The sequence below is a fragment of the Xyrauchen texanus genome, chromosome 27, assembly GCF_025860055.1.
Source record: "Xyrauchen texanus isolate HMW12.3.18 chromosome 27, RBS_HiC_50CHRs, whole genome shotgun sequence".
Classification (NCBI taxonomy): Eukaryota; Metazoa; Chordata; class Actinopteri; order Cypriniformes; family Catostomidae; genus Xyrauchen; species Xyrauchen texanus.
In genome coordinates this window covers 12,395,714-12,456,578 of record NC_068302.1, presented here as the reverse complement: position 1 = coordinate 12,456,578, position 60,865 = coordinate 12,395,714, and the positions used below count along the sequence as shown (strand labels likewise).

Below are 60,865 nucleotides of genomic sequence, written 5' to 3'. Positions count from 1 at the left end.
GTCTCAAAATACTTTCGAGTACATAAGTCACGCAATTATTGTGAAAAACACTAACAATCTGACAAAAGGAGTACCTTGAACAAGGTTTCAGTGAGACACTTACAATGGAAGTGAATGGGGGCCAATTTTTGAGGATTTAAAAGGCAGAAATGTGAAGTTTATAATTTAATAAAACACACATTGATTCTTCTGTTAAAACCACGTTTAAAAAAACAATTTAAATCATAATTTTACAGTTAATTTAGTTGCGTCGTCTTGGCAACAAAGTTGTAAAATTGGATATGACATTGCACAGAAAAGGTTAGTAGCGATTTTATCACATGCATGTTAAGATATTGTGGCTTTTCTTTTGTAACCATTGTAAGAGCCACATAGATGTTTTTTGTTTTAAATAAATGAGAACAAAGGACTAGTTGAAATACATTTGTGTGGTTTTCAACATTGACACTAATGCGGTTAACTAGTATTGAACTCAAGTTCTTTTTTTCCCTCACTAAAAATGCACCTCCCTGCTCAGTAGATAATTAAACGCAGGAAATCAGAGCGAATCAGCAAAACAAAAGAACTCTTACAGGAGCAGTTAGGAGGGGTTTCAAAGTGGACATTTATATAATAAATAAAAAAAGATATAGCAGTATTAATAGTATGCCATTCTGAACTCAGCCATAGATTAAACCACAAGCCTTACGGATAACTTTTGTTACCTTTGTGCTTTTTGGACCTTCAAAGTTTTGGTCAGCATTCACTTGCATTATATGGACCTACAGAACTGAGATATTCAAAATATATATATATGTTTTTAGCAGAACAGTACTACACATCTGTGATGACTTTTGTTGGGTGAACTATCACTTTAAAATATTATGACTCAAGCGACTTCTGTTGGGCATTTGAAGAATTACATTTTTTCAGTTCACTGGATATCTCCCCTACCACACCCAAATCAGGTCATAGAGCAGTCTAGTAATGAGGTAATGGCTTGTACGAAGCACTGCCATTCATTTCTTCTAGAATAACAAATCCAGGCCACACCAGCTGGATTCGGTACATTTCAGCATCTTTTGACAGTGAAGTAATTCTTGTTTACCCCATATTGAATAACACCTTCAATAATCTCAAGAAATTATTGCAATTTAAGTCTTTACTACCGAAAATGTACATAATCAAAATGGTAATTGACAATTTTAGAACCTTGTACAAATTCAGTTAATGGATTCATGTTTCAATAAAAGTTTGCCAAATCAGCATAACGTTTTTAAAAAGCACATTAATCCTGAATAAAATGTGATGTAATGAATAACATTTGGCACACAGGCAAAGCAGCCTCTGCTGATTGTGTTACAGGTCAACTATACATTGGCATCCATTGTTCATGCAGCCAAGATTACACATTTGCCAGCTGGGCAGATAGCATTACCCCAAAAGACAAGAACAACATTATGCTGATTAACAATAAGGCAACAAACCAATTGCAGTGACCACGTCCTTAACTACAAATGGACAGTTTTGAACAAACTGAAATAAAAATGAGCTAAAATCTCCTAATTCATAAGAAAATGCTTTATCTAGAGGACCTTAAACACGAATTCATAAATGCATATAAATAAGCTTCAAAAGAAACCCGGAAGGTATAAAAACTGAAGCAAAGGCCAAATACTTTTATTTCCAAATTTTGACAAATAAGCCTACAGTAACTCATTTGCAAATGAAAACGGCAAAAGGGTAACTTGTCAAAGGAAAATAAATGGAGGACTGAGGGGGTTATTAAACTTTGGAGGAATGTTGCAGTTAGCGGCAGGACTCAGAAGAGGGCGCACTCAGACTAGGGTTTGGGTGAAAGTTGGCGTTTACAGCTGGCCACAGTCAGCAATGACAATCTTGGCACTTGTATTTCCACTTCTGGTGCCATAACCCTCCATTTTCTTGACAATATCCATGCCTTCCACAACCTGTCCAAAGACAACGTGCTTGCCGTCCAGCCTGGGGGAAGAGGTCAGGTCACACAGGTTAAATTTAAAACAATATTCACTATACTATGGATCAAGCCTGCAAAAGCATGTATGACTGTGTTCATGCATGCTTGACTAACTCACCATGAAGTAACTTCTGTGCAGATGAAAAACTGGGAACCATTGGTGTTGGGTCCAGCATTGGCCATAGACAGAATACCAGGACAGGTGTGTTTCAGTGTAAAATTCTCATCTTCAAACTTGTTGCCGTAAATGGACTTGCCACCAGTTCCATTGTGCTTTGTGAAGTCACCACCCTGTATCCAAAAGATTTACATTATAACAGTATGGTAAACCTTAGGCAAAATCTCACTGCACAGCATCAAGTCTTAGCAGTTGTGAGATAAAACAAAAACAAGCATGGAGCAATTATGCACACCTTTTAAAGCAGTAATGGAATGTACAGACATGCAAAAAGCAAAAATACATGGCAAAACACATTATCCATATTTCATACCTGACACATGAATTTAGGGATGATACGGTGGAAGATGGATCCTTTGTAGCCATAGCCAGGCTGTCCTGTGCACAGCTGCCTGAAATTCTCTAAAAGGGATTGAGATTAAGAGTGATAAGTGCTTCAAAATCAAACTTGAACAAAATTAAATTAAAACCGGGGGGGGAGGAAGAGTACCTGCTGTTCTGGGTACAACATCAGCTCTCAGCTGTTTAAACAAACAGAAAATTGTATAAGGACACTTGAAATAAAAGGCATATTCACTTTAAAATGAAAAAGGTACATTTTTTAAACAACTGTTCACTACAGTTGCATGATCACGTTGTATGCAACAAACTGGGAAACTGCTTGCGCGAGAGGACAAGTGTCTCACTGGAATGCATCTGCACATGTGATCACGCTGTAGGCTACTAAAGTCCCTTTCAAGGCAAGTCACTCCACTCTGCAGCAATCTTTGTAACACTCCTGGGCAAGCTATTTTCTACGGAGCCCCTTAGAGGACAGGGCAGGAATTTGTTTTCTGAAATAGTTTGGGTTCCCTCTGAATAAGTTTCACATGCCATCACGATACGTTTACCCTGGCTTTACTACAATAACCATAGTTTATGTTAGTGAAACCATAGCGACAGGAAAAACTATGGTAATAAAATATATATATATATATATAGTTATATTGTGATAACACTTTGATATAAGGTTATATTTGCTAACAACATTAGTTAATATGAACTAACAATGAATAATACTTTTACAGCATTTATTAATCTTAGTTAATGTTAATACCAACACATGATTTTTGAAAATCAAAAGTTGTACATTTTAACCTTAGTTAATTGCACTATGAACAAAACACCACATTTTATTTTTATTAACTAACATTAACAAAACATATTGCTCATTATTAGTTAATGAAACCTAATGCATTTACTAATGTAACCTTATAATAAAGTGCTACCAATATTGCAGAAACCATAAGTTTTGGTAGATTTTTTTCTTCTTCTAGGGTAATATTGTAGTGACCATAACTATTGCAGGCTAACCATTTTTATCTTGACAGGAACCATGGTTTTACGATAGTACAATTGTAGTAACTATGAAAAGTTAACTAATGTATGCATGTATATATTATATATTTGTAGTGGAGAAACAATGGTTTTTATACAGTATAATTAATCCATATAGTAACCATGGTTTTACTATAGATTAACAAATGGTTAATCTTGTATTTACTTTAGTAAAATCTAAAAAATAACCACAAATTTTATTTTTATTACCATAGCTTTTGTTTTCTTGTATTACCATGGTTTTACTATGAATATCAAGGTTAAATTATGGTTATTTTAGTAAAACCATGATACATTCATTATGAGGGAATGCAAAACAAATGGAGGGGTCTGCATGCATCCTACAACACTACTAAAAGACACACCCCCTCCAAACAACCAGAGAAATCCTTGTCTTGGTACAGTTAGATGCCACATTCATACACTGTTTGTTGTGTTTATTTGGAGTCCTGCAGCAACCCTAGACCTTCAACCATCCATAATTCTAAACCTAACCATAAAGATTTAAAAAAATCTGAAGTTTGTAAAATCATTAAATACACAGCAAATTAAAAAGATCTTTAGAATTCAATCATACCACCAAACCACAAGGTGGTGACAGTGAGGAGGATTTTAATGAAAGAGAAGCTAGTTGTATGCTAAGCTAATAGGCCAACCAATGAGCTTGTAAGAAAACAGAACAGATAAAGGTTTCTAAACATTTAAATCTTTTATTATTGAACAAGCAGAAATTATAGAACACCTTCAAGATTAGATCCACAAAAGTTTGTATTAAACATGTTCAGTTTACCATTTATAACTTCCGTTTAATAATATGTGACAATTCAAGTTACTCTTTCATATTTAAAGAGTAAAGGGAAAATTAATCATACAGCGATTACATAGTCTTGTAGCCAACAGAATCAGTTACTTCAGTGGGCGTGTCATGAAGTGGGTGTTCCTTTTGTAGTCTTATGGGACAGGGACAGATTCACTTATATTTTGAGGGAACGCAAAACGATTAAAACAAAGATTAAAAGAACACTTTAAATCAGAAGTAAAATCTGAATGATATCAAATACTGCTTCTTTAGCTCAGATTACACTAAAAAACTATGATAGGTGATGTCTGTATCTAAAAGGTGATTGGCTCCTTCCTTTCTACATACGCCATATTGGGTGTTACAATTGTTCCCATTCATTTTAATGCAATTGGTCCATCTTGGACTAAATATCGTCTTCGAAGGCAACACAACAGCCAGTAGTTAAATTACAATGTGGGTGGAAGGAAAACACATGGTCAAAGCAAGTAGGCTACAGTGCAAGTAAGCAGCATAATATGTGCTTTTCGCCTAAATACTAAATTATGCAATAGGGCAAATAAGATGATGTTCATGTGACATCCGGGTTTTTACGAAACTATGCATCAAAATGGCCGGTTTGAAATTTTTTTACTTTTATCAAGTCCAATGTTATGTGAAACTTAGGTTTGTTAATCCATCACAAGACGATTTTAATAATAATAATAATAATAATAATAATAATAATAATACGGTCACATCTAACAGCCTGAAATACCACGCGTAACGGAACAGAAATAAACCGCGCCGTAATGCAAAGAATGCATCGGTTTACGATTATAGCGGCTATATGGAAATTTCCGCATCGCCTCAAAGACGGCCCCCTCCCATGGAGAACTTTCCAGAACATGGAAAACAACTCCCAATTAGGAAGCACGCGACTACACGAACTGCATCCCACGGACAGGGAGAATGCAGCGTTTTAAGATCACATCCAAACGGAGATCCGCAGTTGCTTTGAGGGGCGAGGCGCAGAATTTGGGCCTATTGGCTAAACTCGCCTTCGCGGTACAGGGACTGCCCATTCATTCAATGCATGGGACCTTTCCGCATAGTTTTCCCCAAACTAAGCCCTAAATCTGTGTCCACCCGGCCAGCTATCAACCACTTCGCTGATTTAGAATAATAAATTCACTGGCCCTTAAACTAGAATGATGTCACTATTAATGCAATAAAGTGATTAATGTCTGCATGAGCTAAAAATATATACTTGTTTTAGGAGAGTTGTTCGTGTTGTATAAATAAATGACGACTGGCAATTCATTTCTAAGATTATTATCGCAGCTTCACTTGCAGAACAGGTTTGCTGATTCTTCCAAATACCATTAAAAGCACCTTTACATCAACAGTTAAGCGTCCCGATATGCAGAACTAAACTCACAACAGAACCACGTTGTAAATTATGAATGATGCGTTTTAAAAACAAAACACTACATACTGCCGGATACCACTATTGCACCCATTCGCAATGCCCCTAAAACGGTACACTCGAATTCAATAAATCCCCAATTTAAGCATCATGTGAATCGCTTTTTGGAGAGCATGACACCTTTAGGCATGAAAACACTTAAAGGTCCTACTTTAATTTACTAAGTAGATGCACAACTTGTTTGACTAGGATTTATTTCCTTAAAATCTCATGATTTAATCAAAGTTGTCTGACCAGAAAATAGTATAATTATTAAATGCACACACCCCTGGAGCATAACGGTATTCAAGATCAAGTTTTGCAGCACAGAGTGTGCATGATGTCTTTACACGAGCTTCACTCAAGACGAGCTTTTGTAAGAGTTGCAACCGATTCAAAGGCGCGCACAAACTTACTCTCGAGTGGAAAATTACACGGTCGTTTCAACAATCAGACGATTGCAACAATCAATGAATGTTGCAGATGTGTTACTACCTCCATGACCACTCTTCCGAGTGGGCTGCCGTTGGCGGTGACATCGAAGAAAACTCTGGGCCTTGCCATGGCTAAAGATCCCTCTGCGTTTAGATGATGCTGGAGTTGAAGCAAGGAGACCGCTTTTTACGGGTGGAGATGGAGAAAAGACCGGATGAAGGCCGATGAGCTATATAGTTACCAGAAGAGACGCCATAAAGCGGTCTCCATCCAATCAGAGTGTTTGAATATAAACCAATGAAATATCATCATTACAAACTGGCATTGACGCAAGCCTTAAAGAGATGGTTCACCCCCAAAAAATTAATTCTCACATAATTTACTGCCCCTCATGCCATCCCAGATGTGTATGACTTTCTTTCTTTTGCAGAACACAAACAAAGATTTTAAGAAGAATATTTCAGCTCTGTTGGTGCATACAATGCAAGTGAATGGTGACCAAAACTGTAAAGGTCCAAAAAGCACATAAAAGCATAATAAAATCAAGTGATCAATATGACTGAGTGGATTAATCCATGTCTTCAGAAGTGATATGATAGGTGTGCATGAGAAATAGATCAATATTTCAGTACTTTTTTTTTTTTTTTTTTTACTATAAATCCACCTCCCTGCCCAGTAGGTGGCAATATCCACGAAGCATGTGAAAGTGAAAGAGGAGATTTTGAGTAAAAAAGGGCTGTTTCTCAATGTCCGTTCTTTTTGCGTACTTATATTCTTGTGGACATGTTTGACGTCATCACCCACCTGAAAAAAATAAAAATAAAAAATATATATATATTGAGAGGTTATTGTTGAATCTACATTTCGCAGCAGCAGCATAATATTGATCTGTTTCTCACCCACACCTATCATAATAGGGCTTTAGTTGGTGACCTCCTCAAAACAAAAATACCATGAAAATGCACATGTCACTTTGGATATAAATATGACACCCATGTCAGATTAAAGGGATAGTTCTCCAAAAAATTTGTTCCAAACCTGTTTGACTTTCTTACTTGCGTGGAACACAAAGGAGCTGTTTAAGGGATAGTTCACCCAAAAAAGAAAATTCTCTCATCATTACTCACCCTTATGCCATACCAGATGTGTATGACTTCCTTCCTTCTGCAGAACACAAACAAATATTTTTACTCCAGTGGTTTAATCCATGTCTTCATAAGTTATATGACAGGTGTGGGTGAGAATCAAATCAATATTTAAATCCTTTTATACTAAGAATCTTTGGTGATTTGCATTCTTCATGCATATATTGCACACTTTAGTGCAGAAGTGCCCAAACTTTTTCCTATGAAGGGCCAAAAATCAAACTTGGTTGAGGGCAGTGGTCCAGACGTAAACGTTGTATATATAAACTGTATTTTTTTTTAAATTCAATACTGCAAAACACACAGAACTCTAAAATCATCAAGTGTCCTATACTTGCACAATGCACATAAATGATTTCAATATAATTTTTTATGGATGTTGAGTCTCTTTCTCATTTGTGAGTCACTTTGAATTTATGTCTGCTAAAAATGTAAGCGTCTCAGGTTACAGTTTCTTTTGTGCAGTTTTGGAGAGATACAATGACATGACATAATACTATCAAGATATTTTTTTGTTTTGTGACAAGGAATATTTTAAAGATATTTCTTATCATTGACCTAGGCTACACATTGTCCTGGATTTCACTCAGTATGACCATTTATTGGGACTGCTAAATGTAATAGGATTATTTAATTAAACATTGCTGCAAAATGTTTTTGCATACTAAATGCTTTTGGCCTACTTACCTTTATTTGACATTAAAGCTTTTTTCCTGTTGTGATATTAAAAACTTGAACTGTACTTTTGCTTCTTTTCTTAAAAGGCAATGAATTAAGGCTGAATGCATTACATTATGAAAGGAAATAAAAGCTACTAAGCACATTTCTGGAAATTAACAAATTGAGAGGCCTGTTAATTTCTTTAACTCCAAAATATGATTCTGATTAAGAACCTGCCGAAATATGGCATTTTATCTTATGGTTATTTGAAACTTGCAGCTATCTGTTTTTAGGCAGATAGTTGCAAGTAGCTAAACGAGATATCCTCACGTTTGACAAACGAATTACATGCACACAGATATACACTCCAAAACGGGTTTTATAAGAAGACTAAATATGAATAATTAGTTTACTGCTGGCAGGGCAGAAAAGGGATTTTTGAGAGTCCTGATCTGTTCACTAATAGTGCTTGTTGTAATGTTTTGTGGAGTTTGTTGTGAATGGAACTGTTGTTTATATTGAAATGCCCCCTTACCTGACTTTATCAAACCCGCTTCACAGGTGCACTTCAGTGGTCGCGTTCACGCGGATATGAAATGCTGCACAACGCATAGTGCGCGTTCAAGAGGATATTAAATGCTGCACAACGTATAGTGCGCGTTCAAGAGGATATTAAATGCTGCACAACGTATAGTGCGCGTTCACGCGGAAATTAAATGCTGCACAACGTAGAGTGCGCGTTCACACGGAAATGGATTGCTGCACAAAGTGCGCGTTCACGCGGAAATGAAATGCTGCACAACGTATAGTGCGCGTTCACGCCATATTTCATTTAGGGTGACGCGGAAATGAAATGATGCACAACGTAGGCTATAGTGCGCGTTCACGCCATATTTCATTTAGGGTACACACTGTTCCGCGAGTCCACCCGTCATTTCTTGACACCGTTACATTTCCCGCTCCTGTCTGGCTGTATTGAATGCCCACCTCCGACTTTGGAGCTGGCCAATCATAGTGAAGATTTTGGTGTGGCCAATGGAGCGAACTTTCAGACAGCACTTATTTAAAGGTTATGCATATACATTCTTAAACATAAAATCACTCTCTACTTTTCAAATAAGCTAGTTTTTGTAATGCAAAAAAAAAAAAAAAAAAAAAAACAAATAAAATAATAATAATACAAAAAGATTAATTAAAAACAAAGAGCTGCATCAATGCCATGTCTCCCCCCGTCATTTATGGCAAGGTGGGCCAAATCAAAGGGCACCTCTGCTCTCATTTATCTACACAACCAATAAATTAACAACTTCAAAAATCTGAGACGATATTGAGTTTATTGTATGAAGCTAAACCGTTATGAGGACACATTTTTAATCCTCGGAAAACAAAATAAATAAAATAATTTGCTTCTCTTTAAAAGTGCCAAAAGGATATGATTTCCTGTTTCTATGTAAAAGAGAAACCATGAACAGATAACATTTTTGACTTATATGAAGTCTTACTGCAGCTCTGTTGGGCTTTTATGGCACAAGTTATCAGATGGCAAAAGGATTTGTGGAGATTTTTTTTTACATCTGTACCAGGCAGCATCAATGATTGGACAAGTGTGCAATGCAATCTTTAGGCAAATGATAACAGATCAGAGACAAACTGCCTCAACAGAGACACATACAACTAAGAATCCTGATTTTGACATTGAGCCTTTCCACCTCAGAGACATTTTTACATAAATACATTCATACAAATGCAACAGTTTTTTCCCTCTTACCAGAAAACAGTGCAAAGTTACAGATGGTGTAATTTTTCCTCACTAATGAGACACTGCAAATGTATGTGCCAACACTTTTCCTTATTTTAAATTTAGCCCACAATTTTCAATACACAAAGTAAAACAACTCACAGAAAAGAAACCACAAACATACAAAGTAAAGCCATGCAGCTGTTGATAGTTGGGATAAAAGTAGCACTCAGAAAACTGCCCCTCAACCGTCATGATATAAAACCCCATAACTATTAGTTTAGAAGCAACAGATTTCATGTTTAATAAAGTTCTTATCAACAGGACTGGAAGTGTACTTTGGTTCTAAATACTATACATGTATATATGAATATTTCATGTTCTATTATGTCTTTGTTTATTAAAATCAACCTTTGTGAATTTGTATCAGCTGCCCTTCATGTCTTATTTTTGGTGTTTAACTGGGAGACACTGGCATAAATGCCTGAAATGAACAACAGCCTGTTAAACTAAAATTTTAGATACATGAGGACAGAGCTTGGACTGATGTATTCACATAATCATGAAAGTGTGTCTAGAACGGAGAGTGGGTCTCAAGTGCTTGAACACAACAGATAAACTGCATTCTATAGTCTATTATATTTGGGATAAATAAAATAGCATGGTGTTTTTGGTTAATGGGGAAACAGGTGTTTGAGAGTTTTTGTTTTCTTTGCTGATTGGTGGATAGATTTAGATGTGGTCTTTGAAGGCGTCCAGGTTGAAAGCAGTGTCACAGAAACGCTTCAGCTCCAGAAGATGGGTGTTCTTGTTCCCAGTGGCAGGAGCAGCAGCAGGATCACGGCCAGCATACCTACAAACAGGAAGGTAGAGTGAGGATTTATGAAAATACAGAGCAACTGGAATTCACAGTTCTAAAAGAACAGAGGAGATTTTACCAGACAGGCTTGGCACGACTGATGGTAGTGCGCATGCGGGGCTTGACGTAGTCATAGTAACCCTGGTTCTTATGCTCCTCTTGACACCAGACCAGGTCAGCGTTGGGATACTTCTCAGTCTCAGCCTTCACCAAGTCGAAAGGGAATGGAGAGAGCTGGGGAAGAGTTGAGAGAGTTAGAGATTTAATAAACGTTTGAAGAAATCTTCAAATTCTTTCAAATAATGTCTAAAAATTGTTTACAAATTTTATCTCTACAAAGAAAATAAATAAATTATTATTTCATTCAAAAACAAAGACTTTCCTTTCTACTTCAATGCATGAAGCTCAAAATTTTTGCTTGGTCAAATTGTCTCAAAATAATGGAGCAAGTCACATATGATAAGGCCTTTACTAAAAGAGTGAATACAGAAGACAGTGGTACCTGCTCAATGCGAGTGATAGCCACAGAGCTCTCCATGTTGTGTGCTTTGCGTTCTCGTGTGAGCTCATAGTAGACCTTTCCTGTACAGAAGATGACGCGTTTGACCTCTGAGGGATTTTTGGCTGCGATTCCTTCCTCTGGGATCACACGTTGGAAATGAGTGCCTGAAGAAATACACACAGTTAAAGATCTCTTAAGAGCGATTAGAGTTCATCCCCCTGAGCCTTAAAGGGGTCATGAACTCAAAATTTCTCCTTAATAAAAAGAGTATTTTTAATTAAACCAAGCTGCAAAAACAGCTTGTTTGGAATTAGTGATGTCACAAGGACCAAAAACATCTGCATATACAATGCCTATTTTTCCATCATTGCGCCCTTGACCCCGCCCACTGGTGCTCAGTCAGTAACACGGAGATGGGGCCTGTCATGGGACATTCATCCTAAGTGGACTTACATAGGACACCTTCATGTGCCTGTCTGGAATTAAATGTTTTTCTACATAAACATGCACAGACAGACGTCTTTGACCTCTTGCTACATATCTCAGGCCACTTTTAAAAGACGCGGTGTCAAGTTACAACTCTGAAGAGGAAAAGCTCTCTGTCATGGAAGCGTTCTTTTGCCCATCTGTGCTATTTTTAGTTGTTGGCATATGATAACATGAAGGAATGATACTTCCATGGTAGATGGCATTGTTGATTATAATGGATTCTATCGGTTTTGACTCGACTCTCTCATCCAGTGTAGACGGGGTGTGAGTGTTACCAGTTGTGCTTGAGATGAACAGTTTAATATATTTGGATGAAATGGGTTGAATGTGCATTATGTGTAAACCCTGACATTTAGTTTTATTATGTTGTGGAGCTGGTTCATTCTCTTCTGACTTAGTTTCAAATATGGCTGTATTTGAGGGGCTGCATGATGTTGGCCAATCAAAACAGTATGCGTTGTAGTTAAGAGGCGCTTATGCCAAAACCGAGCTTTTCAGAAAGAGGGCCAACAACAAGGTGGAAAATTATAATTTATTACTAAATTATGACTGTTTTAATGCAAAAAAGTTTTCTGACCTGGTAGCATCAGGTCAAAGTTAGACTTGGCCTCTGGATGGCGCAGCAGCGATTTGGGCGTGAAAATAATGAGCTAAAAGGGGGAAGGGGGAGAAGTTACATTTAAATTTGAATCAATTATTTAAACAAATAATTAATTTGATGAATCATTAAATGGTTCTGATGCTCTCAGACAAGTGAACTCACAGGTTTCCTGAAGGGAAGAAGGATCTGCCTCCTCACAACATGGAAATAGTTGGCGGGAGTAGAACAGTTCACAACAATCCAGTTACAGTCATACAGCTGACGAACCTCAAAGTCATCTGTGATTTTCTGTAGCCGAAATAAAAAGCACATATACCTTGTTCAGCTCGGTGAATAGATATGAAATCTTTGTTTATACAAACATCATGTCCTAACCAAGCTCAACATGATAAAGGTTAAAGCACTAAATCAAATCTCTTAAGATATTGTTATGGTTTCTATTTTTGGCACTTCGGGTAGTCCCACCAACTGTAAAATCGGATTGGTCCAGATTGACACTATAAATAAACGAGCTAACAAAGATGTCACATTACAGCAGTCAGGGTTGGGGATTAACTGAATACATGTAACGTGAACGTATTTAATATACAAAATATAAGTAACTGTCTTCCACTACAGTTACAATTTAAATAATTGGTAATTAGAATACAGTTACATTCAAAAAGTATTTAATTACTGAAGAGATTACTTTGCATTTTATTATCATTTGTTTCATTTAATATTAAGTCCTTTCAGATGGAAAACATTTATACATATAAATTATGCGATCCAAAGACAGCGGTGAAACACTTTCTTATGATGAGTTACATTCATACGTGCAGACAGAGAAGTACGTTTGAAGTAAGTTTGGAGCACAAGAAATAGAAATAAACCTTGTGTAAATTGTCAGCTTACGCTAAGCTAAAAATGCAATTCTAGGAATTTTACATGCTATTTACAAGTTACCAGGCACGATCATATTTTTTTTTTATCCAAAACAATCACACTGGATTGTAAATTCTTTTTCTAGTAAGATCTGTGATATTAGGGCAAAAATCATATTATTGATAATCATTTTTTATTGTTTTCCTGTAAAAATATCTAAAAATCCTTAAACAAGATCAGTTTGATTAATATTGTTTTAGAATCAACACTGCATATGATATTTAGTTTTTTTTTTCAGAGAATGTATTTTTAACATGTGTATTTTGTCTTACTGTACTGGCAGTTTTATAGTCAAAACAAGGGAAAAAAAAAAATCTACCAGTTCTGAAGAAGTAATCCAAACTATTTAGATTACATTACTGACCTTGAGTAATGGAATATGTTACAAATTACATTTTACAGCATGTATTCTGTAATCTGTAATGGAATACATTTCAAAAGTAACCCTCCCAACCCTGACAGCTGTCAAGTTGTTTTTAGATGTTAAGAGTTGTGTTGGGTAGATCTGGGCAGTCTTACAGGGTTAAAGTCAGGGTCATCATTGCACATCTGCAGGAAGCGCTCCGGACGGGCAGATGAGTGTTCTGGGCCCTGCAGAAAATGAACCAGAAAGAATTACAGAATAATAGACTACCACATATAGCTTGAAGACATACAGTTCATTGTATGTGTATGTCCAAATGTGCAACTATGCATTTCTGTGTAAAATGCTTGATACAAAACAATATAGAGTGGACCAAAGAGCATAAGTACAAACTTTGAGTGCTGCGTTCTTCAGTGTAGTCACTTCTACAAGGACCGAGTGAGACTAAAACTGAGCCCTTGTCTCCCACGGACATACTGGGACTCGCTCACGCATTTGGCTCAATTTATATAAAAATAAAGAATATTTATAGATGTAATACAAGGAATATGCAAAACTTTAAAAATCTAAAATGTGACCAAAATGATGAATAACTAATGATAAAATTAAATTTGTAAAATGTATATTTCCTCAGTTTACAAAGTTAGAAGGTCCCCTGTATAATTAATAATAACGTTAACTGAAAGACAATTTATTTCATACTGTATGAAAGCAAAATAGACATTATAACTGAAATATACCAAAATTAATTGGAATCAAATCATGATATATCTTGAATTGTGATGTGTAAAGCAATAAGTACTATATCGTTAAGGTGGCTGGTGATACCCAGTCCTAGAAGACACTGTGGGGAAAATGCATTATACAGTTGCGCAACTTTTTGCGTATGGTATTTCAGTGCTAAAACTCACATCTTATTCACCAACCACCTTCAAAAAATATTTTTAATTTAAAAGAGATGTTTGTGAACACTTTCATCCAATCATATCAGGAGTAATTTATCAAATAATGATCAAATGATGGAGAAGAACGTTATAAGTTGGCATATATGTTGGTGTGCGGTTTAGTCAAGCGCAATTTAGGCATGTTTATGAGATGATTTTGGTGTCTGGATACCAATAATGCAGAGTGCGTCAAATACGGTTGTCTGAAGCATCCTCCGTTATACAGCGCTCAGAATCTACTCTCAAGATCAGAATTGTGCGTGCTAATTGCACTCAGCAGCGATTTTGTGGGTGCGTTTGCACCGCTGCCTGATCTGCACAATTCCTTATGTGAATCAGTATTAAACGAGCACGTGGAACCCCCCCCCACCCCAAAAAAAGTTTTTACCGGGTGCAATTCTTTCTTAGTGAATTTATCCCTGTATGTTTTAAAAAATAAGTTGCTAAATAAGAATTAAAACCAGAGGTTGCAATACAAAAAAAAAAAATCTATATCCAGTACTCTGATGGACTGATTTGTAAAATTTCCATTGTCCATTTTTATCTGTCATACTCGTTTTGCCTTCAATACATGACTCCCTAAGGGAGCGTGGTGACACCAAGGAGTTCTAGGGAGAAAGGTTTAATGGTCAATTAACTGCTGCGATAAAACAAGATTACAATTTTTTGCCGGTTACCTGCAGCTTTAAAAGAAAATATCTAACATACACACATGTACGGAAGCTCAAATAGGCCTTGCGTCATTATTATTTTTCTGTCTAGTTTCTGTCCTGAACGTTTGGTCAATTTCATTGCCAGCCAACTTGAGGGACCGGGACGTCTGCATGACTGTGGTCAAGCCAGCTGCAATTTGCTGAAATCACAGAAAGACATGCTTCTTGACTCCTGTTGAGTGCAGAGGAAAGCGAGTCTTACTATATTGATGAAAAAACGTTTATTAAGTGTTTGTGACGTGCTGGTGTTTATTAATATGTTTGATTTAGCCTATGTGATAGGTGACTGGTTTAGAAGACTCTTGGATAGGGCAGATGAATATTTTATAACCAAAGTTTAATGACTTAACATAACTTTACATTTACATATAATACATTTTACTTTTCTGCCAAGGAGCTCTCATTGTCCTTCATCCCTTGTAATAAACGTTGAATTGTAAATCCTGTAGGTCAATTAAAACTGTATAGTTTTTTGAGAAAATTAAAAGGCAAAACCAACTTTTTGTTATGCCGAGATCACAAGAAAATTAAGTCATGATGAGGTATGACTGTATGCAATTTATGTTGTAGAACAAACCATGAAAGTTTCTTGAAGTAATGTTAAGATCACAGACCTTGTTTTACTTTTCTAACAAACAATATCAAATTCCTGAGGCAACCCATGATGAATTAGCCTTCCGGTTACAATACAATATCAACTCATTTATAGTCAACTTTACAGACAAGTCAAGAGAGAAAAGTGGAAGAAAAGACTGATGTCAAATAACTTGAGAAAACAGATAAAAAAGCAAACGTTAAACAGTTTATAAGGTCATGAGCAACTGACTTTTAGAAGGAGATGAGGAGGTATGAATTGTCAGTAATGCAGTCTTACCATGCCCTCCATGCCATGTGGCAGTAGTAAGACAATGCCGTTCTGACGAACCCATTTAGCTTGACCAGGGCAGATGAACTGGTCTATTATACACTGAGCTGTGTTATGGAAGTCTCCAAACTGGGCTTCCCACAGAACCAGAGCATTAGGACTGGCCATGGCAAAGCCTAACTCAAAACCTAAGGAAAAAAACAACACCACAACAAATTTAAAAGTAAAGTGAAGAGAAAAAGAATGTTTACATGAGATAATTCATTTAAAAGTGTTGTAAGCCGTTGTACTTCCACGAGACTGATCCGTTGGCTTAGCCATGCCCCCTCTTTAGAGCTTTATTAAGACTGACATCATGCAAAAATGGTTGTTAAAAATAACAGCAGCAAAATAGTGCCCTCAGACAACAGTTATGAAAAACATGGCTTAAAATGACAGTAAATCTCAATAAATCACTTAAACTACAACACTATGAAAACATGCAAAATGATTGACCGGTCGAAAGCATCATTGTCTGTGGTTTGGGGTTTAGTGTGTACTTCGAGTGTTTAGATACCTAGTACTCCATACTCAGACAGAGAGCTGTTGCAGACAGTGTAAGGGGCTTGGTTAGAGGACATATGATTCATGGGGATGCAGATCCTCTTATCTACATTCTGATCGTGGAGAACATGATGACGGTGACTGCGAAGAGAGCAAACAACAGGTCAGTAACCTCTCACACTGGCACCTCAGGCTGAGATCCACAATAATGCTGCATTCATGTCATGTTGGAATTACTGAATTACAAGAACTTTGTACCTGAAGGTTCCTCTCTCCACATCTTGGCCACTAAGGCGCACATGGATGCCCTCCTTGAGCAGAGAGCCAAAGGCCATGTACTCCCCCAGAGCCCAGTCCACTGTCCTGTTCTTGATCATTTCAGCACGACTCTTCAAAATACGACTCAGACCTGTACATATGAGTGGAAAGCAAGTATTATTGTAATACCCTTGTTTAAGAATACATACAAATGTGTGTACATTTATGTGCCATTGAATTTGTGTCTAGTGCACCTCCATGAATAGTAAAGTCCTCCACAGGTACTGATGATGCTACTTGTCCAATGCTGGTCAGTTCCTCCTCTGAAAGACCAGTAGATGTGCAGCTCATACTCTTGGGCTGGCCATCCAGAGTGAAAAAATCTGAACACAAACAACAACTATGTTGAACCATCTATAAACATGAAAATGGCAGGTCATTAGTTTCATGCTGGGTGCACAGTTCATTCCGACCAAGGACTGCCCACTTCCAGATGTTTACCGGAGGAGACATCCAAAGAAAATGACCAATTATGGTTTGTTGTTTAACATGACATGTAAAGGTGAGAAAATCTGTAACTGAACTCTGGGAAAAAAGTGGAACATAAGGTGCGCTCAAATTGCTACTCAGCGCCTCAAACAACATATGTTTGTACTCTGAATACTGTGTAAAGGTTTGATACCATGAACCTTGCAAACTTAAGTGGCTAGTTATTCAGAAGCACGTATTGTAGCAGCCTGGTATCTTCTAAACATGACTTTGCCTTCCGACGGACTAAGTAAAAAATGTGCACCTTGACTCAAAGATATTGTGTAAAGCCAGCCAGTCAGATTAGAGCTTGTGATTTCAAGAAAGCCATTTTAATTTCTGTGTACAATCATCAGACAAATTTCCTTTGGCATAATTGAAAATGTATATAAACACACCTGGCCAGGGGGAGTCCAGCCAGTGCTTGATGTGAAGAATCTTCTCATCCTTTGCGCGAGTATAAGCTTCCTCGCAGATTTTATCATACTTGGCAATCTCTTCCTGTGGACAGAGACAAAGGGGGTAACTGGTGCTTTAAAAGGTTAGTTCTCCTCATTTCTAGCCTGGGACACAAGATAACTCAATAAATAAATAAATAAATAAATAAAAATCACATTATAAACCAACCACAATGGATTCACCTCTCAATAGTTAAACTGCCTGCTTTTACTGATAGGCTGAAGTTAATAATATGAGACAGCTGATTGGTCGTGGGCAGAACTGATTGACAACGCACCTCATACTCCTGTCGGGATACGGCACCTTCGGTGATGAGCTTCTCAGCATATTTCTGCAGAACTCCTTTCTGTTTCTTGATCTGTTTATACATCAGGGGCTGGGTGAACATCGGCTCATCCATCTCGTTGTGGCCATTACGTCGGTAACACACCTAAACGGGAAAAGAAATGCCAGATGGATGCCAAAAATGCCCAAAACTCAACTATGACTGTGTTTATAGTTAAACCAAAAAGGCAAGAATCCCATACACTTACATTTGTCCAAGTATTTAATGTTATTACTGTGGATAAGACTGTTTATGATTGTTTATACAAATATGGGCACTTATGGCCCTGTGGACTTTAAACGGTTTTCACACTCTCACTAGCTAATTTAATTTGTCTACTATCAATGTCCAACTCTGAACGAACAACTGTAATTTCCATATTATGCATTTCGTTTAATAACATTCTGAGGTGGAAATGACAATAGTGGAAATAATATTTTATTCTCGCGAGACACTGCATACACATGTGTAGGCATTGTATTTTGGCTTTGCTATATGCAATGCATCATTTAAATTAATTTAAACTGACTGACCTCAGTTCAGGAGACTCTGTGCTGTCAGTAAAGGGTTCATCTTTTGACATATGTCAAAGAGTCAAGTGACAAAACAACATGGCGCCGATCACAGTAGAGTTTGTCTTTGGGAGAAACGCCAACAAAACTACATCTGGTAAGAAAACTAATTGAGTTTTTACATGGAAACCTGTTTGAGTCAAAAGATTAGAGTCTCTAGTTTCATCCGATATGCCATATTTAAAACTTGAGATTTATTGCGAAACACAATGTACACTAATGTGTGCTTAAGATTTCCATAGAAATCCTATTTATTTACTGTGCATTATCACATTGAGAATCAATGGATGCATCCAAAAGCTGAAAGACGTTGCTTTCAGAGACTTTATATGGAGTTAGTATGCAAATAAGGTGTATTGGGTAAGGTGCAAACTTTTCTGAGACTAGTGCAGACAGACAGCACACTGGAGGTTAAGTCATTCACTAAATAGGGAGCATCTTATAGCTTTTCTAAGCAGTAAGTGCATTCACTCCTAAAATCTGACCAAAAGTTCAGTTTCAGGCTGCAGATGATGTTTGGACAACTCAACATGTTTGGCACACATGAGACAATGTTAATCAGCACATAGATTCAGAACTTACAATGTACAATTTTAGTTTAACATGGTTGGCAGTGATTAGATGATGCTGATCATTACTTTGAATCAGAATCAATTATGCAAATTTCTGATGTAATGTCTGTAACATCTCAAAAACACGAATAAGCAACACTCCTGGAAACATAAACAATTTGATTAAAATAATCTGACTTTCTATTGCTTGTATTATTTAAAATCACAAATTAGTCCTGCTGTCCACATATGATGCCATACATTTTTAGGAAAACTCTTTGCTCTAGATGTTTATTAGGTGCTACTAGTTAAAAATCATAAAGGGAAATGGAAAATGCAGACAGCAGTCACGCTCAGATCTCATGAGTTTAAATAACTTTTGTACGCAAAATTATTAGTGGTGGTGGAAATGATGCCACAACTGTGGGACAGTTGTAATTTGTGTAAACATTGGTATAAAGAATTGTGATATTTACGGTGGAAAAACCATTTAATCAATTTATATTCCGATTGATCTAGTTGATCAAATATATAAAGATGTAAAAGATTTTCCTGAAACTCTGGGTCAGAGACAGGTACATCAATAAAATGTATAAATAAAATATAGGCATTTGAAAAGTAGGAAAAAGCAATGCAGGTGTTGTTAAAAGTTTCCAAGACAGTTTTAATGTGACCTTCACAAAGCAAAAGATAAAGTTAAAATCTGTTAAAAAGATAAAGAAGGGGCGGTCACACTAGTCATTGAGCATGCAAAAAAGTTCATACAACACAACAAACAAGGATGAGGTCATGTGGGAGGACTTCTGGTGTAAGTATATAATAGATTAAAAAATAATATTATATTAAACATTTTCAAATTCCCTTTATTGTTGCAGGAAACTCCCTTTCCTGCAACAATAAATCTCACAGCTTTGAAATGTGACGTTTCAGTCTCCTTTTGGTCTTGCGTCATCTTATCTTACAAATTGGTCACTCAAAATTTTGGGATTTCCAACTTTCAAAATATTGAAATATTCCATTCAGTAATATGTCAGTCATAAATGCTGAGGGTAAACATTTTGTAACATGTTGACATAAATATTTACTCATAAATGACAACTTGGCGGCTGTTGTTTGTCTTTTATCATTTAATTTTGGTTCACAAAACGAAGCAAATTAACACCAAGTTAACACAAACGAGGATTAAATGAGTTACAACACCACATTTTCAGGGTTCAATGGAGTACCACACCAAATATTTTTGTGTGAAAATACTAGTTAAAATGTGAATTAATAAATTTTTAACATGCTGGAAAAAAAACAAAATCACTATATGCATATTTAAGCAGCCTCTGAACTTTGACCTTAATTATTTTCCACAATTTTTTTTTTTTAAATACAAAAAGTTAAAACATAAAAAAAATGTTTTAACATTGATAACACCAATAACATGAAATTAAGGGGCAAACATTCTTTTTAAATAGTTTAAATTACTAGTAATAATTTTGTTTTGCTTTTTTGCACACTTGTTCAGGCTTGCACTAATGCTTTTACATAAATAATTTTACATGTCCCCTTCATCTGGTTCATCACTTCCACGACAAGGATTTTATTTTTAGGCAACTGACAATTTCAAATATATTTTCTAAAAAATTCGAGCCATTTCTTATCATTAAAGGTTAGGTTATAGAATTACCTTATTTTTTTTTTGCTATTTGAAAGCTTTTTCATGACTAAAAAAAGTCAAGGGACATGTTGGTCAACATATTTTAATATTAAATAATGTTGTCAGAAATAACCTATTTTGGGAAACACAAAGCTTTCTTTACAGAAGGGGGCACTAGACGGCTCACAAAACGGAATCCTCCATTGATCTGCATTCAAATCTCAGAACGTTTTACAGCTCATCTAATTTTTTCACTCTGGAGAGTCATTTTCAATTAAAACTGATAGTTGTAAGGATTCATACTTGTTAAATCCACCACAGCAGTATCTATAAAATCTATATTTTTAAATCTTCTGGTAACAGTTGTGATTGGCCCATTCTGAACAGCACTGCCAAAAGTAACAGGTGCCACGTGACAGCACGGTCTATGCACTGCCTGATTCATCAGAGGTCTATTGGTGCATCATTGTGTTTTTCCGTAAATAAATAAATGTCATTTATTAAATGATTTAAGCACCTCTTGGTAAAAATTGCTATTTTCAAAGGTTTTCCAGGACTTAAAATTGAAAAAGCCAAATTCAAGTACTTAAAGCACTTCAAGCACCTTGTCTGAACCTTATAAAATTGTCTGTAGTCAAAGAAACGCCTCTATAGAAGGTGTATCAGTCACTTGAAAAAAATAAAATAAAATAAAAATAAAAAAAAATCACTCACCAAGTCCACCACAACATCTTTGTGGAAGGTGGCTCTCCACTCTGCGGCCACATTACACACGTACATTACAGCTTCAGGGTCATCTGCATTGACATGGAATATGGGGGCATTGACGACACGGGCAACATCAGTGGGGTACGGAGAGGACCGCGCCACACGAGGATCTGTGGTGAAACCAATCTGAGAAACAGACACAATATGGACTTTTAGTGATCATTTGGTGAAGTGTGTATTAGCATGTATTGTCATGCATTGGTTTACTTGGGCATGTGTACCTGGTTGTTGACCACCACGTGCACAGTGCCGTGTGTGGTGTAGGAAGGCAGATCGCTCAGATGGAAGGTTTCAAAGACAACTCCCTGACCTGCAAATGCAGCATCACCATGGAGCAGAATGGACATCACCTGATACAAAAACAAACAGAGAAATAAAAATTAAGATCTGTTGGTTTTTAAGAGAATTTAAGCCATCCACCTGACCACTTATTGAAATTAAGCTGTAAAAACAGCTCATTAAAAATTTGACAAAAACCAATATGTAGCTATATATTGTTTAATAACATTTTATGAACAAAGCCTTCCACTGTATAAAGACAAAAATGCACTGAAATATTAGAGGTGTAAATCATCATTTTCATCATGATACAATCTTATATGGATTCTCTTAGCCAGCGATCCGATGTTTGCTGATACCTCAAAGTCTGCCACGATATGATTTCTATTCAGGGGCCTGCAATCGATTTTACAATATTATGTGCCTATTTTATGCAATCATTATTAGTATTAATGAAAACATTAATAAAAAAAAAATCTTATTACCCGTGGCACAAGGCTGCTATGGCTGAATCACAACATGCTAATATAACACTCGCATTTGTGATATTGTATACAGATAATAATAATAATAATATCATCAAAACAACCATTTAATATTATATAATTGTTATTACAAGTATTATTGCTACTTTTGGAACAGTTTTATACAGTAGTTATATTATTCTTCAATTTAACGCATCCAGTTGAATAGAGCTTTCATTTAAATGGGACTTTTATTTTGACAGACCTTTGAGTTCTTCCTGTTTTTGATGGGATAATTAATTTACTATTTTCTTTTAAAGTGATTGTATCACTTTAGAAGACTTGTAAAGTATGTTTCTATGTGTGAGTGCAAATGTTTTTGTTAATTTTGATCTTGTCGTTTATGCATAGTGCTTATTTTTTTCCTAAGAAAAACAGGTTCAAAAGTTGTTTTTTTATGTGTTAAGAGTACTCTACTTCAGAATTACTTGAAATGTCCATCCCTAATTTTATAATACACACTCTGGTTGGTTTGAGGCATTGTATATCTCACCCGATTGCCTTCTGTGTCTCCACAGTAGAACTGGTCTGCTTTAGTCTTCCCCTGAACCACTGGGTTCACTGCTTCTAGATGGGAAGGGTTGGCCACCAGTGAGAGGGTAATATTCCTGTCAGTCACACGATTTATCCTCCTGTGGTACATCCCCAAGTGGTACTTGACATCTCCTGAGCCCTGTTACACATACACATTATCAAACACTCTGATGCATGTAATAAGCTCATGAGGATTTAAAAAGTAATAAAGCAATATCTCTGTAGCAATAAAGTTCCTTAAAACATCCCCTACAGACCTCATCAGCTGCCTCCAGTTTAGAGGCAAACTGGCAGAAAATCTGCTCCAGTTCCTTACGGATCACATTGGCAAGCACGTTCAGACGCCCTCTAAAGAGACAGAAAGAAATAGAAAGAGTGAGTATGTCTTCGTTTCAATAAACCAATCACCATAACAGCACATTCACTTCCACAATAACCACTCAAAATAATCAGTTTTTCTCTCTGCATTCTCCCATCTTCCCAATTTCTTTCTTCACCTGTGAGGCATGCCCATGATAATTGCGTCCACTCCGTTCTGGCTGGATTTGTCGATGATGGTTTTGAGTGCAGGAATTAGACTTTCACAGCCCTCCAGACCAAAGCGCTTCTCAGATGACCATTTTCTCTGCAGGAACTCCTCAAACCTGCACAAATCAGCATGTAATATATTAAAGAAGTGTGATAAATAATGAGACGTTTTTTTTCTAGTCACTAGCCACTTTTTACACTTCAAAAAAAAATATATAAAAGTATCTCACTACATATACGGTGTATAATATTGAACAAACATATAAAGACCTCTTTAAGTGGACTCTTTAAAACACAGTTCTCTTTGCATTGAAAGTGGACTTGGATGTCTTTTTGGTGGATTTCAGTCTATTCGGCGTTCATACTGTAGTTTTTTGCAACCCAGTGTAGGCTGCCGCTAAAGTTGTCATGGTAGGTTTCCGGTCCTACTTCTTTGTAAAATACAAAAAAAGAAATAATACTTCTAGAGCAGTGGTTCCCAACCCTGGTCCTGGAGTACCCCCAACACTGCACATTTTGGATGTCTCCCTTATTTGACACTACTACTAATGAGTTGATAAGGTGAATAAGGAGTGTTATATAAGGGAGACATCCAAAATATGCAGGGTTGGGGTACTCCAGGACCAGGGTTGGGAACCACTGTTCTAGAGCATGTCTTAGCCTGATTACTTCTGTAGGGGTGTATGCATGTGGCCTTAGTAACCTCGGACCTCAAGACATAAGATCTATCAGCCCTAAAACCTGCCCTTAATGCACTGCCCTGGTTCCAACATCACACAACCCCTCCCCCCAAAGAGACAAGCTTAAGCTTAGGTATCAGTGATCACTAAAGATCTGGAGATTAGCTAGCCCATAAAATGAACACTGTGTAGCATGAACTTGCCGTTTTTTTGCTTATTTTGTGCTTTGCTTGGTGGAAAGCAAGACCCATCTTACCGAAACTCTGCCTTTGACATTGACCCAACCTTAATCCCCAGTTGGCCTTCTTTGGCCCAAGGGTAATCAGCGGGCCAAAGGCCATGAGGAAGCCCCGAGGAGGCATGATGAAGCCCTGGAAGTGACAGTGTGAACGAAACTGGCTCTTGCACTTGCCCGTTAGTGGAAACGTGGCTTGTGAGTGAGCTTGTGCTACTTCCTACTTGAAAATAAGCAATAGAAAGCCACTGTATTTTGGACTTCAAAAACAAATGATCAAATTGCCATCTTGTTTCTTCCAACATCACTGGAACATCTGACAACAGAACACTTCATGTTGCAAGTCAGAGGTATGAAAGTTGTAATCTCCCACATACAATTTATTCAAGTATGATGTGTGTGTACCTGGTGGAGCGGACCATGCGAGCCAGAAGTGTTCTCTTCTCCTCCAGGCTGAACTGCATGACTCCAGGCCTCTCAATCTTCTGTCTGATCCACTGGCACTGGTCCAGGTCGTTGATGAACATAAACTCGACCCCTATATGCTGGCAATACGCCATCTAACACAGCATCCAACATCCATTAGAAGCTGTTTTTCTTAGATAAGAGACATTCATGAACCTGAGTCTGGTTCTCGCTCACCTCCAGTCGGCGGATGATTTCTCTGAGTGGCAGAGCACTCTCATTGCCACCGATAAAGGTAGTGGTGGGCAAGCGGAACACTTTATCCAGGTCAGACTCTTCCAATCCATAGAAACCTGACAGCCAAACACAGACCACGTCCAACCCATCCCAGAGAGAGGAGCGGGTGGATAGAGAGAGTGGAGGACAAGAGGGGGTCAAAAGAAAGAGACACACAACAGAAGGCCAGCACAGATGCCATTGAGCATAAACATGGAGGGATGTGTTAATCAGAAAGAAAAACAGAGAGGGATGAAGGAGATAAATGAAACATGACAGACAGGAAGAAAAAAAAATAAGCATATGTGAGTTAGTGAGGGATGAATAAAATAAACAGGATGGATGACAGTGATACCATGCATTATTAAAACAATAAACATGGTGGCATGAAAATATACAACAAACAGCAATAGTACAAGTCAATAGTATCATGAATTGAAAATGTAATTCAATAATAATGATAACAAGAATGCAGATAAGAAACAAACAAGATGGAGAAGCATGCAGGGGTTAGTAAATTGAAAGGAGAAAAAAGAAAGTGAGAATTGATGAAAGAGTTAGAGACAAAAGAAAGTTGGTTTGCAAATTATGAGTATAGAGAGGTGGAGAGTTTGGGGGTTGAAATAAAAAAAAAAAAAAAGAAGGAAAAAGTGGGTTATCAGTCTAATCAAGGAGCCTGTTTACATGCACAGCACTACGCTGATAACTCCCAAAAACCTGCTTATTTAAAATACATTTTTAAAAGTTTAATAAAGTTTCTCACCCACACCTATCATACCGCTTCTGAAGATATGGATTTAAACACTGGAGTCTTATGGATTACTTTTATGTTTCCTTTATGTGATTTTTGGAGCTTCAGAAAAAGTCTGATCTCCATTCACTTGCATTGTATGGAGATATTCTTCTAAAAATCTTAGTTTGTTTTCAGCAGGAGGAGGAAACTCATACACAGTAAACACTCTGAACTTTCATTTTTGGGTGAAATATCAATTAAGAAACGTAGCACTGAATTAAGATATGCTTTTAAATGTGTACTAGCATTTTAAAGGTTTTTAATTGTATCAAGTCATGTACCGCATGACACATGAAGGCATTCCACATAGAATCTTAGTGAATACTATGTAGTCTATTAGACAACATCACCTTGCTTTAATGGCTGCGCACGCAGACCTGAAAACTTGCTGCACAAAACCTGATGATGGTGACAATCAAAAGATCTTTTTTTTTTTTTTTTAATATCATGAATGGGTAATTGAGTAGAAAATGTAGTTTCCAAACAGAACAACAAAATCAACAATAAAAACGGTGTAAATAAATGTACAAACAGTGAAATCATGCACGCTCATTAATTATTCAAGCCAAGTGCATGCTGGGAAAACCAGTTTCAAAAAGTTAATTAAAATTTACCTATTCTACTTACCTGTGAAACTACTCAAATTAGACAATAAATATGACAAGGTTTTCTATTCAAATATGTAAAAATTAATGCTCTAGCTTAGAAGTAAATATTATTTATGATTTATGATTTAAGTTATCTTTATAATAAACAATCATAAATAATATTTACTTCTAAGCTAGAGCATTAATTTTTACATATTTGAATGTAGAATTTACTAGTTTTGAAGTTCACACTTTAACTTATTCAATGCAGAAATACTTAATCTATTCACTATATTTACTTGACCCCAAAATATTTTTTCAGTGTAGGACAAGGTAGTTGAATGATTAGATTTCCTATACAGGGATTTAAAAGCCTAATGCTCAGATAAATATCTTCCAATCACTTTTCACAGAAATGGTGAAGTTCTAATAATCCACTGCAGCACTAATTAAAAGTAGTTTTAAATACCACAACATGCTATTTATCAGCCAGGTAGAACATTTTAGTCTTCAAATATCAAATACCAAGAATTTCTCTGAATGTTTAGTATATTCGGACAGCTGTGATACAGTGCTTGTTAATTTTATAAATGAACAGAATCTATGAAAATGAGTAGCCATTACACTGATGGTAATACAGTGCCTACAAAAAAATAAACATGCTATAATCATACTCCTGTCATGCATTAGGCTGTGTATGTTCAGTGGTACTGTAAGGTCAGACAGGTCACATGGAAACGGTGTTAAATGAATATTAAAAAAAAAGGCAAATTCTCTCATTATTCACTTACCCATATGCCATCCCAGATGTGTATGACTTTATTTCATCAGTAGAACACAAATTAAGATTTTTAGAAGATAGAGCTCTGTTAGCTCCTTATTATAGTAGTACATGGGTGCCAGCACTTTGACGGTCTAAAAGTCATATTTAGGCAGCATAAAAGTAATCCACACGACACCAGTTTATTAATAAATATCTTCTAAAGCAAATCAGTACGTTTGTGTAAAAATAGATGCGGCAGCCTGGGTAGCTCAGCGAGTAAAGACGCTGACTACCAAACTTGGGAGTCGCGAGTTCGAATCCAGGGCATGCTGAGTGAATCCAGCCAGGTATCCTAAGCAACCAAATTGGCCCGGTTGCTAGGGAGGGTAGAGTCACATGGGGTAACATCCTAGTGGTTGCTATAATGTGGTTATAGGCATGGTGAGTTATACGAGAATAGTGTGAAGCCTCAACACGTGCCATGACTCCGTGGTAATGTGCTCAACAAGTCACGTGGTAAGATGCGCAGGTTGACGGTCTCAGGTGCAGAGGCAACTGAGGTTCGTCCTCCGCCACCCGTATTGAGGAGAGTCACTATGCCACCATGAGGACCTAGAGCGTATTGGGAATTGGGCATTACAAATTGGGGAGAAAAAAATAAATAAAATAGATGATTAAAAAACTCGTTTCAGAAGACACTCATTGATCGAGTGGAGTCGTGTGGATTACTTTTATGCTGCCTAAATGTGACTTTTGGACTGTCAAAGTGCTAGCACCCAAGTACTTCTATAATAAGGACCTGACAGAGCTCAATCTTCTTCTAAAAATCTTAATGTGTTCTGCTGAAGAAATAAAGTCATACACATCTGGGATGGCATCAGCGTAAATGAATAATGAGAGAATTTTCATTTTTGGGAGAACTATTCCTTTATGTAGGATTGCAAAAAAATAAGAAAGAAAAAGGAAGCCATGCACCTCAAGGCACATGAGTGGATGTGTTAGAGATCTCAGAAGCTCTGTGTTACAATGCGCATAAATGAGAGCAAGAAAGAAAGAGGAAGGGAAAAAAAGAGAGAGCACAGTGAGAGAGGGAAAATGTACTTCTGTCTAACCGTGTGTATATCTGTGAAAAGAAGTGTCCAAGAATATCCAAAAGGATCAAAGACTTCTTAAAATTGCCGCACACAGCCCACCTTTCACCACATCTGAAGCGAGAGGACAGCAAAGCCACCCAAAGCACTTATATAACACCAAAATAACCTCCCCAAAACACCAGCTCGAGCAGAAGCATTCCTAACCATACGCACAATGTCTACATACAGTACATATCCTATACAAACATCCACCTAATAATGCGTGCGTGTATTAAGATGACATCATTTGAACTTTTTACAGCAACAAATCTTTTATGAATCCAAAACCAAAAAAATTTATAACTACAATTTTAATTGTGTTTTTTCAACTTAAGATCGGTGTGTGGCATGCTGCCAATTACAACAGAGAACATTTTCTACTTGTTCTTCAGTTCGTATAAATGAATGGGAAATTAATTTACAATACACAAAATGAAAGCCTAGCAGGCACGTGAGAAGCACTGCTAATAAACATTTAAAATATGCAAATATCACACTGTATACAACCATAACGCTTCTATAAAAGCAAACAGTGAAACATTAAAGTAAGGAGAAATTAATTTTGTAAAGTTCTGCTATATTTTCTCCTTGAAGAGGAACATTAATTGCCGTATAGGCCTTAAATAGTGTGTGAGATTCCAGATATTATACACGTGTGACAGTAATCATGTGGAGAGCCATTCACAATAGCACCAGCATAACCGACAGACTGTTTAGGCTTTAAGCACTCACGACACAGGCAATGAAACTCAGGACCTTATAGGCTCATTTATATGTCTTATAGGTGCATTTAAATGCTGCAAACACAATGCTATGCAGAAACAGGCATCAAAAATACATCACTCTTACTATTTGGTACGGACAGCTGTTTAGAGCATTTCAATTACCCTTTTCCCAATTACAGGAATGAGAAATATCAGCAAAGTGAAATTCAGACTCTGTAAAGCAAGGTAAAAAAAATAGAGATGTACGTTTAAATCATCCACACTCTTTAAACATTCTTACTCTGAAACTGACTACTTTTATCCAAACAGACACAACAGCAAAAATGAAAAATAAAAGAATAATAGCTTGACTTTCATCATTATCTAAAGTTTAACAATCACTTTTTTTAAACTACTCTCAATACTTCAATTTGTTAGTGCCCTCTATGCTCAGCTAAAATAAAAAGTGTAATAACATGCAAAACAATAGATTTAGTCGAAAGTCCAGCTGAAGCATTTAGCTACAGTAGTCTAAATCTCTAGTTCTTCATATACAACTTCTATTCATTCTTAATAATTTTTTTGTTGTTAACATTTAACATACATACTACACATACATAAAATATATGCTGTCAATTGAATAAAGAATTTAATTGAAAAGTATATATTAGCTAATATGCCTGTTAAGCAGCTTTTGGAAAACACAACTGTGCCAATCTGCCTATCCTGGTTTCTAAATCTGATCATCCAGTCATGGTTAGATCCATTCCTTAGTTTCTTTGGATGAGGTGGTAGGTGGTTATACTCTTAAATTTGATGCATAGTGTTACCTGTTAATACAGTTCATTTAGTGGACAGTCATTAATACTAAAACACAACTTTTCTGGCCAACTTTGTATTGCAGCACTTGTTATTATTTGCACATTATTTTCACCATTTTGATGTCTTTCTTGTGTGGTAGTATTTCTTCTAAGTCATCTGGATAAATGAATAAATGCTAAAAATATATGAAGTTATAAGTTAACTTGTGTTTATTGCTGTTATTTTCAAAGGACTTAGCCATTTCAGTTTTTTTGATCATCACTGAAGCTCAACATGTCTAAAATATCACCAATGAACAAAACACCATCGACATATAACTTTACTGAGGAGAACCAGCAAAATCAGTAAAACTGTCTGGTTCTCATTGTGTGGCTAAAAACACAAGTAATTCAAACTTGAATTGGGCCGATACCAATGTTTCAAATAACAATTTTGAGGAAAATAATGAATTTAATACATTTTGGAATAAGGCTGTAACAGCAAAATGTGGAAAAAGTGAAGCGCTGTGAATACTTTCCGGATGCACTGTATGTCTTTTGACAACTGCGTCACGTTTCACTGTGTTTTTAGCATCTCTCACGGGAGCACTGCATTTTTAGAAGCTGTGTCAAGTTAAAACGAACATCTTCAACTGATAAAGGAGTCTCGATTCACCTGCGTTCTGCTCTATTCGTTGTGGTGCGTTTTGCTTTTTTAACACGAAAACGCGTCTGTCTGAATGGTTACAGGAAGAAATGCTTTAGCCAATAGTTACATGAATGCTACTCATACTTGAGAAAATAAATAAATGCTTCTCAAAGTCACCAGAATTGAACGCTTTGGTGTTGGTATTATAGTACCACCTGTTGGATCTTCGAATCTGCAGCTGGGTAGGCAACTGTATATAAACAGATAAACATCGGCCGCTGTCATTTGTGAATGACATCTTATTTGCCGATAGGCCGATGGCAGTCAACAAGGTGAATACCGATGTTTGGCCGATAAATCGGTGCGTCCCTATGAATTGCTCGTCTGGTAGGAAAATTCCATATTTTTATTACAGAATTTACATGCGCATGATTGTGTTAATTCTTTTAACACATACTTTAAATAATTAATTGCACTTAACCAGTTAAATCAACAGGCTGAATTATTTTGTCTCCTCACAAGGGGAGTTGAATGTATAAAAGCAAAATGCTAATTTATTTAAAAAGGTACAAATTGGCCGTCAAATTTTATTTATTTATTTTTTTTTTAATGATTTTTAGTAGATTAAGCTTTAGACCTAAAGAACTAAAAGCTAACCAATCTACTATACAAACATTTATTCTACTGCATACAGTGTATTTTCTACAGCAAATGAAAGTCAGTCTAACTGAACACAATGATTCACTTAAATACAGACTCACTCGTAATCAATTAAATTATTTCAAACTGTTTCTCCAACAAATAAAATCTATTTAAACATCCTTAAAAAAAAGGCACAAAATCAAGTGGCCACCAAATTGACTAACACTGCCAGAATCAGAAAAACACACAGAGAACAAAACAAAACAAAAAAAACATTAAAAACTACCACAGCTACTAAAAGCCTAGCAATCAATAGCAAGAGGCACAACATTGCATGTTATCAAAGCCTACCTCCAATGGTTAGAGCACTTAGACGTTTCTTGACATGTGTAAGGTCTGGAGAGGCAGTAACAGAAGAAAAATTAACTGGGAGTTAGTGATACCCAACCCCTTCCATGGCCAATCCCAAAGAGAAAGGCAATGAACAAATCTGCATATCTATTACAAATTACATTACAGTACCTAGCAACAGCACTAATGAAATCAAAAGAATCACTCACTGAGGTGAACACTAGCATCTTATTATATATTCAATATATAAAACAACCTTCTACTAATAAAATCCCTCCAAGCACCAAACCAAGCATTTGCTTGAAGGCACATAAATCAACACTGCAGCAATGCAACAATCACAGCTCCATGGCCGACCATACATCACACCTGATGTGACTGCAGCAGATAAAGCATAAATTAAGTTCCACACAGTGCCAGGCAGAGACTAGTCCCCAGAGAGGGTGAATATATCTAAAGAAAATGCTAACTTACCTTAGAGGCCATAATTCTATGTTTTTGGCAGGGCATTGTACGACAATCTCCAATATAAGATTATTGTGGAAAATATCATTTGCGTTTTTATGATCCTCTACATACCATTGCAATTTAAAGAGTTCGATGAGCTCTCCTCTTTGTGTGCAGCAAGCACTGATCACACAAACTCATTCCTACATACTGCACAACTTTAATCAACATTCTGCCAACTTGTCCATAATACACATACAGCAAATACATCAAACATGCCTTGAAAGCACTGGTTCAAAACTTTAAACATTATTCCATTATTAGTACAATAATATAGTTATAATAACTTATAAGCAGTACTGTAGTTTATGGATTCAGAAATTAGTTGTTAAATTAAATACACATATAAATAATAATAATAAAAAAGAACAAGAATCAGCTATATCTAATTATTAGCTTTATATGGTTTATAACAAGTTTCCTCAGTTTGTACTCTGTGCATCTTGTGTGTGCCTATGTTTACGTCTGAGGAAATAAAGAAGTCTAGAGCTGTTAGAGCATCAGGGTTAGTAAAGCTTAGCAGCAGGAGGAAAGACAGACACTTTTACCATTTAACATTTGGTACATTTAAAATGTCCAGTTAGAGCTTTAAATAGTCTCACTGCAAAAATTTAAACTTTTTAAAACAACTACTTCTTTAGACAACTTTAATCATTTTGTGGCAATGAACCTAGTGGCAATACAAAATATTGCAATTATAATTTACAGAAATAACACTAAAAAGTTGCATTATTTTTAACTACAATCCCCCAACAAATTTTAAGAAAAGCTGCTCTATCTTAAAAAAACAAAACAAAAAAAAAACCTTGCTTTTTACACACTACTTTAAGGCTGGAGCTGAAGAAACTGGCTTTAAGTGTAATGGCACTCACTAATTGACACTTCGCTAAGCTCCAAAATTATTTCATAGCTAAACATTAAAGATTAAATTACATATTAAAATACAATTAAACAATTGCCTCTCTGAATGCATAGCCCTTAGTCTTTAAAGTAGATGCCATATGTAGTTTGATGCAAATTATAATGGGGCAGTGAGGAATAAAAGTATAGGCCTTCAATATGTAAAAGTATAGTACTTCAAACACCTCTTTTTGACAGCATTTCTCACCTAATGTTGGTCTATGATGGATTCATAGTGTAAACATTTAAAATTACATGACTTCTGGAAACTAACAGGTCCCTAGCCTAACCTCTCCTGCCACAATCCTTCAGCAGTTAGCAAACTGTGTGAAGAACAAGGGGAAGTATTGTGCATGTAACTGCAAGGTTTAAAAGCCAAGTCTCCACAAAGACCGGTCAAGTGAGTTGAACAGAGCAGAGAGCAATTTTCAAGATCTCCAGCCTCCTTAAGCTTAATATGGTACAGAAAGGAGTGGAGCAGCTATCTCTGATTGAGAGTTTGGCCCATTTGTGGAAGCTGCTGCCCTTCTCATCACAGCAAATCCAGAATAACAACTGTCAGTCTATAGAAAAAAAAAGGATAAAGCTGCATTCTATGCAAGTTGATTGGTTTCTTCACCAATTTCCAATTTAACACATTACCTAATGTTTTAAATAAATAAGGAAGGTAAAGCTGAGATTCATTCATCAACCTTCATGGAAAGCTGTTCTGACAAACCAGAGTCCAGTCAGCAACCTGAACAGAATGTAAGGTCATTCATAAATTCTCACCGAGTTTATCTGAGGATGTAATAATGTCAGCGGGAACGCATGAATCCAGATCAGCGTCCATAATCCCAAGGGGGTCCAGCTGAGCCACATGGTGACCACGTATCTACAGGAGACAAGAGGTCCCCCCACAAACATGGGAGCCGAATGCAAAACCATCCACAAGGAAAAGATATGGGAGGAGGGGGGTATAGTAGGAGAGAAGAGAAGAGGCAGAGCAGAACAGCAGGATATGATGTGGGATGTGTGATTGAAGAGGGAATGAAGTGTCGGGTGTAGGGAGGAATTGAAAAACAAGGGAAAGAGGAAATAGAGAGAGAGGAAAAGATAAAGGGAAGGGGAAAGCGACAATCACACAAAACAGGCTCATTAATTGTGGTCTGTCGGCTGTAGGGGACAGAAAACATTTCTCACCAACATGTTGGAAACCAGTAGCTACTGGTGCCTCATCAAAATTTACACAACTGATGCCAAGTGGGTCTAGGTTTGCATTGTGATGCCCCATTACCTGAAAACAAGGCAACAGCAGTCACAAGACATGAGGAGTTCACCAAGCGGATACCACGACAGCGATATTTAGCCATTATTTTACAAGAACAGGCCGCTATCACAAACATATTATGTAAAATGACATAAGAAAAATGAAACCAAATCTTTGTATTAGGGATGGGTGATATACCATTAGACACGATAAATTGGTAGAAATGTGAAAACTGCTATACATATTTGATTATCGTATCTATCGCAGTTAATTAAAATTAGAGCCGACTGATATTGGATTTTTGAGACCGATAACAATTTTAGAGGATTACCAATATGTTGGTCGATATAGTAAATTTTTTAGCAATAATGAAAATAAACCTTTTCTATGTGGATTGTTCACATATTTTGCTCCGATATGACTATGCAAAGGTACTCAGAAGGCTGCATTCTTAAAGATTTTTATCAAAGAATATTTGACATTATTTTTATACATTGTCAACAAATTCTCTAAATGAACACAGAGAATAAAGAATAAATAAAAAAATAAAAAAAATAGTTATACAAATTAATTTCACACTACAGTCGCAAGTGCTATCTCTGGAGCATGTAATTGTGCACGAGTCCAGCTGGCTTCCCGTTTGTGCTCCAGAGACAGGAGAGCACAGAGCGGAATCACTCACACTACTCAATCCTGTTTCCCTGGATATCATGGCACAAACCACAAAACTTACATGACCCATATGAATTCTAAGGTTTTTACCCTAAAGCACTATGGAAGTCAAAAATCTCAAACGGCTAGACAGCCTGACATTCTAACCATCACGGACGAGGAAAACAGCTAAAACAACATGTCATGCACCAACAATTATGAATCATGTTTTTGTTTTTACACTACACATCATCACCTTTATAAAATTATGTTTGAATTAGGAAACATTACGGCCATGTTTGCCTTCAGATATTCATATATTCTCTATAGAGATAACTTCATAAAGAGCCTAATGAAGTGTTTATTTTCATTGGTAAATTTTGTATTATGGTAAGGTTGACTATGTTTGTCAAGTTCCAAATAAAGAAAAAAGTAGTTTTCATTTATGAAGTATTTAATTAACTGACTGAATTTTTATTGATTTTATTTTTTAGAAAACTTTAACTATATCGTGATATATATCGTTATTGTGATATACAATTACTCATTACTTGATATAAGATTTTGGTCATATCACCCACCCCAATTTGGTATTACACAATTTTGTATCATAAACATGTGATCTGCTTAGTGGGAGTTCTCCATAAACCTTAAATATTGTCAAATGCTGGTATTTTGCATTTAAAATTAAATTTACTAATATATATATATATATATATATATATATATATATATATATATATATATAAAAACTTAACACTAAATGCACAGATCTCTTACCTTGTGAAAAGTTCAAGCTGCAAACTCATTTAAGCCAGGACTAAACTTTAATCTTAAACCTATGTTTTATATAAAATAACAAATGCCAAGATAATTTTAGCTTGTGGAATGTTTGTACCTGATATGCCCTGATGAGGGACTGGACTGCCAGATGATCCTCCACCAGCTTCTCCACATTTGGCTGGGCCCCCACCAAAGACTGGGCCTGTGCAAGTCCAGCCAGATTAATTCCTAGCGGAGGAGGACTCTGATAGGCTGTACCTGGGGGGGCACCAGCATTAGCATTCCTGAAGAAAATGTCCCAAGACTAGAGAACAAAAAGAAAGTTTGGATTTAGTTGATATCTATGGGCAATGAGATCTATACTAGCTACAATCACTCTCTAATAACTGGAAAAAGAGAAACTGAATTTTTTAATTGTTTGTTTGGCCTCATGGTCAAAAAGAGTATCCTGTACTTTGAAATGCTGAGCGCTAGACCTAGCACAAGACAGAATGGTACGTGGAAAAACAAAGAATATCCTTGCTTTTACACAGAGTTTTAATAGTGTAAGTGACAAGTGAGGAAAACTATACTGCTAAACTACTTAATTATCTGTGTGGAATATAGGACTTTAATCTGCCATTGAATATGAACCATCTATAAAAAAATACAAATAAAAAACTGTGCCTGATCACGCTTATAATGTGAGTAATCGCACCACATGTCAGAAAATGTAATACGATCCCTGAAGTTTATCCACATCCTGGACAGTCATGTGACCTGTGAAACTTTATGACTCAATAACGCAACAGTAATATTAAGATTTACGTGCATGTGGGACATTACATGAGAGAAACTATGACTAAGACTGGATTAATACAGCAACCAAATTATTTTTCCAAACATCTCCCCCCACTCCCCTTTTAATAGGAGGGCTTTTAAAAAAAGGCTTCACCAGTGGAATGAAATGTGTGGAGGACCAGACAATTTTGCTTGGTTTCACCTACAGTCTTTCCATCATTATGAGCACAGCTGACATCCCAGACACATCTTCCAATTAAATTACTACAGCTAACAGAGACACAAAATGTGGTTGACCAAGATCTGTTGTTGCTGAGATTTGCGCCAGAGCCAACACACTTATTTTTTACAAACATTTGGTTCAAGACATCTGCAGTTAACTTTGTTAAGATGTTGGGGCACTGTAGCCCTATCAAATCATAACTGAGCTGGAGTTTTACAATTCTTTTTATATTCAAACAAACTCTAGAATCTTTTAAAGCATGTAGAATTTTATAGACAAAATGTTAAGCTATGTTTTCAAAACTAAACTAAATATTTTGTCTTTATAAGCTAGTACTGACACAAAGGGATATACATCAGTGATAATATAATCATCAATGTCCTGTCAGGTGGTGATATGAGGGAATTATAATGCAAAAATACAAAGTAAATACAGAAGCACTCTCGTTGTGGAATATGTGGCACTGAAGCTGCCGCTCCGCTGAAGCAACACTTGCATGTCAAGCATCTTTAAAGGAAACACCCCAACGTTACATCTTAAATGCAGTTATATTTAATGCATTATAGCTTTATTAAAGCTCAAATAATAAGGAAGCAGATCATGTAAATAACTACAAACTCCAAAACTGGCATTTTTCTGTGGTATCAGTGCCTCTTCTAGGAGTTGCGCGAATGTCCCGATCTGAGGGGGAGAGACTGAAACTGCATTCCTCTGTCGCGGGGACGCTTGTCCCTCGAGCGAGCACACTTGTTGCAGCTAGATTATAACGTATTAGCCAATATGACTGATAGCGTAAATACCGGTGTTCAGCCATATATGTAAGAATAAAGCTGGAACATGAAAAGTTGGTACTGATCCATGCTTGAGAATCAAATTTTTTTGAAATCCTGCTTTATATTGACACTCATTCACAAAGCAGTCTGGTGTAAAATTATTTGCACAAGCATACACACATTTTTTATGTTTTGGGGCACATTTCCTTCAAAAACAAAACTTGTCCACAGCGTCTTCAGTGGCTCTAATGCCGGGAGTGCATGAAGACTCTCATGTTCACTTTTACAGCCAAAAACAACACAACACTTATGACGCTTACGAAGCTGAGACATTCTTCTCACTGTATCTGCTTGAGCGTGGAAAAAATGTCAGACTGGGTGTAGATCACTCAGGGGATCTATGATATAGGGTGGAGTCAGTCACCAGTCGTGGGCAAGGCCTGCTCTAATGTGACGTTACTTTAGATCAGAAACAAAAACGCTGTTTTTGATTAACAGAAATATAAGAAATAGGAGTGGGTGGACTTAACATTGTAGGGTGGTTGTGTACACACACCACCGTCTCAAATTTATGTACAAACACCATGTAAAAGTTAATTTTGCATAAAAGGTCCTTTTTAAGCACTAGTGGATGACTACAACCAACATAGTCCTGAGGAATGCCATTCACCTGATAAAGAGTCAAGGCTGTCCCTGAACTCACAGCATCAGGGGTAGCAATATTGACCTGGTAGAAGCGAGCATAGGTACATGGAGAAGCCCAGGTAGCAGCTGCACAGATATCCGCCATAGAGACTCCTCTAAAGGCAGCCCAAGATGTAGACACAGCCCTAGTTGAATGACAAGAGATACCTCTTGGCAAGGGCTTTCTTGTGTGTCAGAGTGATCAACTTCACAATCCAGTGTGGCAATCTCTGCTTAGATACAGCGGCACACTTTCAGACACCACCATAGCAAACAAATAGCGGATCTGTTTGTCGAAGACGAATGGTAGCATCAACGTAACACCTCAAGGCTTGCACAGGACAAAAGAGGTGATTCCTTGTCTCATCTGATTGGGACAAATACTGAAATGCAGCCATATTAATGGACTGATTTACAAACTGAGGAAACAGAACTTTAGGAAGAAAATATGGATTTGGCCTACGAAAAACACCAGAATCTTCTGGCAAACAACACATCCATAACTCACTAACAGACTCGCTTAGTGGAAGAGATGGCTAACAGAAAGGCAGTTTTCAAAGATACCCACTTAAGGTCAGCCCTCTGCAAATCTTCGAACAGTGGCAAACAGAGAAAGTCGATGGGGGTTGCGGGCTGGCTTTAAATATCTCGCACTTTAAAAAAAAAATAAAAAATACAAACAAGATTATGGGACTCATGGTACATGACATGCAGAAATGTCTGCACCATATACTTTTAATGTGGAAGCTGCCTTGCCTGCATCCAAGAGATGTTGCAAAAAACTCAACTCTTGGAACCTCACAGTGTAGGATCAAACCCACGATCCCTGCACCATGAAGAGAAAATAATTCCAACATGCAGCAAAGAAATGATGTGTGGATGCAGCCCTAGCAAAACAATAGTATAAACAACAGCAGGTTCACAATCAGTTAAAAGATGGCTGCGATAGCAGATCCATCCAGAGCGCAAGCTGCCAAGGTCTGTCCAACAATGGTCTCAGAAGTATGGGAAACCAAGGCCTGGCTGGCCAAAAGGGTGCTATAAGAAGCACAATGTGGTTGCACATGGAGATCCTGTGGAATAGAAGGAAATGCATAAAGTAGGCAGTTCGGCCAGTGGTGAGACAGTGCATCCTGCCCTAACATGTTGATGTCTCAGTCTTCGCAAACCACAAGCACTTCTGCTATGCCAAACTGATGCCATATGCTCTGCACCAAATCTGGGTGAAGCCATTCTTACAGATGCAGAATATCCCTTCAGAAGAATGTCGGTTCCAGAGTCAAGAGGCTCTTCCCCTATTATTTTACTTGAACTATCCTCATCCTCCAGTGTTATAGTTACAGTAGTGGCAGGCACCCCAGGCTTAAGCGATTGAAGGAGACATGTTAGCTCTGACATCACAGAAGGACAGCAACTGTCTTAGAAAGTCGTCGTCAGGGAGAAGAGTAGTGAGACATCAGTTGGAGGCCAGTGAAAATATAAATGTGAGCCATGATCACTTTAAAAAAAGAAAAACACCCCCGGGTAGACCCAAAAGGCTAAGTTGAGCAGAGCGGTATATAGCCCGGGGAGATACCGCAATGATTAACAAAAAAGTTAAACAATTCCTCCAGATAGAACCGAAAGGCAGTTCAGCGAGGAACACTCCTGGAACAACATAAGAGAATAGATCTACACACTGATAACTGGCCACCGGATTCATAGCGCATCACTATGGGGGACTGCTAACTTTTCAGCATGATAAACACTACAGGGGACCGCTAACTTTTCAGTATGGTAAACACTAGCCACCGGTAAGCACGAAAAGTTACAGACAGATCATGAAAATATATCGAATAAAATACAAAACTCACCAAATGCCAACAAAATAATCCAATCCAGATCCAAAAGATTTAAGAGCATGCTGTCTCAGCTTGTGATGATGATACTTCACTGCTCTAGTAAGCTGCAGTTGACTAATGACCTCTCTCTATCAGGTGAGAAAGCAAAAGAGGCTGAATGCTGAGCTAATGTGGCTATTATCCTCGAGGCTCAGCCTACATCACTACATGACTTTGTTGGTATAGTTCGAGAGAATATCTAGCTGGTGTTTTGAAAATCCACTAGTGCTCAAGCACTGCCTCTGGCGGTCAGGAGAAATGAAACAGAATCTTTTTCTCTGGTGTAATTGGTTTGTAGGAGAGGTAACTGCATACAAGTTCCCAATAAAAACACCCTCATGATTCAAGAGATACTTTTTGAATGGTCAGGGTCACCATTATCATATTTATAAAATTATATTACATTGTTAAAATACACTGAATCTGTAGCGCTGTCAGTCGAAAACTTTTAATAGTGATTAAAATCGCAGATTTCGAAAGTGCTGAAATTTGACACTATATACACAGACACTTCTTTTCTTGTCAAAATGCATTGATTTGCATCTTAGCAAAAAACAATATGTAGCAATAATATTATTAACATTTTCCAAACAAAGCTTTCCATAGTATAAAAACTGAAATGCACTTATTAATTGAAAGAACTAGTCCCCAGATAGGTTGCATAATTATTGCCATGGGCATTAAATTGCTTAAACTGTCATCCTCCACAATATTAATTTGCTGGTACACTATGGCTATCCGCTGTGTTCATGATTTGTGTGAAAGCATCAATGCCAGTGTCAATCGTTGCTTTTAACTCCACATGAAAAGCGCTTACAAATAAAAACATTTTATTCTGCGTTTTGGTGATAGTTAAGATTTGGTGTGCTTCTGTGGTCATTAAAACGTGCCTTACAAAGGTTGCAAAATACTTGATTTCTATCGCAAGTCCCATATGTGCTTGTTTTGTACATTAAATAGTGTTAAGGGGTCCTTTCTCCATTTTATCACTGACAGGGATGCACTACCAGAGATATATTTACTGATTTATTTACTGATATAACAGCCTCTGTGGCTCGATCATAGGATAGAGGATATCAATGACTCCAGATGGACACATTACAAAGCCTCTGCCCTTCACACCAGTGTTTATGCAGTATTAACGGTAAATGCATTAAACGCGATTAAGAGAACTTAATTCAGACAGCTCTACTCAATTGCGATTCAGTCGATGCCTTTTTATGGCATTTTATGTCAAAGTCCTTAAATTCTAATACATCACTTTGACTGTGGATTGACAGCAGCATGCTTCCGATTGTTTATATGTCACTCTTAGGGATTTACAAGTCCTCAGGAGGACTTATAAGCTGTTGTGGGTTTAGGAGCTACTTTTATTTTTAAAACGCTTCATGAATTACTCTTAGACTAACATTTTACGAGTCCTAAAATTAGGACTGACACGTCCCTAATATTTTGTGTTGCTCCTAAAATTCCATGTTAGGGGCTACTTTTAGTTGTATGATTTTTTTGTGAATGTGGGCCCAGATTGGCAAAACAATTACTGTAATTAAACCAGCGCTACAGTTATCGCGAAAAAGGATAATGCTTAAAACATTAAAGTCTCAGAATACATAAGTCAAGCATATGAGGTATCATTTGAAAGCTTAGAATCTAAACTTTACAGAGATAATCACTTCAGCATTTATGTTGCATAAAATAACAAAATAAGACCGAAAACAATTGCATCAAAAATGTTAGCAAATAATTCAATCCCCCTAGGAGGTAAGGGGGTTGAAATATTTATATGAAAATAAATGTTTCACCTAGCACCTAAATGAACAAGTCATATATCAAATGAAAGCTAAGATTCTCAGGAATGTGACTGTACAGGCTGTTTATTGCACTAATGCTACAGTTCCAAAGATTTTCAAAAGAATCACAAAGTGATATAAGATCAAATATAAATGTCTCTTTTGATGCGCCGACAATTGCTACCCAATTTAAATAGCTTAAAATTTTATATCTGCTTTTACTATAGGCAGTCTTCAAAAAAAATATTTTACATTTTATTTGTCTGTGAGCTTCCAAATGTTATATTTTAGATGTCCAGCAGGAAAAACATGCTCAACAAATCATCAGTATAAACTTTTCAACTATTGATAATAAAATATTATATATCATCGCAAAGGGGAGGATCTAGCTTAATGACACTTAGAGTGAGCTTCTTGTCAACTCCGAGTTGAAGATATTCAATGAAATAATGAGGGTTGCGCATGAACATCTCAGTTACGTGAGACGACGGGAACGAGACAATGCGTAGTAACGCATATGGGGAGTGCCTTCATACGCAACCTATTTGAAACCTCTCTAACCTCAGGAACTCGGAGTCTTGTAGTGCGGCTAGTGTTCGTTTTGTCTCGTTCCCTTAGTCTCAGGGAACCGAGGTTACATAACCGAGATGTTCCCTTAAGTCTCAGTCCACTTGATATTGTGTAGTAATGCATATGGGGAACAGAATCCCATCACGGCGCACTACACAACATAACTTCCCCGAGAACAAACATGGCGGCGTTGTTTTATGGGACGACGACCGACATGAGCATGCTGCAGTGAGTGAGCCTCATGATGGCCACTAGGAGAGCGCTCATAACAAATTTATGAACTATAGTAATATAGTATAATTAACTCCTTATGTACTCAGTCAAGAAGGGAGTTTATTTATAATGAAAGTGCTTGTGACTTTATGGTAATTATAACGGCCTGAATGCAGGCGGTTGTGTAATGATGGGGAGTCCGTACTTAAAGGGAAGGGCACAAGTATATAGTTATATGGCCAATGAATAGCAAGTTCTCTAAACAGAGAGGACTTGTGAAGAATGAGATGTTACCTCTAGTATGTAAAAGCTTGTGAATGTGTTTTTAGAGGACCATTCTGCTGCAAAACATATGTCATGTAAGGACACACAAACTGATGCCCATTGTCCATGCCCATGAGGAGGCCATGCCTCTAGTTAAGTGTGCTATAACACCAATTGGGCAAGTCTGACCCTGCGACTCATAAGCCAGGGTAATTGCATCAACAAGTCTTTGCTTGGAGACATACATTACTTTTGTGCATCCTCCATAGTATATAAAGAGCTGATCAGACAGTCCGAACTGGCAGGTGCACTCAACATGCGTGTTGATATACTTCGAATAACAGAGGGGACAGTGGGCATTCTCCACTGAGGCAAATAGATTGATCTCTGCTTTGCCGAATATTTCCCAAATCCTCAGTATAGTTTGAAGATGAAGTCTCCATTTGCCCGGTATCACCCCTTAGCATGACAGTAGGCCCGCACCGTAATTCAGGCAGCCTGGGACATATGTCACTCTCAGGTAGAGAGGATGCTTGCTCCATAGGAGGAGGTGACGCATCATTCTCGATAGTGGCAGTGAATGAATTCCACCTTGGCTGTTTATATATGCCACAATTGTCATGTTGACTGAGCAAACCAGGACATGACAGCTCACTTTTTCTGACTGAAAACCTTTAAGGCTAGAAATACAGCCGATGGCTTTAAACCCTGCGTGACACTTGCCCCAGCGCCGCCACAAATACCAATGCTTTCTGAAACAAGTTTCAGTGGAAATGTTCTCCCCAGTTTGAACTGAGATGGACACTGTAAAATGGCTGAAGCAGTAAGTCTGTGCTGGCATAGTAAGTCTGCATTACAGCAGCCAATTGTCAAGGTAGTTCAAGATGCGCATGCCGCTCTGTCTCAGAGAGAACCACATCATTGCACTTTGTGAATGTACGAGGAGCCAAAGCCAGTCCGAAGGGCAGGACTTTGAATTGATACGCTGTTCCCTCGAACGCAAATCTCAAAAACATCCTGTGATGTCGTACAATTTGAATATGAAAGTACGTATCCTTCAGATCTTTCAACGCAAACCAATCACGTGGTCGTACATGCGATAAGATAATTTTCTTTATTAAAATGTCTCAGATCCAGGATGGATTTTTGTTTAATTTATTTGTAAGATATCAGCTCACTTTTCATTTCACACATTTATTTTTTTGGAACCCATTCAACTTAAATATTATTATCATCATTTGTAAACAAATAATAATATATTATAATAGTAATATATCTCAATCATGCACCTTTAACTTTTAAATCCTCAAGCTTTTATTCTGACATTCTGAACGCTCCAGGAAGTCCCGTGTCTGTTTGTAGTCCAGTTTACAGTAGTTTAATTCACTTCTTATTCAAATTCTAGTAAAAAGCACCTCCAGTGCCGTTCTAAATGCATAAGTGAACCGAACTATTGAGCATCTACATCTGAGATGTTATTCGTGAGAAGCGGTCAAATACTGCCCACCACGTGAAGGCTAAAAATAGCCAGGAGTGTGTGTGTAAACAGAGCAGCCCCATTCACTGAAGCTGCACATGAATTTTATATATTAACTTATTAAACACAGCCTTTTGAGATTCACAGAACTATCGCACGTCTTCATGTGGCTTTGAATAAAATGCACAAGTCATATGTACTGCTTTAATGGTGTTTTATGGTTCGTTTATATCATTTTTGGAGCTTGACAGTAACAAACATGACTAACACACAGTATCGGATTTGGATAGGGCTCGTCAGACCAATACCCGATCCATCTAAAAGCTTCAGTATCGGAACCGAATAGGGATCTATGCATCCCTAATTCCATTAGCAAGCAAAATTAACCCAAGATACTCTGGACCTAGTACTCAATTTTTAACAGTAAAGGGGTTATTATAACTGAGAAGTTATTATATAAAAGTTTATTAAGATTGAAATGAGTGAAAACACAAACTAAATACACATAATGGAGCAACCTTTCATCAATGTGTTCTGGGGCAGGCGCGCTCTGATGACTGCTCTAAAAATACCACAGGATTTCAGTAATGTGACCTTATACACACACAGGTGGCCAGCATCTAAAGACAGTAGGGGTGCACAATTATGTCATATATTTTAATTGTAGATTATTTCCCTTGATATTGTAATTGTGATTAATGGAATTTATATTAGAACAGTTATTTTGTGTAGGGTAACTGCGTATATTAGAACTGTTGCTGAAATAATTAAATAGCTGTCATATGCATTAGTGTGTTTACATGCACAGCAATTCACTAATAACTACTAAAAATCATATTATTTCTAAATGCGGACAATGCAAGAAAACCCCATTTACGTGAGATTTAAATTCATCTGATTACTCTTTACTTTTGATGTCAAAACATAAAAAGTAATGCGCACAAATCTTACACACGTTGGATAAGTTGGTAAGAATATATTGGTCAACACTAACTGTAATCTTTTTATTCAATTTATTGTGCAGCCTGGTCAGAGTGAATTTCACTGCAGACTTGGGTTGGGATATTTTCTGGAACTGTTTTGAATATCCATAAACATCCATGTGTTGACAAGCATCATGTGCATTTCTTCTCATTTCTGCTCATAATCCACCTGCATGTCCTTTGGCTCTTACCTTGTGCACACTCTTGGGATTCTCCAACCATGCATAGTACATCTCCTCCACATAGTTAGAGCTTGTTCCATTAAGAAATGGCTCTGCGGCCACCGGTGCTGTGTAACACCTGAGTGGCTGAAACGTCCTTGGTGTGGCTGCTGGCCTCTGCTGTGATAGGTTTTTAGCAGTCTGTGAGGCCGTGATTGGCCGAAGCCGTGCTGCACAAGTCCTTAAGCGGTGCATCGCAGTCTATTAAATGAGCCCCACCCGCATTCACGATCACAACAGTGCAAGATCCTGTTTGTCCCCAATGCCTCCACAGAAAAGAGTCACCTCCTGCCCAGATGAAAAAGGCTTTTGGATTTCCTGGGAAAAATGGACACGTTCCAGAAGACCTGTCTGTGTTTTGGACTGTGGAAAAAAAATTGAAAAGTAAATCAGAGAGGAATTAATGGATAGATGGACAAACAAAGTACACAAGTAGGGAGAAAATTTACTGATTCATTTAGTAAAGGTGTAATTTCATAAAAGGCTGCCCTGGGAATCAAGTGGTAAAATAAACAGTTACAATAAGTTAAAACATTTGGCTGCTATCTTCACTATTGTCTCTGATTTTTAGCAAGTAATACTACAATAATTTAAAGTTAAACCCTTAAAGCTCGAAGGGTGTTTTTCAAGATTTCCTGTATCAGTGGGATATCCAAATTTAAAAGCTTATAACTCAATGAATAAATATAAGTGTTTTGTATCATTGTAAAGAAAACTTTAAAATAAAAATGATGCTATCGATTGGGATAAATTCTGAGACTCTCAGCATAAGAAAAATCATAAAATATTTGAATCAAATGCTTTTTTTTTTTCTAATTGTGAAAATGTTTTTCGTACATACAACTAAGCAGTCAAATGTTATAGCATTACAAAAACAATTTATCCATGTGTACAAAAATGTCTCCAAGTGTCCAAAAGCCTCTATATAACAAAATAATTGTACATAAGAACTAATTACACATGCAAAAACATCAATGACTAGGGCTGAAACGATTAGTGACAATAACGAGGAGCCTGAATAAGGAGAGGAAGAATTACACAGATCACAGTCCAGATGCACTCTAACCTTTCCAAACTGCTTCAGGTGATGTAGATCGCAAAGTATGAGAGAATTATACAAAAATACCAAATAAGTAAATACAGAAGCACTCTCATTGTGGAATAAGCGGAGTAGGAGCTCTTTAAAGGAAACACCCCAGTGTTACATCTTAAATGCTGTTATAACTTTATTATAGTTCAAATAATAAGGAAGAAGATCATGTAATTAACTACAAACTCCAAAACTGGCATTTTTCTGTGCGGTCAGCAACTCTTTTATGAGTTGCGCAAATGTCCCCATCTAAGGGGGAGAGATTGAAACTGCACCCGACTGATGCACACTCCGTCTCGTCCTTCGAGCCCGCATATTTATTGTAGCTAGATTATAATGCGATGGCTCGAGACTTATTAAATCATAATATAAGTCACTGTGCATTTCTTATTTTGAAGAAAATTGGCAATACACAGCTTTATTAAAACGAGAGTGAGTTTGTTTTTTAGTGAGTTAAGGAATAACTCTGATTGAAGAACAGAAAGGTGAGAGAGGGTAGTCTTCGCCCCATTATATACTGTAACAAAATAAGTTTTTTTTATTTGTTTTTTGGCTTGTTTTCCAATAAAAACATCTAAAACTAATTTAAAACAATGTACATTTTCTTTAGCAGCTATACTGCAGAAGAAAAAATTGTTATCTGAGAATGTTGAATATAATATTAAAAATGCACATATTTTAAAATATCTAAAAACCCTTTAAAAAAAAAAAAGATGCATTCACCTGAGTAGTAGCATATAACATATTTATACTTGCTTTTAGAGAATAGATCTTGAATATAAGTATATTTTGTCTTTACTGCACTCGCAAAAGTATAACTAACTGAAAAAAATACACGTATAGTCATTATTTAGTTTGTGTCATGCCCTTGGTGGCCATATGCAAGTCACCAATTGCATGTCTCTGCCCAAATATGGATGATTTTTGCACCGATCTGAACCCAATCCAATTGGTTTAGCGTTCCATGATGCTACATCATTTCCGATGACGTCATCTAATCCAGAGAAGCTATGCGGTTTCAGCCAGATTGCTAATGATCAATACATCGGATTACCTTGTGTGTAGATAATCGCCTCCTCTAAGGTATGTGACATTTTATGTTTGGTTTATTTTTCATGAAGATATAAGTGAAAATGCAGCTTATAAGCAACACCTATTTACGTGCAACATGTATGTCAAAGACATATACTTAGCTATTACTCACGAAATTTTTAAAACAAATAGGCTGGATGTATTCTACACATTGAGAGCTTTCCATCTACACATGGCTATTTGATCAGTTTGATGTTTTTAATGATTACAATAATACAGTTGAAGTCAGAACTTTAAATACACATTAGCCAAATACATTTAAACTCCGTTTTTCACAATTCCTGACACTTAATCATAGAAAACATTCCCTGTCTTAGGTCAGTTAGGATCACTACTTTATTTTAAGAATGTGAAATATCAGAATAATAGTAGAAAGAATGATTTCTTTCAGATTTTATTTCTTTCATCACATTCCTAGTGGATCAGAAGTTTACAAATAAGTTGCTGGAATTTTGGCCCATTCCTCCAGACAGAACTGGTGTAATTGAGTCAGGCTTGTAAGCCTCCTTGCTCCCACATGCTATTTCAGTTCTTCCCAGATTGAGGTCAAGGCTTTGCGATGGCCACACCAATACCTTGACTTTGTTGTCCTTAAGCCATTTTGCCACAACTTTGGAGGTATGCTTGGGGTCATTATTTATTTGGAAGACCCACTTGCGGCCAAGCTTTAACTTCATGGCTGATGTCTTGAGATGTTGCTTCAATGTAAGGCTGGGCGATATGGCCAAAATTGTTATCAAGATAATCTTTTTCATATTGTTCGATATCGATATTTATCACGATATACATTTACACATTGCACTTTCTTTTTTTTAAGTTGACAAAAAAAATTAGAAACCGTCAAAATAGTCTCTACAAAACTGCACAGGGGGTTCAGAGACAGCCAAAGCAGTGGACTCTGCAGGATCTTTGACCAATTTGACCGTCTTTTACCGTTTATCAATTGAAAATGAATCTTAAAAGATCATCTGTTTGTTCTGAAACAGTGACAGCAGTCCAGTATTTGTTGGAATATTTTTACATTAAAATGAAATATTTTTTTTAATATTTCTTAAGATTCAGATACCCAAGTATGGGGCATAGAAGCCCTTGTGACTGTGGAATGATGTTGAATGTGGGTTCAGGGGTGTCCTGAGAGAAAATTTAGAAAACGTTTTTTTTATTATTAAAAAAAACATTTGTATATTTTCATTAAAGTGAGAGACTAGTCTACCGACTAGTAATTTTAGTCTTTCCTTATCCATTCCATACATGTAATTAATTTTCACAAAATTAGAACAGAAATCGATTTGTTTATTATTAAAAGGCACGTAACATGCTGATTAATAAAGATAAATTTAGGAGGGGAAAAACGTTATGGTCTAAAAGGTGCTTTGAAACCACGTTAACTCATGCAGCGCTTCATATCTACACACATGCTTGAAAAAAGGCAAAGGCAACGTGTGCAGAGCGGGACAGGGTAGAAATGATGCATGTTTGTTGCTAGAGAACACTATTCAAGATTACAGCGCAGAAAGATCAGAGCTGTTGTCCACATCACTGTTGTGCTGCCGCGCTCTTCACTAGAGACGATGAGAGGGCGCAGCCGTTGTCACGAAGTCTTGCGGTGCGGATGGAATCAATCCAGTGTCCGACATAACCTAATTGTTAGCAAGGCAGCTAGCATTAGCAAGTTCATCCAGTCTGACACCTGAAAACGCTCTCAGCTTCACTCACAATGCGCTAGTGACCGTAGGATTGGCAGCGATGTGGAGCAAGCGCTCTCCTAGCGCTGTGAGCGCCTTTGAGCGTACAGTCAGGTCCATAAATATTGGGACATCGACACAATTCTAATATTTTTGGCTCTATAAACCACCACAATGGATTTTAAATGAAATTAACAAGATGTGCTTTAACTGCAGACTTTCAGCTTTAATTTCAGGGTATTTACATCCAAATCAGGTGAACAGTGTAGGAATTACAACAGTTTGTATACGTGCCTCCCACTGTTTAAGGGACGTACAAGATGTACAACTTAACAAGAGGGTAAGTACATCAGAGTCTCTAGTTTGAGAAATAGACGCCTCACATGTCCTCAGGTCCTCAGATCTTAACCCCATTGAGCTTTTGTGGGATCAGTTAGACTGTAAGGTGCGTGAGAAGTGTCCAACAAGACAGCCACATCTACGGCAAGTGCTACAGGAAGTGTGGGATGAAATGTCACTGGAGTATTTGGACAAACTGACAGCTAGAATGACAAGGATCTGCAAAGCTTTCATTGCTGCATGTGGAGGAGGTTTTGATGAGAATTCTTTGAAGTAGTTTTTTACAATTGTAATTGTAGTCATTTTTTACATTATTAATGTCCTGACTGACTATATATACATTGTGATCAGTTGAATGCCACTTTGGTGAAAAAAGTACAAATTTCTTACCATAAGAGCAAAATCTGTACATTATTCCAAACTTTTGGCTGCCAGTGTAGATACTTTTCTATCTGTTTCCAGCATCTTCACAAGGTCCTTTGTTGTTCTGCGATTGATTTGCACTTTTTGCATCAAACTACTTTCATCTCTAGGAGACAGAATGCGTCTCCTTTCGGAGCGGTATGATAGCTGTGTGCTCCCATGGTGTTTATACTTGCGTACTGTTGTTTGTACAGATGAACGTGGAACCTTCAGGCATTTGGAAATTGTGCCCAAGGATGAACTAGACTTCCACAATTTTTTTTTTCCGAGGTCTTGGTTGATTTCCTTTTATTTTCCCCATGATTTCAAGCAAAGAGGCAAAGAGTTTGAAGGTAGGCCTTAAAATACATCCACTGGTACACCTACATCAGAAGGCAACTGGCTAATTGTCTAAAGGCTTGACATAATTTTTTGGATTTTTCAAAGCTGTTTAAAGGCACAGTTAACTTAGTGTATGTAAACTTCTGACCCCACTGGAATTGTGATATAGTCAATTAAAAGTGAAACAATCTGCCTGTACACAATTGTTGGAAAAATTACTTGTGTCTAGTGTTGTCAAAAATACCGATACTCCGGTACCAAGTCGGTACTCAAACAAAAAATTATTTGCGATACCAGTAATTCTGAAGGTTAATGGGGTACCGAGTGCAGAGTCGGGAACTTTCGAACCCTCACAACAAGCAAAAGATTGCAGCAAGCAAAGCTGCTGCGGAGCCTCAACTGAATCATGTCGAAATGAAAAGTGGAAAAAGACAGGTTTGGAAATTCATAGGTTAGGGAAACATCATAAATCAGCAAAAACCTATTTGTAAACGGTGCTTTCGCAATTTTCTGACTAAAGGAGGAAACACATCAAACGTAATAAAACACATGAAAGACAGACACCCGGATTGATTTAAGCAACTAAAGCAGGTGAGTTTAAAAGCATATTATCATTTCCATTAGGTCTGAAATGTTTAGTTGACATTATCGAAAATACAAAATTGACGAGAAAAATTGTGATCTCATTTAACGTAACAGGAAATCACATTAAACTGTAACGATGAAGCGTGAGAGCAGCACTGCAGCTCGCACCTGACAGAGGAAGAATTACACAGATCAGTCCAGATGCACTCTAAACTTTCACCGTTTATTTTAATACTTTGATCCCAAAGTATTAGGGAATGATTAAAAAAAAAAAAAAAAAAAAAAGTACATTCAGAAGCATGTACCGTTGTGGAATAAGCGGAGGCCGATCTCTTTAAAGGAAACATCCTGGCGTTACATCTTAAATGCAGTTATATTTAATGCGTTATAGCTTTATTAAAGTTCAAATAATACAGAAGCAGATCATGTTAATAACTATAAACTCAGAAACTGGCATTTGTCTGTATGGTCGGTGCGTCTCCTATAAGTTGCACGAATGTCCCGATCTAAGGGGGAGAGATTCAAACTGCACCCGGCTGAGAGAGACTCTGCCTCGGGGTCGCTCCTCCCTCGAGCGCACATGCTTAATGCAGCTAGATTAGAACTTAAAATCTATATATATGTCCATATGCATTTCTTATCATGAAGAAAAATGGCAAAATGCACCTTTATTAATAAGAGAGCACATTGCACATTAGTTTGGAAATAGTTTTTTATTCATTTTATTGTATGCTTGTTTATTTATGTTTTGTTTTTTAGTACTTGGTAAAAACTTATATAATTTTTTTTTTATTATAACAAAACTGAACAATGTATGCTTAAGTATTTTTGAACACTTATATGAGATTTGTAACTTTTAATTTATTTAAATTAAAGTGTTGCTCAATGGCATATTTTTGTTCTTAGTTCTGCTGCTAATGTTTTGTTAACATGTTGTAAAAATCAGTAACCTGTTTTTGTGTTTTTCTTTGGTACCGAAAATGGTATCGAGTACCGTGAAATTTCACTGGTATCGGTAGCGACTACTGAAATGTTGGTACCATGACAACACTACTTGTGTCATGCACAAAGTAGATGTCCTAAACAACTTGCCAAAACTATAGTTTGCTAATATGAAATCTGTGGAGTTGGTTTAGTGACTTCAACCTAAGTGTATGCAAACTTCTGACTTCAACTGTATGTACAGAGCAAAATCATTAATAAATTATCAGAACGGAACACATCTAATTCATCTACAAATTTCATTATTTTGGTCATAATGCCTACATGCATTGTAAAGTACAGCTTCTAAGCTTTCAAACAATACCCATTTTATGTTGGTCATGACTGTAGCTATTAATATTTTGACAATTATGTTATTTTCTCGTGGGCCCATCCGATCTTAAAGGGTTAATAGACAAAAGGTCTATATACATCTCAGCATGATTTTAATTCTTGATTTCATATGATGTTGTACAGCAAATGTGGTTTAGCGCTGTCATGGTGCTTTAACTAAGGTGGTTTTATGTGGCACAATGGCTTCCTCCAGAATACAGACAAAGGTCAAAGAGCTACACACATTTCTGATAAAGACCAAGAGTTCAAAATGAGACAGAATTTCATCTGTATTTACAAGGACAAGACACCTTTTAAACAGTGAAAGACTTGGTGTCTACAATAACACTGGAAATGTGTTGAATAAAATATGTACTGGTCCTAGTGAAATTAATTGTTTCAGAGGAAGTCACACACAGAAGCTGAACTATTCAAAACGAATGTCGAATGATGAAAGTCAAACTATGACTTTTGAATTTCCATTTTTGTTCACTAAATATGAGCTGCAATCCAAGACTTGCCATGTTTTTACTTGCTATGATTATAACTGATAACACTGGATAATGAGAATTTTTTTTGTGTATGTACATTTGTATTTGTACGCGAGACTCAGATGGACATTTTCGCTTGTAAGCAAAGAGAACTATAAAGACATTGTATCCCCAAAGCTGTCTGTTTTTAATCACTTACAAGCTAACATACTAATTCAGTTTCTACTACATGCTAATTCAGTGACACACTAGACATTTACATTTACATTTATGCATTTGGCAGACGCTTTTATCCAAAGCGACTTACAGTGCACTTATTACAGGGACAATCCCCCTGGAGCAACCTGGAGTTAAGTGTCTTGCTCAAGGACACAATGACTGTGGGGTTAGAACCTGTGACCTTCTGATTAACAGCCCTGTGCTTTAGCCACTACGCCACTACCACTCCCACTAGAAAGAGAAAAAGTAAAAGACATCTATTATCACATGGCGAACTGATAAGCAAAGATCATGGTTTTGTTCTGAGATATTAAATGCTGACTGTATAGTTTGAAAAATATGTGATCACAGGTGAACAAACCACTTATCATTTAAAGTGTGTTACACAACAGATTGCCTCACTTGACACTTAAGTTAATTATTCCATAAGTCAACAAGTATTTATAATTTATAATTCATATTTTATTCCATGACTTGGCCAGGACTTTTTCCTCATAGTAAGACACAGCATTGGCTTTCCTTCTTACTGTACGGAAGGAGTACTTATAAATGCCTCACTTCTGGAGCTTTTAATAGCAACTAAACTATGTCCTATTCAACAGAAAACGAAATAATGCTTGATGTTCCCCTCAATTAAACGAAATAAACGAGAGATGTCTTTGAAACTAGTATGGCCATGTGGTTGAAATGATCATGGACACCATCCAACACACGCCTATGTTTTGACCTTGTGTCCACACTCCCCTTCACTTCAGCGCCGGTTTTTCCCCCACTACGCTTCTGAGCGCTCATTGGTTGACAATCATTGACTACGCCTACATGACACGCCTGGTGTAATGTCAATGGAGATTCAGAGTGTCAATCATTATGTCCTTTCACTAAACATGGGTCTTGTGAAAATATTAGCAGCCCGTGCTAACGTCAAACCAAAGGCCGATAATGGAGTTAACACTGATTTCTCTCATTCAATTCAAACTTTTCTCACTTAGTAGCGGCATTTGTAAAATATATATTTTATCTGGCAACATTTAAACCCCTTTTATTTCTGTTGTGAACCATGACACACTAAGCTAGCCACAGTAATGAGCCTATTTAAGGTCAGTTCAGGAACGTAGTTTTGTTGCGAAGCTGGTTAGCATCCCACAGTTCAGCTGACAGAGAAATATCGACTTTTATGTATTTATTATATATTCAGTTCACTTTCTGTCACAGCCAGCACGAGCAAGCTGCCATCATGCTAATTTACAAGAACTCAAGTGAGAAAAGACACTCTTCGTTCTGTATTTGCTAAGAATGGCGTGAAATCTTCCCGTCAGGGCGGAGTGAAGTGTGCACATACAACAAGAAAAACGAACACTTACTTGGGTCGACAGCCGGTTCGTGTACCGGAGTTCTTCACGGCTCCGTTGACACCCTGTGCTGCTCGAGAGAGTGACAGTGGCGCGCACTACACCAGTTACTTCATGAAGGTCGTCATCCGCAGCTGACGTCACATCTTGATTTCGCGCGGCATTTTTATTGTCTATTCCTAATCAATTAGGTGGCTTAACATTTCTGTTAAATTATGCCTATAATATTTCAAAAATCCCTCTCAAATTATAAAAATTTAACCAGCAAGTACTTCTCGCTTGGAAAATTTGCTACTCTCACAATTTCTCTCCTCAAACCTCCTTCTTTTGGATCAATTCTATTATCTAATATTATCTAACTATTGCAAATACATATTTATTTTTAAGAAATTGGTTTAACAGAGACATTAATGATATTATATAAATGTTTGACAATTATGGGAATCTTTTAACTTATGAACAATTCATGATTAATCACAGTTCGCCTGTACATTTTAAGGAGTTTAATTTAGTCGTTAAAGCTATTCATTTAACCCTTATTCAGCTTGTTAAAAGTCTTATTTGCTAAAGCTTTCCAACAGTGACAAAACCAAAATTAATATTAGACAGTGTTGAACTGAGAAAAAAATGCAATAACCCACATATTTGTAACATTCTTCAAAAACAAAATAAAATGTATCCTAAAGGAAAATATTTGTGGAGTTCAATAATTGATGATATTAGCTGGAAGGATGTTTGGTTAATCCCCATTAAATATTGTATTAATAATAAAGTAAAAGAAGTACACTTCAAAATTTTACATACCATCTATCCTGTTAAATGTTTAATCTCAAAATATGCTGATATTGATGATTTAGGTTGCTTTTGCAAAAGTGAGAAAGAGTTGTTGAATCATTTGTTTTTTGATTGTAAAGTTGTCAACAGATTTTGGGTTGAACTGGCAGAATTTATCTTTAAGTTAGTGAATGTTGACTACTATTTCACATTAAAGGATGTTATTTTGTTTTATGAAAACAAAAGTAACAAAGACTTAGAATATATTAATTAATTGCCTATGATTAAGGTGTTTTCTTTTGAATTTGACTGTTATATGTCTTCACAAAGAATGTTAAAAAACAAAAAGTCCAAATGCCTGTATAAAATCCTATGACATAATTTTCAATTCCCCTGTTACACTGTAATATCTATATATGTATAACACATTAATGTGCTATGCTATGTTTGGTTATATGCTATATATATATATATATATATATATATATATATATATATATATATATATATATATATATATATATATATATATATATATATTAAATTAATTGTCTATTCCTAAGGTTATATATATTGCTTAAAACACTGTTGTATATCAGTACAGACAGTTTACAGTGTTTGTATCTCACATCTCGGGGAAAAATATTTTGTGCAAGTAGATTTTGAAGAAAAGATTAAGTACTTTCTACATTGAGTATGTTAGTTTTAGCGTGAACTTGAAACTATTAAATAAATTACAAATTTGGACTCCATTCAAACACGTACATTTGAATGCTCTAGCTTGTAAGTAAATATTATTTATGATTGTTTGTTATGTTTAAAACATGTCATCATGCATCAGTCCTAAAGTAGATATATTTATTTGCTAATTTGAGTAAATGTTACGTAACTTTTCAAAGCTGGTGTTCCCCATGCACCGGGTCTTGAATAATGAATGAGCTTGCATGTTTTCACTGTTTGATTTATGCAGTTTTTATTGGTGATTTTGTTGTTATGTTTGGTACCTTTTTAGTGAAGTCTGAAGTTAATTTTCTACTCAAAATTAACTATTCATGATGAAAAAAGTTATATTGAGTGTTACGTCATCTTGTTTTTTGCACCAAGTGTTCAGGTCTATGTGGGCAGCTCTGGATTGTTTTGGACACCATTACAGCAAGGTGATGTTGAGACTAACGGACATATCCGTCAACGATCTCTCTCTCCCGCACGATCTTCTGCAGTCGACCTTTATACCTCAGAGGCTTGATTAGCCTAATACGGGACCAGGTGTGTAGGATCACGACCCGGCCCCGCCCTCCGCCCTGCCACAGTCTCCCTGTAGTGCAGTCTCACAGTACGGACATTGCATGTCTCCATGTAGCATGCCTAAGGCACATTCACGCAGATGAGCAGAGACCATCAGCATCTTTCTTTTGAGTCAGTAGAAAGGTCTCTTCTTCTCCTTCTTTCTTGGTGTTTTATGGCAGTTGGCATCCAAATAGTTGCATTACTGCCACCTATTGTCTTTCTTCAACTTAGTCCTTATTAATTAGAGTCGTCCTTCCAGTCCAGTCCTCAAAAATTAATCAAATATTTCCTTCCTTGATAATTATTTCCACATTCTATTATACTTTTAAAATGTTACTATCATCTGTTACCCATTCTCCTTAGCTGTTCCATCATCTCTTCCCTTTCTTGTGAATATATTCTGAATGACATAATGATGTGTTTAACTGTCTCCTCCTACTGACATACATCACATAAACCTGTAGAAGGTTTCCCTATGATATGTAGAGTTTTATTTAGCTTGCAATGACCTATCCTTAGTCTACTTATTATAATTTGTTCTTTCCTTTTATTTCCCCTCTCTCTTACCATACCTACTTTATTTTGAACCCTGTACAGATGTCTCCCCTTCTCTTCATGATCCCACGGATGTTGCCATTTTTCCATGATCTTTTTCCATACTAGATTCTTCCCTTCTGACTTTGATAACTTAATTTTGACATCAACATGTCCCTTTTTTGTTGCCTCATTTCCCTGTATTCCCACATGTGCTGGGACCAGGGACGTACTGGGACTGAAATTCAGCCCGGGACTTTAAGATGGAGAGGCCTTTTACGCGAGTGCCCTTGGTGCACGAGCAGAAGGATTTTTTGCAGTTATTTTAATTCTAATAGTGTTTTTATGGTATAAAGAGAATCAGATTACACTGAAGACCTTCAAGAAATTTTAGGATGACACCTGCCTCTTCAGGTTGTATAAGCAAGTCACCACTGCACTGAACACAACCAGGTCAGCAAAACCTAATCTCGAACACATAAGTCACAGTATAGTTAGTATACTGCTAACTACCAGCATGTCATGTGTACAGTCAGTCGGAGTGATAAAATGGTTACAAATACTAACAAATACCCACTCAGATACTCAAAAACCACAATGCAGTCACATAAAATAGAGATTTGTGTGTGTGTGTGTGTGTGTGTGTCCTCACTTTCAACTCTCCCTGGCTCAGTTTCCCCTGTGCTGGACCCTGCCTCTGCTTACTGATTGTACAGCTGAGAAGAACATGAGAAGAACATCAGTAATAAATATGACTAAGAATAATACATTTTCTAATTCAATCTGTGCTTCAGTCAGGTTATTATCTAGTATGTGGAACTATTGGCATTTTATCCTATATGTAAATATGTAATATTGTGCTGTATTTTTCTATTTTGTGTGTGTGTGTGTGTGTGTCCTTAATAAAGCTTTGATTGATTGATTGATTGATTGATTGATATGCCTAATATGATTGCCTACCCAGCCTTGCACACTGCCCCTCTACCTGTCTGTTTCCTGGTTTCTGCTGCTCCTCCGCCTCCTCCTTCTCTCTCCTCCTCCTCCTTCTCTCTCCTCCTCTCTTCTCCTGCTCCTCCTCTTCTCTTTTCCTACATTGGAATTCTACCAAGCCATGTAATAAATGCCTATATTTAAATGCAAATATAAACAACTTCAGTGTATAATAAATCACTAATATATCCCTAATCGTGCACCTGTCCTGTCCATGCTGCTGGGTCCTTCCTCATCTGCACCTCCGGCTGCCACAGCACTCTTTCCACTACGGAAAAGGTCTGTTAATTTGGCGCATTTAGCTGCCACTTGTGCCAAAATGTTTTTCTTTTTAATTCTTATTTTTTCGGCCCCACCCATTTCTTTCTCTTCTATTCCTTCTTTTTGCCATTTTTACCGTTCGTATCTGTTGCATTCACAAAAACCCGCCAAACATGACCAAAAGTAAACTCCTTTGATCGGCGCCTAGTTTGAGCCAATCGGATGTCAGGAAAAACGAGGATCAACATTATGTATTCAACATTTCTACCTCTCCTCCATATTGCTCCATTGTCTTCAAATAATGATCTCCCCATATCCACTGGAAAGTTTAAGTAAATATCATTAATCATTATGGAGAATAAAGTTGGACTAATTACACTCCCTTGTGGAGTTCCGATTTCTACATTATATTGCCTTGACATATCTGACCCTATCTTCACCTGTATATTCCTTCCATTTAAGTAATCCATGATCCAGTTGAACATTTTCCTTCCAACTCCCATCAAGTGCAATTTAATTAGAAGTCCCTCTTTCCAGAACATATCGTATGCCTTCTCCACATCAAAGAAAACTGTGATTACTGTTTCTTTATTTATTTGAGCTTTCCTTATTTCCTCTTCCAAATGTATTACAGGATCCATTGTAGTTCTTCCTTTTCTAAATCCACTTTGATATCCAGCCATTGTATTTCTACTCTCTAAGAAACACATTATCCTTTTGTTTATCATGCGTTCCATTATTTTACATATATGTGATGTTAATGATATTGGCCTATAGTTCCCAGGTCTACTTGCATCTTTACCAGGCTTCCTTATTGGAATAATTACTGCTTCTTTCCAGCTGTATGACATTTCCCCTCCTCCCACACTCTGTTATACAACAGTGACCAGTTTCTTCTTCTCAATTCATGTGTTCCTCTTATCTTTCTGTTCATTTGTTTCCCCATGCTCTTTATTACCTCTTCCCTCCTTATTATGATTTTCCTCACCAGCCAACCTAACTGCTTCAGCATATAACACCTTTTCTTTTACCCTAATCTGCTGCACCTCCACCTGTTTTTTAAGTGCCTCACATCCCCACACTGACTTCCTCCACAATTACAGCACTTTGGTTTCATTCCCTCACCACACTTCCCATAATCATGTTCCCCTCCACATCTGACACACCACTTCCCTTTGCACATTTTGGCTATATGTCCAAACTCTTGTCAGTTATAACATCTCATTGGTTTCACTACATACTCTCTTACGTTATACCTTGAAAATCCAAAATATACCTCCTTAGGTATCTCTTTTTCCTCAAATTCAATCAATACAGACTCTTGACAAAAGGAATAGAGAAAAAGGAGACATTCTTTTTACTGTACCATTTCTCTACTATTAACATTTATGGGGACCCCATATATCACCCCTTTGCAACCATTAAACCTTTCCCCAACTTTTACAACCTCGTGGACCTTAACTTTTCCAACTTTTGTCATCTTTCTACCCTTTTCAATTTGATCTTCATTATTCCATCTAATTAGCAAATTTCCATTTCCTAGAATCCTTGCGAATTTCACTTCCCCTATCTGTCCTCTGATGATTTTTGTTAATTTAATCAGGTCTACTTTCTTAATTCATCCTTCAAATCTAACAACTATTTTCAGTCCTTCCTTCCTTCCTTTTTCCCCTCTTGACTTCCTTTACTTTTCGATTCTTCTATGCTAGATGCCTCTTATTTTCTTTCCCTTCCCCATGCTTGCCCATTCACTTACCCTTCTCTCAGCTTCCTCAATACAAACCATGCTATTACTCTCACTATCCATCTCTTTCCCTGCCATTTTCCCCTAGGTTTGCAAGGAATTTGTGACATTATTGTTCCGGATCTATACAGGCCGTCAGTCAATAATCCCACTCCAAGTTCCCCACAATAACCAAATTTAACTATATTCACTATACCTATACTTCACCGTCCTTAGTATTCCCTATTCAGTCGATCTGGTTTAATCTCTGATCACCGCAGTCGTTCACGCTTCTTCCTAAACATCCGTATGGAATGAAATCTTCCATAGATAGGTCTCTTTAGTGTCCTACGTTTTTATAACTGTGACCTTAATTGCCAACCATCTGTAAGCTGTTAGTGTCTTAATGACCGTTCCACAGGTGCATGTTCATTAATTGTTTATGGTTCAATGAACAAGCATGGAAAACATTGTTTAAATCCTTTACAATAAAGATCTGTAAAGTTATTTGGATTTTTACAAAGTTTTCTTTTTTTTGCTGAGTTTAGCATGCATAAAGCTTCACTGTGAAAGGCTGCCATGTGTCATGTGGTACATGTCGGAGTAGGTTACATGCATTGATATTCTTGTACAGTTTTTAAAGCATAGCTTAATTCAGTGTGACATTGCTTGAGTAAAACACACACACGAGTGTGTAAAAGTTATTTGAAACAAAGCATTGCAAAGTAGAGCACTCACATTAAAATGAAGACTCCAGTCATATCAGTAAACTTATAAACGCTCTTTTATTCTACATGGAGAGGGTCCACACATGGGGCTGCCATGTTACAATCACATGACCAGCCGAATAAGACTCGCTTAATCTGAGTAACCATCCTGTTATTAGACACTTT

General features: G+C 36.9%; 2 protein-coding genes across 4 annotated transcripts; both read right to left on the bottom strand.

Annotated features, from left to right (window-relative positions):
* Positions 1–1,638: 1,638 nt before the first annotated feature.
* Positions 1,639–6,462, bottom strand: LOC127620906 (peptidyl-prolyl cis-trans isomerase-like). Its single transcript, XM_052094251.1, has 5 exons — positions 6,272–6,462; positions 2,644–2,674; positions 2,467–2,555; positions 2,094–2,266; positions 1,639–1,980 (listed from the first exon to the last, which is right to left on the bottom strand). Exons 1-5 carry the CDS (start codon positions 6,338–6,340, stop codon positions 1,848–1,850), a joined length of 495 nt encoding a protein of 164 aa, XP_051950211.1. The 5' UTR covers positions 6,341–6,462; the 3' UTR covers positions 1,639–1,847.
* A 2,854-nt stretch (positions 6,463–9,316) lies between these two features.
* On the bottom strand, positions 9,317–54,536 carry LOC127620897 (2-oxoglutarate dehydrogenase complex component E1). 3 transcript variants are annotated; one of them, XM_052094239.1, is made up of 25 exons: positions 54,416–54,536; positions 45,466–45,858; positions 35,753–35,941; positions 33,726–33,828; positions 31,548–31,592; positions 29,289–29,339; positions 25,087–25,202; positions 24,850–25,004; positions 23,499–23,645; positions 23,259–23,349; positions 22,961–23,140; positions 21,886–22,014; positions 21,611–21,790; positions 18,081–18,233; positions 17,743–17,845; positions 17,071–17,199; positions 16,817–16,967; positions 16,572–16,699; positions 16,025–16,203; positions 13,649–13,720; positions 12,368–12,493; positions 12,182–12,254; positions 11,116–11,279; positions 10,693–10,847; positions 9,317–10,607 (listed from the first exon to the last, which is right to left on the bottom strand). In XM_052094239.1, exons 2-25 carry the CDS (start codon positions 45,688–45,690, stop codon positions 10,487–10,489), a joined length of 3,165 nt encoding a protein of 1,054 aa, XP_051950199.1. In that variant the 5' UTR covers positions 45,691–45,858; positions 54,416–54,536; the 3' UTR covers positions 9,317–10,486. The 3 variants fall into 3 exon arrangements, with proteins under 3 accessions (XP_051950199.1, XP_051950201.1, XP_051950200.1); XM_052094241.1 differs by lacking the exons at positions 29,289–29,339; positions 31,548–31,592; positions 33,726–33,828 and adding an exon at positions 34,137–34,230; XM_052094240.1 differs by lacking the exons at positions 29,289–29,339; positions 31,548–31,592.
* Positions 54,537–60,865: the final 6,329 nt, after the last annotated feature.

Excerpts from the sequence above, each read along its gene's own strand:
- LOC127620906 (XM_052094251.1), bottom strand. The coding sequence starts at position 6,340 with ATGGCAAGGCCCAGAGTTTTCTTCGATGTCACCGCCAACGGCAGCCCA. Across the intron at positions 2,675-6,271 it reads TCGGAAGAGTGGTCATGGAG|CTGAGAGCTGATGTTGTACC; the intron begins GTAGTAACACAT and ends TTGTTTAAACAG. Across the intron at positions 2,267-2,466 it reads TCCCTAAATTCATGTGTCAG|GGTGGTGACTTCACAAAGCA; the intron begins GTATGAAATATG and ends TTTTGGATACAG.
- LOC127620897 (XM_052094239.1), bottom strand. The coding sequence starts at position 45,690 with ATGCACCGCTTAAGGACTTGTGCAGCACGGCTTCGGCCAATCACGGCC. Across the intron at positions 33,829-35,752 it reads CCCTCATCAGGGCATATCAG|ATACGTGGTCACCATGTGGC; the intron begins GTACAAACATTC and ends TGTCTCCTGTAG. Across the intron at positions 16,204-16,571 it reads GTCTGAGTATGGAGTACTAG|GTTTTGAGTTAGGCTTTGCC; the intron begins GTATCTAAACAC and ends TTTTTTCCTTAG.